The sequence below is a fragment of the Ictalurus furcatus genome, chromosome 2 (assembly GCF_023375685.1).
Source record: "Ictalurus furcatus strain D&B chromosome 2, Billie_1.0, whole genome shotgun sequence".
Classification (NCBI taxonomy): domain Eukaryota; kingdom Metazoa; phylum Chordata; class Actinopteri; order Siluriformes; family Ictaluridae; genus Ictalurus; species Ictalurus furcatus.
Genome location: NC_071256.1, coordinates 2443193 through 2515281, shown reverse-complemented (window position 1 = coordinate 2515281; position 72089 = coordinate 2443193). Strand labels below are relative to the sequence as shown.

Here is a 72089-nt window from a genome sequence, read left to right as displayed (position 1 = left end):
CATCCCCACCGTCAAACATGGAGGTGGAAACATTATGCTTTGGGGGTGTTTTTCTGCTAAGGGGACAGGACAACTTCACCGCATCAAAGGGACGATGGACAGGGCCATGTACCGTCAAGTAATGAGAAGTGTAGTGATGAGGTGGGGGGGGAGTGTAGTAATTAGAACGAGAGACAAGAGACAAGATCAAAAAACATCAACAAAGGCTTGGCACGGTGACTGCACTCAATACTTCGCAAAGTCATTGCGTTCAAACAGTCTCTTTATACTGTGGTTGTGAGTGCTGTGAATATGATGCAGGTGTGCGTGATTAGAATGAGGGTGAGTGTTCTGGGAATTGCAGTCCATGGCGGCCGTGTTTGTAGGCCGCAGTGCAGGATGGGAAATGTAGTCACTGGTTTGCTGTGATATGACAATAATGCTAAACTGGTAGCTATAGTCGCCTCTTGTTAAGTCCATGATTAAGCCTGGTTCATGAATAATAATAAAAACAGAATAAAAAACCTTCACTGGAACAACGTAATCATTTAATAATATCATGCAGTTGTTGTATTGCTGTAAAGGATGCAGTTAGTAGACAGATAATATTAAGAATTACAAACAAAGTAACACAATACATTATGTTTATTTATTTATTTAAAAAATCTGAGGTTGCATTATAAATTTGGTAGTTGTGATACACGAGAACACCAGTCTAATAATATTATTCTGAACTGGAAACCTAAAATTTTTTTATTTGAAATAATAATAATAATACTAAAAAACACACCAGCAATTATAGGATGTGTTTAATATAATAGTTTTATTCAGAAATAAGATAAGGAACAATGTGGATGCTTTTTTCCAATAATAGCCACATTATCATAACATTAAAATCTCTTAAAGGACAGAATAAAGAAGCTGTAACAGTATTAATGACAATTAGCAAATATAAAATAAGTTACTCATATTATATCTATATTTGAATTAAGTTTGATATTATATAAAAGTTATATATATAACTTATAATATAGTAATATATATATATATATAAAACTTGCTAATTTTAATTCAATAAAATCGCATTACTAATATTTTATTTTGAATCACATAATCTCACAGTTGATCCGTAACAGCGCAACCAGAACCCAGTGTATAGAGGCTGAGTGAATGTGGTGTGGACTCTGTGGAGGAGCTTCATCGTGTCAGAGACGCTGTAGAAGGACAGAGTTCCTGCACTGTGATCCACATACACTCCTATTCTGGAGGATGATGGAACTCTGAGATCAGTTTTAATGTTGTTGTGCCAGAAAAAGAGAGAAGAAGAAAAACACCGGAGACTCCAGGACTGATTGTTGCCTCCAAACCAACGCTCCTTACCCTGCCCTTTCCTGCTGATGTCTTTATATGAGACAGATATGAACACACTTCTCTCACTGCTCCACTCCACCTCCCAGTAACAGCGTCCACACACACTCTCCTTACTCAACACCTGCCACAAGGAATCAAATCTCTCTGGATGATCAGAATACGGCTGCCTTCTCTCACTGCACGTCACCGCTCTGTTCTTCTCAGACAGAATGAGGTTATAATTTACTGTGTTGGGATCCAGAGTCAGATCACAGAAATCTAAACACATGACAAATGAAAAATTATATTTTTATGTTGAGAGTGAGACACCTGTGTGTGTGTGTGTGTGTGTGTGTGTGTTACACATACAGTGCAGAAAATCTTCTCTGATCTTTGGTTCTGAGGGTAAAATCATCTGAACTGCTGCAGCTGTGGCGACAGAAACAAAATGGAGAAGGAAAAATCAGGTGCTGTAAAAGGCAGAAACAGTTTAAAGTGATACAATTTGTGTCTGACAAAGAACACACGAAGAGCAAAAATGTAGTCAGTAAACAGGCACAGGGTCAGGCGATCAGCAAACAAGCAAAACTAGGCATGAACGAGAAATGCAAAACAGTATAATGGGAACAGGATCAAAAATGTCTGGGTTCCCTGTTCCCTGAGAAAGGAACGAGATGTTGCGTGAGCTTCACGCTGTGGGAAGCACCCTCGCGTGTGACCAGTATCTGAAGTCTGTGTACAATTACACCTATTTATAGGTCTGCCGTGGTCAGGTGATGTGGCATTTCGCGTGTTGCATGACAATAATTTGGTGCCTGTAAAACACGTCATCAGCTTTTATTATCTGAAGTGAAGATGCAATTCACCAGCATACCCCAGTATGAAAAAGCTATGCAACATCTCATTCTCTTCTCAGGGATCAGGGTTACATGTGTAACCCAGACATTCCCTTTCAAAGGGAACTCAACGTTATGTGAGCTCCATGCTGGGGGAACGAGTATACCCATTCCGTCATACTGAGAGTAAGGCCTGTTCAAAAAGGTCAGAACCTGATGGTCACTGCAAGACCCTCGAGCCCGGGGCGGAATCCATGTCCAAACTGTAATGTCTTTGTACGTCTCCTACTCACTTTAGAGATGTCAGGGCCAGCAGAAAAGCTACCTTCAGAGTCAGAAGCTTCTCTGAGTCTGAGTCTAAGGGTTCAAATGGCACACCTGACAGACCTTCCAGGACCACAGAAGATCCCAAAAAGGTATGCGTGGTCTGCTGATGGGCCTCAACTGCCTGACACTACGCATAAACCTCGATGTTAGAGGATGTTGCCCAACAAAGGCACCATCAATAGGGGCGTGACTGGCTGAAATGGAAGTCACGTAGACTCTAATTGTAGAAGGACCCAACCCTGTTGAGAAACGTCCCTGTAAGAACTCCAGGACTGTAGGTATTGCACAGTTTACTGGGTTTAAATGATGTTCCTCACACCACGAGGCAAAAAGTCGCCGTTTGAGCACATACAATTTTCTCATGGATGGTGGTCTAGCGTTGAACATGGTTTCTACACCCTCATTTGAGAGACCGGAATCTATAAGCTGGTGCCCCTCAGGGGCCAGACCCACAGTTTCCATAGTTCTGGCTAAAGGTGATAAATCAACCCGCTGGCTTGAGACAGTAGATCCCTGTGAATGGGAAACTCCCTGGGAGAGTGGTCTAGCAGGGATATTATCTCTGAGAACCATATTCAATCTGGCCAATAAGGTGCTACTAGCAGTAGACTTTGATGGTCTTGGTGAACTCTCACTAGAACATGTGGGAGCAGAGCGATTGGAGGAAAGGCATACAGACATGACATCAGCCATGTGTCCAGCTCTAATGGTGCGGGAGGAGTGAGGGCGAACCACAGCGGGCAGTGTGTTGTCTCCTCGGAGGTGAACACATCCACTTCCTCTTGGCCAAATCTTCACCATATGGACTCCACCACTTGAGGATGGAGCCTCCAATCCCCGGCCTCAGCCCCTGCCTCGACAGGATATATTCTGGTTGCCCAGAATGTACATTGCACTCACTGACAAAAACTTCATTCCACCCAGAGAAGAATTATTTGTTCCCGGCTAAACAGGGGGCATGAACGTAACCCTCCCTGGTGGTTGATATATATTGTTCGTCACAACTAACACATGGTGACCTCTCAACTGAGGAAGAAAGAATTTCAGTGGTAGAATACGGCCTGCATTTCTAGGCAATTTATATGCCCCTCTAGATGAAGGCCACTCCAGAGACCGTGAGCTGGACATCAGTCTAAGACCGCGCCACAGCCCATGAGGGAGGCGTCTGTCATTACCGTCCTGCGGTAAAGAGATACCCCTAGAGTGTGACCCGAGGCTAGAAACCAGGGACACCTTCAAATTCTCAGAGCATGTAGGCATTGCTGCATGACACTGATTACTCTCAGGGGTTTCATTGTTGGACGAAACCCCCGACTTGTCAGCCACCATTGAAATGGTCTCATGTGCAATAGGCCCAATGGTATGACGTTGGCTGCAGCTCCCATAAACCCCAACAGTCTCTCGTAGAGACTGCAGGGGATGCCCAGACCCAGCTTTATCTTGCTCAATGTTGATCGGATTGACCCTACATGCGTTGGGGATAGATACGCCCTCATCGTAGTAGAAGCCCATATGACCCCTAGAAAAGTCGTCCTCTGCACTGGAGAAAGCATACTTTTCTTGGGGTTCAACCTGAGCCCCCAGCTTCTCATGTGTGCGAGAACAACATCTCAATCGCCAACTTCATGGATCGCGCTAGAATTAATCAGTCTTCGAGTTAGTTTAGAACACAGATGCCCTGGAGTCGCAAGGGAACCAGAGCAGCATCCATGCACTTTGTGAAGGTGTGAGGGGATAAAGCTAGGCCGAAGGGAAGAACCCGATATTGGTACATGTTACCTCCAAACGTGAACCTCGGGAACTTCCTGTGACTGGGCAATATTTCTATGTGGAAATATACGTCTTTTAGATCTATCATCACAAAACAGTCCTTGAATCTGTGGAACAATAAGTTTGAGCATAAACATCTTGAACCTCTATGTCCGAAGAGTACAGTTCAGATGACAGATCTAAAATTTGCCGCATACTCCCCCATCATTTTTGCGGATCAGGAAATAACGGCTGTAAAAACCTCTCTCCCTCAGAGAAAGGGGTACATATTCTATGGCCCCTTTGTCCAAAAGAGATCTTACTTCCTGCGCTAATATCGGGCTCTGCTCTGTGCTGACTAATGTGATGAGCACACCTCAAGCTCTGAACTGGACCCGGTGACCCTTTTCTATGTTGAACAGAACCCATGGAGACACATTTGACAGTATTTTCCACACTGGACAGGGTGCCAATCCATCGCAGGGGCATAATTGCACTCATATTTACACACTATGGGGAAATTTGGAAATGTCAACCAGCCTACAATGCATGTCTTGGACTGGGGGAGGAACCAGCGTACCTGAAGAAAACATCCGAAGCACATCAAGTAATCCCCTCACATAATCACTTGAAATCAAGTCTGTGTGTTTTGGGGAAATTTTATGTCTCTCATTACCATGCTGCAGAGAAAGTAAACATTTCCCAGCAGGACAATTTCTCTCACCATGTTCAGGGATTTTGATGAATTCCTCCTGGCAGAATTCCTCGAGTCTCTTTTTCAGATCATAGAGAGATTTCCTCACTCCATCAAATGAGAGATGTTGATTGACAGTGATGCTGGGTGAGACCTCACGTCCAGAAGAGACACGGAGAGACTGGAAACTCTACAGAGAGAAAGAAAAACATCATGAAGAAGGAGAAAGGTGCAGAAATATACAAGTGTGAGTATACAGACAGGCGTGCGTGTGTGTGTATATAGATCAGACAGTGAGTGTTACCTGGAGGAAATGTATGTGATCGTCTGTGTGTGAAAGCTGCTCCAGTTCAGTGACTCTCCTCTGAAGATCAGCGATCTCCTGCTCCAGTTGCTCCAGGAGTCGTTCAGCTCGACTCAGTTCAGCCTTCTCCTGAGCTCTGATCAGCTCCGTCACCTCCGAGCGCCTTTTCTCCATGGAGCTGATCATCTCAGTAAAGATCCTCTCACTGTCCTCCACTGCTGTCTGTGCACTGAGCTGTTAGGAGACACACACACACACACGATTTAAAGCTCATCTATCTAAATGACTCGTTGTCCATGTTGTGTGTGTTTCTAGGAGCAGCTCTGTCTCTGCTCACTGCTCACCTTTATAGTGTTCACAGCCTGTTTCAGCTCCTGCACCTTCTTCTGCTTCTCCTGGATTCTCTGCTGGGATTTCATCTGCTCCTCCTTTAACTCTCTCTGCAGATTAATGGTTAACGGAGCACCTTAATAAAGTGTAAAAGTCTGGCTTTGGGGTTCAGTAGTTGATGAATATAACTGTGAGCTGCTGTGTCATGGGGGGGTTGACCATCTCTAAATACAAATTTATTTAGTTCTTCAGGACATAAAACATGGAAATGTTGAGAGCTCCAAAGGTCATACAATACAATACTGTCCTGCATATTTATCTGTTTTCACTGTTTTAACTCATCTAATACAATCTGCTTAAAACTAGACTCTTTTTATATCAATAGTGGTGTGGTTGAGAAGGAAAACACTCAAATGTATTTTAGAATTCCTGGAGTGTTGTTGGGAACCAGTGGATTACATCACAAGTAACACCTACTACAAAAACACATTGCTTTATGTATTTTTTAAATATTAAGACAAAGTCAGCTCGCTCTATTAATAGGAGATCATGAGTTAGAATCCTGATGATCCACCAATCAGACATAATTTACCCTGCTCTCTGGGTGGAAGTGGACAGAGTTACTGCTTTGCTCTCTCCTCTGTCAATCAGAGTGACACTAACCAATCATGAGGGTCAGTGAGCTAATGTACTGTATGTGGAAGAATTAGTGGTCTCCTCCGAGTGTGTTCGCCTTCACCCTCTCCATTGGGTAGCTGACGTGTGATCTAAAGCTAGCTAGTGCAGTGGTTCTCAATGTAGGATTCAGGGAACTGTCTGTGAAGTATAACCAGGGGGTCTGTGATTTCTTTATTTTAATTACAGTGGTGAAAATCAGAACTCAGCATTATCAAAGTTATTATATTCATTACTGAGTTGTTATAGTTAGAGCCTGAACTGAAAAAAACAACAACTTATGAGTCAATTTAAAGATGTAAACCAAATGATTTAAAAAAAAAAAAAGTGAAATGAGGTGTGTCTCCTGCTTGAAGTGAAAACCTTCAGCCCCATTAGATTAGAAATATAAATTGCCTGAATATATTAGACTTCCATTTCTCACCTGTTTTTCAGTTCTCTCTGCTTTAGCTCCTACAGTATTGTGTCCTCTGTGTTTATGCATCGTACACAGATAACAGATGAAGCTTTGGTCAGTACGACAGTAGATCTCCAGCACTTTATCATGCTCAGAGCAGATCTTCTCTTCTAGTTTTTCAGAGGCTTCGACCAACTTGTGCTTTTTCAAACCAGGAATTTCAAGATGAGGTTTCAGATGAGTTTCACAAAAGGAGGCCAGACACATCAGACAGGACTTGACGGCTTTGTGTTTTCTCCCGGTGCAGAAATCACACTCCACATCTCCAGGTCCAGCGTAACAGTGAGCAGGAGAAGCAGCTTGGACTTCAGTCTTCTTCAGTTTCTCCACCACTTCAGCCAGCATGTTGTTTCTCTGTAGAACAGGCCTCGGAGTGAAAGTGTCTCTGCACTGAGGACAGCGATACACTCCGCTCTCATCTTCCTGATCCCAGCAGTCATTAATACACACCTTACAGAAACTGTGACCACAGGGGATCGTCACCGGATCCTTCAGTAGATCCAGACACACTGGACAGCTGAACTGATCCACCGAAAGCTGATCTAATGAAATACTCGCCTCTGCCATTTTCCTGAACTCACACACTGACAGAGGGAGAGAGAGAGAGAGAGAGAGAGAGAGAGAGAGAGAGAGAGAGAGGTGCTCTGAGTTTCGTTTTCACTGAAATGAACTTCCTGGTTCTGTGTGTGAGTGTATACGCGTATATATGAGAGAGAGCGAGAGAAAGCGAGAAGAAGGGAGGGAGGAGGACACAAAGACAGAGCGGTTATAAACACTCCTTTGTTAACCATTTCTTCTCCCTCTAACCCTCCTTCAGATTCAGACCATCGTTATAGGAAAAGACTAAACACTCTCAGCGAACTCTCAAGTCATGTGATGTGGTATGTGAGTCACAGCGTGTGACTGAGTCATGTGACATGGTTTGTAGTCCATGAGGCTGATGGGAAATATAGTTGGAATATGGCGTGTTGTGATGTCAGGGTGGATTCTGGGGAATGTAGTTCAAGATGATGTGACAGAACACCTCTTGTTCATTCTGGGATCTGAAATCCTCTACAGTCTCTCTTTAGAAAGTGGACCTGGACAATCAGGATGTCTGGTTTGAAATTCTCAACAAAGCAGTGGACCGAGGTTATCCTCAATACTGTGCCATATCCCTTTCAGTCTATAAGATACTGCAGTTTTCCTCCACAACATTGTGAATTTAAGATTTGACTATGTACGTAAACCTTAAAATTTTCTTTTACTGAGCAAATTGTTCAAGGTGCCAATGGTTAGTTGTGTGACAAAGTGAGTTCTGGGTGTATTCTGACCATGGGTAAATATCAAGCTCAGTCCTCTTGATTGTATTCACAGAACTTTTTTCGGAAATCTGCCTGGTTTGCTCTCTACACCTGCCCATTTGCCTCTGGCTGGTAACCCAATGTGAGACCTACTCTAATCTCCTATTTCTCCATGAAGATTGGCCTCCTCTCTTAAGAAAGCAAGATACAGTATAATCAATAAACATACTCAGTTTGAGTTTTTATGGAAATGAATCCAAGAATGAAACTGTAGAATATAACAAATTTCAGAAACCTCTGAAACTGCTTAACTGATTTGGGAACAAGCCATATTTTCACCATGTTGACCTTGGCTTGGTCCATGAACACCCATTCTTTACTTATATGTATCCCAGTAACGTGACCTTGGGCATACTTCTATCCTTTAACATGCAACTGACTCTTCAAGTGTTTTCCCAGCCGAGAATGAGATGAGAGTATTGTCGATATAAGTGCTGATGAATTTACACAGCATATCAAGCAGAACATTTCTTATGAGAAACTGAAACATGAGAGGGGCATTACTGAGATCATACAGCATTATGCAGTATTCATAGTGACCTGAGGAGGTGCTAAAAACCTGTTTAACTCTCATCTACCTGAAGAATGTAAAGTGAGGTACAAGCGAGTTTAGTGATAAATACATTCTTTAAGCTTTTTGAGGACTGGTGGAACCAGAGGCAGAGGATAATGGTAGTTGACAGTCACTTGGATTGATTCTCTGTAATTAATTAAATAAAGTTAGAGCACCTTTCCTTTCTTTTGCGTATAAATGAATTCAGCTGATGCTGGTGATGTGGAGGGATAAATATATCCCTATCTGAGAGCTTCGGAGATGTACTCATCCGTCGCTTTGTGCTCAGCAGCTGAGATGGAACATATGCACTGGGACATGTTGGAGATTAGTCTATGTGATGCATGTTACTTATAATGCGATATGATTTTCCAAGTAAATGAAAAGATAAATAAGAGTGCAGACATTATCACAGCCTGCCAGTTTAGCAATCAAAACCTTAAGTACAAGAAGCATTGAAGCAGAAAAGCTTTGCGCTAATCTAGGGATATTTGTCAGGGCAGTATACAAGGGTACGAGGCCGTTGGCTTATTGTGTTTATGCTAACTTTCGCATAATCATTAGCTACATTATCCAACCTGGCATGAAAAAAATACATTTATTGAGAAAAATGTTTGATGAAATATTAATACTTTAATGATATTACACACTTGATATCTTGCTATAATTGATACAGTTAGATAATATAAGGAGATACAGACAGAATAACACAACATTACTTACTATTCATTTTCTTTTCCTCTGAGATTACATTATAAGTTTGTCAAAGTGATACAAGTGATCATTAATCTCAATAATAATAATCAAAACTGCAAAGTTTGAAATGTGAAACAACTGAGGTGCCTGCAATGATAGCAGTTGTTTACTATAAAGCATGTGTTTAAAAACAATGTTTCAAAAAAAGATAGTCACATTTATAACATGAAAAGCTTGGAAAAGAAAGAGGATAGAAGATTTAGCTTTATAAATGGAAATTAGGAAATGTAAATTAAAAAAAAGACTCATATTACAGCTTCATTTGAATCAATTTTGATATCAAAAGGAAAGATTTCTCATCCATCCATTTTCTATACCGCTTATCCTACTGCATCGCGGGGAACCTGGAGTCTATCCCAGGGAGCATGGGGTACAAGGCAGGGTACACCCTGGATGAGGAGCCAATCCATCGCAGGGCACAATCCCAAACATTCGCACACTTGTTCATACAATATGGACACTTTAGACATGCCAATCAGCCTACCATGCATGTGTTTATACTGGGGAGGAAACCGGAGTACCCAGAAGAAACCCTCACAGTACGGGGAGAACATACAAACTCACACACAGAGGGCCACGGTGGGAATCGAACTCTCAACACATGAGGTGTGAGGCGAATGTGCTAACCGCTAATCCACCGTGCGCCCCTAGGCTGCTCATTTTAATGAAAAAAAAAAATCACAGGTGTGGACTCTGTGGAGGAGCTTCATCGTGTCAGAGATGCTGTAGAAAGACAGAGTTCCTGCACTGTGATCCACATACACTCCTATTCTGGAGGATGATGGAACTCTGAGCGCAGTCAAAATGTTGTTGTGCGAAAAAGTGAGTGTTACGAAACGGGACTGGAGGCAGGTGCAGGTCAAAGTCTTTATTACTTAGCAGACAAACAAAACACAGGGAGCGCGGTCTCTGCTGACTATACTTAAACTCTGGACATCTAGCTACGACCGCTAGCATGCTACACGTTAGCACATACCGCCATACTTCCTTGACATGACAAACGTAAACCAAATAATACTGCGCGAAGTGTGCAGTCACCGAGGGGTTTAATTAGTCAACATAATCAAACCAAAACATGGACACCTGGGGCAAATCAGAGACATGATCAGACTTAAGTCAGTCAATGTCCAAGCAGGAAACAAACGAAAACAAGAGTCACGTGACCAGTCAGAAGCCGTGCCGCAGTGCCCTCTGCTGGCCGTGGCGTAACAGAGAGAAGAGGAAGAACACCACAGAACACACAGTTTCCTGTTCCTAGTCACCCAGGTGTACTAAAAGTATGGGAATATACTTCAAATATATTTCTCAAATGAATTCATAGGGGTGCCAATGATTGTGGCACACCTATATTTAACAAAGATATTTTTTTTATAAACCTGTGTTGTGTTTGCAATTGTTTGATATACATGAGAGCAGAGTATTTTTGTGAATGTTTTGAACAAAAGGTTAAACAATAAAGACAATTTATGTTCAAAGCCTTCTTTGTTCATATTCGCCAAGGATGCCAATATAAGTCATTGTCAATCAAGATTTTATTTATATAATCTTGATTGACAATGACCCTAAACTCACAAGTCATTCTACCAAAAAATGGTTAAAGAATAAAGGTAATGTTTTGGAATGGCCAAGTCAAAGTCCTGACCTTAATCCAATAGAAATGTTGTGGAAGGACCTGAAGCAAGCAGTTCATGTGAGGAAACCTACCAACATCCCAGAGTTGAAGCTGTTCTGTACTGAAGAACGGGCTAAAATTCCTCCAAGCCGATGTGCAGGACTGATCAACAGTTACCGCAAACGTTTATCTGCAGTTATTGCTGCACAAGGGGGTCACACCAGATACTGAAAGAAACGGTTCACATACTTTTGCAGCTCACAGATATGTAATATTGGATAATTTTCCTCAATAAATAAATGACCAAGTGTAATATTTTTGTCTCATTTGTTTAATTGGGTTCTCTTTTGAGGACTTGTGTGAAAATCTGATGATGTTTTATGCAAATAGGCAGAAAATTCTAAAGGTTTCACAAACTTTCAAGCACCACTGTATTTAAACGGGTAAGTATCAAGCAAAATTGCTGTGTTAGAGCAGTATAGACACCACATCGCAGCTGATTCTAGATAAGAAACAGAATGAATTTATTGCTGAAAATGTTTTCAGTTCTCACCTTTTTTTCTGCTCTTTCTGATGCAACAGTAACTGTTGTATGACTTTTCTGTTTATCCATCGTACACAGATAACAGATGAAGCTTTGGTCAGTACGACAGTAGATCTCCAGCACTTTATCATGTTCAGAGCAGATCTTCTCTTGTAGACTTCCAGAAGCTTTGACCAACCTGTGATTTTTCAAACCAAGAACTTCATAGTGAGGTTTCAGATGAGTTTCACAAAAGGAGGCCAGACACATCAGACAGGACTTGACGGCTTTGTGTTTTCTCCCGGTGCAGAAATCACACTCCACATCTCCAGGTCCAGCAAAACAGTGAGCAGGAGAAGCAGCTTGGACTTCAGTCTTCTTCAGTTTCTCCACCACTTCAGCCAGCATGTTGTTTCTGCGTAGAACAGGCCTTGGAGTGAAAGTGTCTCTGCACTGAGGACAGCGATACACTCGATAATAATCTTCCTTATCCCAGCAGTCATTAATACACACCTTACAGTAACTGTAGATCAGCTGGGATCAGGAAGATAAGAGCGGAGTGTATCTCTGTACCTCTAGCATGCTAACATACTGAGGGGGGTGGTCAATGAAGAATTTCGTTTGGGAACCGTACATGGGTTTCAGGAATGAGTCTTGCCTTTAAATGGCAGTAGTAATAAGAGTTCTAAGAGAAGTAGTAGAACGGGTATGCACATCTTTACTATTCAAATAATATTTTACCTAGGAGACAAGTTCAAGTTTGCACACTGTGAATTCATTGCATTGACGATACACTGTTTATGGGTATTGTATATATGACGGCCCTGACCTTAATAAGAAATGGAAGAACCTGATGGGAGAGCTGTACAACAGCCAAGAGTCCACATTGCTAGGAATAGTATTCTTCTTTACTGACCTAAGGAGATTAGGCAAAGTTAATTGCAAATGTTGTACCTGTGAGGACTTACGAGATGTCTTGTCCAAACAGGAAAGAGACATGAACCTAGAAGACATGGTTGCACCAATCCCTAAAAGAAAAGCTCCTAGAAGATTAGAAAGATGTGATTTATGTGTGGAAAATTCAATCAAGCGAGATTATATGTTAACTACAGACTAAACATGTATGTTCAGGATGTGCAGGCAGATGCACAAAAGTATGGGGACAAAATGGGGAATTAACCCCTATACAAATGATATCCACTGGAATATCTATACCTAAGAAATTTATACACTAGAAAATATATTCAGAAGTTTTGGCTTAGTCAAATGTGAACTCTCTTTAGACAAGAAAGGTGCTACCTTCACTCCAGATTGGTGTCAAGTAGTAAACCCAAGGAAGTACTGGGTGGTAGAGACATACGGAGGTAGAATATTTTACAATATGTTGGAATTCAAAGAAATGACTAGCACCATAGTAGAAGGGTATAAAGTGGTATGGCAGCCAACAGGACAACTGGGCATATGCTTAATACATAAAAAATATCTGTTTTACAGCCTGCGGTAATACTGGAGGTCCTAAGGGCCGATGGGGGGTCAAAATGGAACTTATCCCCAGAGGCTGGTGTCCCGAGATAATCTTGAGGAACTGGGGACCACCCAGGGGTATTACCTGCTGCTGGCTCTACGTTAATTACTTACGCTCATTGCGCAAAGATTCTGAATGCCTCCGACCACATTTTTAAAACGGATTAGGCCCCTTAAATTCACATGTTTTGAACAGGGACCCAGAATGGTGGGAGTGTACCCTGATTCCTAAATTTTACCATTGCCAATGGCATTTTTCAAATTCAAGCTGAATTCGAGCTAGGTGTCCAAATGTGGTGTGATGATTACCTTCCATTTGGAACTACCCTCCCCAGCTTCTGTGGGGTTAGTAGATAATGATACTGTAGGGCTGAGACTCCACGAGAGGGTATTGTAGGAGATTTAGATCTCAGGAATATGTAGCCTCAGCCCTGCTGTTATTTCTTGCTTAATGTAAAATACAAGCTGATGTAATACATTATGTTAACATTATGTGTTATGGTTAAACTATGTATAACATTATGTGTTATGGTTAAACTGCGTAAAGAACCTCAACCTTGACAGCCCAGGGAAACACACTCGTGTCAGGAGAAAAAGAGGGCCAAGAAGAAGATAGGGGACAAGCCAGTCCCCAGGTACCCAGCAACATGGCGGAAGACGAAGTGAAAAATCTTCTGGTTCGGGGGCCGCTAAGAAAGCTATTCCTGACATTATGCTCCTCCAGCCAGACCTGAGAAATTTACAGCTTGACATGCTGGATGTAAAGAGAACTGAAAAGCTGATATTGAAAAATAATCGTTTAGTGAAAGAATGTGATGGTATACTGAGTGTGTTGAATCAAATGAGAGCTGAGGCTGAAATGTTAAAGTGTGCTAAATACAGGAGAACTGAAGGCATTAGGAAACTAAATCAGAGATATGGGCAAAGGTACACAGAAGAAATAGAAAAAATAGCACAAGATTGTACTAAAGAACCGAGACCCTCTGCTTTTACTAGACAAATAGATGAATTAGAAAAATTGATAGAACGTTTAGAGATAAATCTGAGGACAACCCAGTAAAAACATACACCCTGTTTTTACATCGTGTTTTTACAACTAGCGCTCAAAACCACACAGCTTCAAAGCTAGTGCTCTATACCACAATTTCCCAACCTCTGTGTCTCTCTGTTAAAAACCCAAATAAGGGCATGCTTTCTGTTTTCTACATGCAGCTTCAGAGCTAGCACTCATAACCTGGGACCTTTGAGAAAGCGTTGCGGTCTTGAGCAATAGCTTAGAACCTAGCACCTAAAACTACAATCAAAAAACTGTATATATACTGAGGAAAGTTGAGTGTATAGTTGCCATTTCCTCGGGTGAAGATTTTGTCGTGTTAATTTCTTGTGAAAGAAAAAAAAACTATCAGATCCTGCGTGGTCTACGGTTATTCTTTATTTCTCTTCTTAACAGAAAACCATTAACAGACTCTGCGTAGTCTGTGGTTGTTCTTTATTTTATTTTCTTTATATTCTGAGTTAAGATAATTGTAATCCTTTTGTTCTTTAATAAGCCGACATCCATATAAAGGACGATTTGTATAATTTACTTCAACAGTAAATTCCTTTGTTACCAACTTCTTCAGTATAAGAGAAAGGACTTCAAAGGTTCTCGAGCCCAGCGGTATGAAGACTCTGCCCCTTAAGAAGGTAAGAAGAAGTAGTTCTAAAAGCTCTATCACACCCATTCATACACCCATTCACACACCCATTCAGACACCCATTCACACAACCATTCACACACATTCACACACCCATTCATACACCCATTCACACCCATTCACACCCATTCATACACCCTTTCACACACACATTCATACACCCATTCATACACCCATTCATACACCTATTCACGCCCATTCACACACCTTCACACACCCATTCACACAACTATTCACACACATTCACACACCCATTCATACACCCATTCACACCCATTCATACACCCAGTCACACACCAATTCACACCCGTTCATACACCCGTTTTCACACTCATTCACACACCCATTTATACTCCTGTTCACACACCCGTTCATATTCCCGTTCACACACCCGTTCACACACCCATTCACACACTCATTCACACCCATTCATACACCCGTTCATACACATGTTCACACACCCGTTCACACACCCATTCATACACCCATTCATACACCAATTCACACACCCATTCATCCACCCATTCATACACCTATTCATACACCCATGCACACACCCATTCATACACTCATGTGTATATACATGTCTCATATAAAGACATCAGCAGGAAAGGAGAGGGTACTGAGTGTTGGTTTGGATTCAACAATCAGTCCTGGAGTCTGTGGTGTTCTTCTTCTTCTCTCTATTTCTGGCACAACAACATTATGACTGATCTTGGAGTTCCATCATCCTCCAGAATAGGAGTGTATGTGGATCACAGTGCAGGAACTCTGTCCTTCTACAGCGTCTCTGACACGATGAAGCTCCTCCACAGAGTCCACACCACATTCACTCAGCCTCTATTCTGGCTCTACTGGGATTTTATCTCTAAATCAGGAACAACTGTGAGGTTGTGTGATCCAACAAAATAGTGATTTGAGGTGTTTTATGGTCAGTAATTTGTCAGTAAAACTCCATGCACATTTCCTCATTAATCCCCAACTGTGAAATAAATGTTAATATTAAATCAATAAAAACACTAAACATTCAAACGCTGCATTTCGACTCGGCCTAGGATCATCAGTTACACATGTAAAGGAAATGAAAGTGTAAGATCTGAATGTATTCCCAATGACGTATAAAAATTCTACTGATTTCTGAAATTAAGTGACACACTTCCTGCTGCCAGGTGGTGGCGCTATGACCGTGACTCACTATAGACACATCCATGTGATCAGGCCCCAGTACCAAACATACAGCTCAAGATATATATGTCTATCCCATTTTTCGCCATACATTTATTGCATCGTCATGGTGAAACTGTCTGAGATGGCAAAAATCCCTTCGCAATTTTGCATCCTGATTGTCTTGCCATATTGTTGACCAGGTTTGGTGACAATCACATGAATCCCCTAGAAGGAACAATTAAAAGTTTACTGCATGCACAAAATCCAAAATGGCTGATTTTGTGTACTGAATTTCGTATATATACATACAAGTATGTACAATTTAGCACCAAGGTTTTGTGTTGTGTAAAACCATGTCCATGTGCTACTGATGACTGGTATGTGTGCTGCATTTCATAATTTCATCTCATAAAAACAATGTTTATTTTTATGGTAAATAACAATGCTTTGTTCATTCTACTGCAATAAACTGTATTTTCATATGGGGTTTTTTTTCCGCACAATATTTTTGTTTCACATCATAACACTTTGAAATACAGCCTTTTACATTCATATACATTCATTCAAATTCTATACACCCATAAAATCTCTGCAGTTACTCTGGAAAATAAAATGTGTCTGTGTGTGTGTCTGTGTGTGTGTCTGTGTGTGTGTGTGTGTGTGTGTGTGTGTGTGTGTGTGTGTATGTGTGTGTGTGTGTATGTGTATAAGACAAACCAAGAAAAAACCAAACACTCAAAACAAGAATGCTCCTCCTGTTTTAGCAAATGATAATCTATTCACAATTGACTTTTATCATCGTAATGAATACAAAATGAAACAAAAAAAATGTGGAAGGATATATCAAGTTTACAAAGTCGGAACCCGCACTGTCCACAAATATTAGTCATCCACTCCGTCATCTATTAGATCCAAATCCTTAATACAATCAATGAAAGGGTTCCATATATTTTAAAATATTTGCTGTTTAGCTTTTAATATGTAAGTTATCCTTTCTAATGGAAGGCTCAACAACATTTGTGTTATCCATTGAGTAGTACTTGGTCTGTGAATCTTTGTCCACAACAATGCAACACATTTTTTGGCATGAAGCAAGCCGAGGTCTATAAAGACTCGCTCATTTCTACTATAATTATGTTTCTCTGGGTATAAGCTCAACAGAAAAAGCTTAGTTTTGTTTTGAAATGATCTTCTCCATTATGACTCTAACCTCTTCCCAGAATAATTTAGTCCTTCTGCATTGCCAAATACAATGAAACAAAGTTCCTCTATCTTCCGTACATTTTGTACATATGTCTGGTACGTTTTTATTACATCTGTTTTATTCCGCCGGTGCTACATATGTCCGCATTAACCATTTATACTGTATAAGTTTAAGGCGTGTATTTATAGACATAGTATGAGCCTTAGTACAAGCTACTTTCCAATCCTCATCCGAAACTTCAAACTGCAAGTCTTCTTTCCATGCATTCAACCTACACTGTGAATCCTCGGATGAACAAGAAGTCAGCAACCCATAAAATTCAGTTATGATACCCTTTCTCAAATTATCCTTTGTCATCATTTTTTCCAAAGATGAATGTGGGGGTCTAGTAAGGCATTTACTTGATTTGCTTTGATAAAGCTCCTAAGCTAGAGGTATTTCAAAAAATGTTTCCTATTATGGCTGAACTTAAGCCTCAAATGCTTAAAAGACATCATAATATCAGAATCTGTCAGATAAAGATCTTGGATTATTTTAAGTCCCTTAGAATCCCACAATTTGAACGTGGCATCCGCTCTTCCTGGAACAAAAAAAATGATTGCCCCATATTGGACTATATTGCGATAATGAATGTAAGTCCTTTAAATGTTTGTGTACATCGTACCATATTTTTGTGTTTTACAATTGTGTTTTTAGTTTGTTTCCGTAGTCTTTTTGCTGTGTCTGAGTATATATATGAGGGAAGAGGTAGGGTTAGATTATGAGATTCCATTTTTGTCCAATGTGGAGACTCACTTGTTGAGAAGTAGAACATAACAGATTTCAGCGTGGGGTTTGGGACAGAGGGCAAACATATGACTGAGGTTACAGGGTGAAAGTTTGCATTTTTCATACGTGTCAGGAACATTGGGATAAATTTTAGACAGTTTACTCCAATAGGACAGCTGCACACAAGTGATGATTTACACAATAATCTGACTTTATGCTTTTTATCATCAGACCATTTTATTTCTGTCTCCACAGTTGAACACGTTCAGATTATACTCTCAGAGCCAAAGAGCAGAGACCAGTTTCTAATACGTCTACAACAAACACACACACACACACACACACACACACACACACAAACACACAAACACACACACACACATATTCTCTCTCACACTCACATACACACTTAAAAAGTACTCTCTTTACTTATTCATTGCTTGAACCAGACTCTTTCCGTTAGCAAATATTTTTACCGTAATTATCTCTCTCTATATATACCCGTCGTTATATATCTTAGATTTGAAGCTGTGATCTAAGAAACATCAATATCTCTGCCGTCGCAGAGGCGAAGTTCCTGAAACTTCTTATAAGAAATGGCTCCATGTAATACATCTCTCAATGTAATACACGCATTTCTTATATCATTGACTTTCTTCCATAGAGACAGCAATACACGATGACTTTATAAAATTCTAATTCTAATTCTAAATTCTTGATGATTCCTACCAGTCAGTGTTAAGGCTGTATCGGTCTTTCACTCTGCACCATAAAGGACAAACCGCCTGCGTGTTAACACGGACTTCAGGGTGAAACTTTTCCTCGAACGTCCTCCGGTTTGCTTGTTGTCCAGAAAAGCTGAAAAGTCTCACGCAGCCCAGCCAGGAGACGCCAAATTGTCGTGGAAATTAGACAACACTCGCGGACTCATCCGCTGAAGGTAAGAAGGTTTATTACAGAAAGATGGTTAACACAGGATAGAATAAAGCAGGATAGAATAATGAGAGCGCTCTGAAGCCCTTGTATTAAACCACTACTATATATATGAAACGCAGAGCATGACATAATCCTGTGTACCGATAAGAAGCAGTTTGAGGCAGTTCAAACAGGCTGTGTTTTAGGATCTTGGACAGATGAACATGTTTGTGTCTCTGTAAGCAGATAAAAATTCTGTACTGATCTCAGTGTCATGACATGGCTTTCTTAGGCGTTATCCTCTGATGAACATGAACAAGAACAAAATTATTACAAAGTAAAAATGAGTCATTTCCCTCACAAGCCCAATTTTTATAGAGTCCTATATTTTTCATAGATTTCATGTTCTCAGGGCCCAAGATTTCAGGTACCCATTTTCCCCACGCTCTATGATCTTAGACCCCCTATGTGTTTCAGGGTTCTATGTTCTCAGGACATTTGAAATCATCCATGCATTACAAATTACCCCAACTATGACACCTGGAACCCTTTATAATCCTTAACCATAGGACCCTTTATGTATAATTTTGCAGGAATATATCACTGAGGGAAACGTAGAGCCCTGGGAATATCTATATGCCACCCAGAGATGATACAAATTGGTTTCCAGGACAAAAAACTGACCTTGGCTAGCATGGAAGAGCGGCAGCTCTCAACATCAACTGAACACCAACTGGTGAAGACAAGAACATGATGTGTGGGGGAGAAAAGGGTTGCATCTCAAAAGGTTTTTTTTTTTCCTTGGGGGAAAAAACACACGACTCAGCATCACTGTGGTGTCGTGTGTTCATGCCTTGAGGCATGACATGAACACAGAAAGTCAGAAGATTAAATGGAGAGAGATCATATCTGAAAACCTGGCAGCAATACAGTACAAAGACTCCACTAATGTGTGTATTAATCTGTTTCTGGTTACTAGTTTCATGGCAAGTGGGTTGAGTTTCCACCAGAGTCATTATAGTGAGAGTGAGAGTAATGGAAAAGAAGATGGAGCCAGAAAGGCTGAGAAAATAAGAGAGAAACATATATGTGGTTTAGAAATTGAGAAAGAGACAAGAGAGAGGGAGAGAAGGAGAATCAGAGAGTAATGAAAAATGAGAGTGGAAATGGAAAAGGTAACAGATATAAAGAGATATAGAGATGCTGGGCTGGTGGTGTTTTCCGTTAATTTGTCAGACATACCTACATCACTCTATGATATAGGTATGTCTATATGCTATGCTATAAAAATGTTTCTAAAACCACAACACTGATTTAAAGACACATTATGAGAACTGTGATATGCATTATCAAGATGGCTAGTTTAATCATCTCAGGCTGCCCTAAAATTAGGACCCAGTTGGAACTGAGTTTATTTATTTATATATTTTAAAAAATCTCCACCAATTTTACTTCAAAAGCGACTCACAGGGAGTAGGTAGCTGTCAGGTAGATTCAAGAGGTGGATAGGGCTAGATGAGAAAGGGTTCCCTTTCAAAGGAAACTTCAACGTTGCGTTTAGCATAACACTATGGGGAGCGCCTCTCGTGCGTGACTGGTATCTGAAGCTTGTGTAAAATCATGTCAATTTATAGGCCTGCCATCATCAGGTGACGTGGCAATTAAGCCTGTCGCGTGATATAAACGTGGCACCTGTGAACCGCGCCATCGGCCTTTATTATCTTCAGCGAAAGACTGCATGTCAGTTGTTTGTGTAAAGAAACAAAAAAATATTTTCTCAAAATCTCAGAACTTTTCTATCCCTTTAAAAAAGATAAGAAAAAAAAGGAATGAGTGAGAGAGAAAAATGTGAGTGAGAGAATTCAGGAAGTGTGTTACAGCTTGCTCCTGTTTCATGACGGGAAGTAGTGCACACTTTCTGGGTGACGTGTTTAGGAGTATAGCATGCAATGGCAGCCTCAAGAGACTGCGCATGGTAATGCCTACATTAAGCAGCTCGGTTCGCGACTTGCGCTCTTCTCAGAAGCCGAAGCGAGCTGAGTTTCGGAGCCTCGCGGATTTGGTGGATCTCTTATGGATCCGGAAGAAGAGCTGGGGACGAGCGCTGCTCTATCTCTTGCTCTGTCTTCCGGGTTCGGCTCTCTGTTGGATTTTGGAGCTCGCTTGCTCTGTTGCCCCTTCCTGAATTGACTTTGCCCCTGGTTTAGCTAAGGCCTTCCTGTATCCTATGCCGGATTATATTCCTAAAGTGTCTACATCGGCTGCCCACCCTGTGGTGTTGCAGGCTTCCTGCCCTCCTCCATTCCCTACACCGGAACAAGAGTGAATGCATCTGCTGTTTCCAGTAAGGACTCTCTGTACTTACATCCACCGGGCCGGCCAGTGGCATAAGTTGGAACAGCCGCTGGTCTGCTTTGGCAGTGACAGTAGAGGTGATGCTGTATCAAAGCAGCGCATATCTAATTGGATAGTCGAAGCAATCTCGATTGCTTTGTCCAAAGGGGTATCCTTACAGGATGTGTGTGCTGCTGCAAGGTGGTCTATGCCTCACATATTCATCCATTATTACAGCCTGGATGTTCATTCCACCCCGGGCTCGAGTGTCTTGCAGTGACCTCAGGCTTGGGTCTTTTTGAACAGGCCGTACCCTCGGTATGACGGAGTGGGTATTCTCGTTCCCATACTGTTATGCTAAATGCAACGTCGAAGTTCCCTTTGAAAGGGAACGTCTGGGTTACACATGTAACCCTGTTCCCTGAGACGGGAACGAGACGTCGCGTAGCTTTGTCATACCAGGGCAGGCCTGTGAATTGCGTCTTTGCTTCAGATAATAGAGGCTTATGGCGCGGTTCACAGGTACCATATTTATATCACGCGGCACGCTTAATTGCCACGTCGCGTGATCATGGCAGGCCTATAAATAGGCATGATTTTACACAAGCTTCAGATACTGATCTCACGCGAAAGGTGCTCCCCATAGTGTTGTGCTAAACACAACGTCTCGTTCTCTTCTCAGGGAACAGGGTTACATGCATAACCCAGATGATTTCATTCCAAATGCAATTTGTCTTGCAGCCAGCAGAGGGGGTAACAGCTCCTATAAGAGATGTGTGCTGATAGAAATCAGTCTGTTTAACAAATATGGGACTCTGGGAAATATGACAGAGTTCTGGGCGAACTGTTCAGCTACAGTTTAACTACTACTAAACACTCCTAAATTGTATATTTCAGTTTAGCCTCTTGTTTTTTTTTCCTAAAGGAGGGAAAAAAGGTCTTGCATGTAGAATATAATGAGTTCTTTCTGCCACTAAGGAAGAGATGGAGGATGGAGGAAGATGTGGGAATGACTGGGAATGGGCCCAGAAATCCATCTGTTTCCATGACAATGGCTTCCCCAGCTTCCCCTCCAGCCCCCAGGCTACTATTTACTCTGCAGCATCAGTGCTTAAATTTCACTCCTTTATTATTTGGAAACTGTAATTTATTAATCACAGAAATATTTATCCTGCACTCACCAGGCATCGATTCGAAGGTGGTCCGAGATGTGACGTACAAGACGTGTATACTAACTAGATTTTTATATTGATTCCACCCGTATTTCAGAGCAGTACACTAGGATCATGTCAGAAGTAGCATATTAATTAAGATGAGGTGGTTATGTAGCAATATAGAAGATTGTTTTATTTAGTCTCAGTGTGCCATAGCTCTCGAATGTCAAAACAAACACTACAAGATTCATAGTATTTCCTAAAAAACACATTTTAAAAAAAGGAAAAACAAACAAACAAACAAGACAATTAATTTGAGGTGTTAACCTAAAAAAAGTGTCTATGGACGATTCCGCACTTATAATGAAGTATTGTATTAATTATTCTGCACGGCACTACTGTTTGGAAATTTAACAGAGAATCAGAAGCGTTAATATTCCAGAAAAATTGAGTTTATAATCTAAATGAATTAATATTTGATGAATGCATCTATTTAGCATGAATTGGGTTTTATATTATAGATAAAAAAAAAGTGCTACTTTTTGCTGTCTTCTTCTTGTGTTTTTAGAACAAATATATAAAAGTAAATAAAAGAACAACAGAAAATCACATCCCAAGACAGGGATTCAAAGCTCAGGAATAAAATCAATCAATCAATCAATCAATCAATATATCTCTCTCTCTCCCTCTCCCTCCATCCCTCTCAGGAAGCCACTCCTCATTTCAGAGAAAACGAAGCTCAAAGTTCAGTGCAATCTCTCTCTCTGCGTTGGAGTTCAGGAAAATGGCCGAGGCCAGTATTTCAGTAGATCAGCTTTCAGTGCATCAGTTCAGCTGTCCAGTGTGTCTGCATCTACTGAAGGATCCGGTGGCGATCCCCTGTGGTCACAGTTACTGTATGTTGTGTATTAATGACTACTGGGATCAGGAAGATGAGAGCAGAGTGTATCGCTGTCCTCAGTGCAGAGACACTTTCACTCCGAGGCCTGTTCTACGTAGAAACATCATGCTGGCTGAAGTGGTGGAGAAACTGAAGAAGACTGAAGTCCAAGCTGCTTCTCCTGCTCACTGTTACGCTGGACCTGGAGATGTGGAGTGTGATTTCTGCACCGGGAGAAAACACAAAGCCGTCAAGTCCTGTCTGATGTGTCTGGCTTCCTCTTGTGAAACTCATTTAAGACCTCATCTTGAAATTCCTGGTTTGAAAAAGCACAAGTTGGTCGAAGCTTCTGGAAATCTACAAGAGAAGATCTGCTCTGAGCATGATAAAGTGCTGGAGATCTACTGTCGTACTGACCAAAGCTTCATCTGTTATCTGTGTATGACGGATGAACACAAAAGCCACGACACCGTCTCAGTTAAAGCGTACAGAACTGAAAAACAGGTGAGAACTAGAGATATTTTTTAGGACCAATTAATTCTACTCATGTCTACAATCAGTTGTTTTAACCTGGTTAAAAATTTATTTAAAGTTAAAAATCTTTTTCCATTCGTGTATTCGTAAGAATTTTTTCAAATGTATTAAAAGATTATTGAGATATAATTTATCATCATTAAGTTGAATTTAAGTTGAATTATGTTTAATTTCTTCTTGCTCAGTGATGGGCATAATCTTGTCAGACAGGTAAGTGAATGTTTCTACTGACCGGGTGGGGCAACACACATATTTCACAAAGAGAGACAGCGAGAGCGAGAGAGAGAGACACAGACAGAGAGACAGACAGATAGACAGACTCAGGGTAAAGCAACTCACATTTCAAAACATTTCTCCTGCACGTAGTTCACAGTTGCATTTTTCTGCCAGGGATGGTAGAAATCTTACATCCTGCAGCTTTAAATAGGCCGCTCTAATAAAAGGACATAAGCAGGCTAGGGAATTTGGAATTCGATGGAGTAAGACGCTTAGTTGGAAGCTCCTGCTGATTTCGATTAAAATTGTAATTAATTTGCTCTTTTCGGTCATACAATATATTTTAACTTATTCTACTCTGTTTCCTTGTTTGCAATCTTAACTTTTTGGCACGCTATAATGTGTGGAAAGAACACGGAAACCTGTGGTAGCATTCAGACACAACGGAGGCCAAGTGTGCGTGCCGCGAGCGAGCCTCCTTCTCCCCCTGTATCCACATCGCCGAGCGGTGACCCTGACTTCGCCGCACTCAGGCTTGAGTTGCTGGCTTTACTGAGGAAGGACATCGCCGATATTTTTAAAAAGGAGCTCCAGAAGCTCTAGGAGACTCTCGGGGGTGCGCTGTCTACTATCCAGCTTGACCTGCAGGCCGTGAAAACACAGCAGGCTGGTGATAAAGTTGCTACCGAGGCTACCATATCAACACTGAAAGGTACTGTTGGGGAAATGGAGCACGCTCTCTCCGGTTGCACCGATGACATAGTTCATATGAAGACTACTATCGAGTCTCTCACTGCGACCGTGACTCAGTTATAGAATAAACGTGAGGATTTGGAGTCGGGGTCACGGCGCAATAGCGTTAGGATAGTGGGAGTTCCAGAGGGCACTGACACCTGTACAACTGCTGCTGTAGCGGCCTTGTTAAAGGGGGCGTTTGGTCTGGAGAAGGAGCCGGTTTTGGACCGGTCCCACCGGACCCTTCAGCCGAAGCCCAAGCCTGGTGAACGACCACAAGCTATTGTGTGCAGATTTCACTATGACAGTGACTGTGTTGACATTTTACACTGTGCGAGAGCGCTCCAGCGGATTAAAGTGAGGGATCTGTCCATCTCTGTTTTCCCTGACTACACAGCCAGGACAGCCCGGGCCCGGGCCGCGTTTAACGAGGTTCGGCGTCAACTTCGTGGTATTGAGGGAGCTCGCTATAGAATACTTCACCCAGCTCGGCTTCGCATTACACATAACGGTGTTCAGAAGGACTTTATTTCAGCGGAGGAAGCAGGAGACTATGTTAAACTCTTGATATCAGGGTGAACTGCATCACCTACACAGCGGAGTCTTTTTCGCTCTTCTTTTATTTCCATTTTTTTGCACTCGGCCTTCCAGGTCTACAGAATTCGGATTCTTATTGAAGATATTGTCATTGCATTACTCCACCTAGATTTTGTGGACTTACTCCTCTTAAAATTTACTTCTGTATTTAAAAAAATATATATATATAAGCAGTTCATTAACAGGATTATATGGGAGGAATAAAAGGGACGTCTTGGGCATGGAACCATCATCCAGGCTTTTACATTTTAAGCATGTGCACACAGGACACAACTAATAAACACACACACAGTACACACTAACTTTACAGAACAGCTCGAGACACAGCTGTGTAAAACATATTTTAAATTTAATACCGTTAAACCTCATGAGTGTTGCAGCAAAAAGCATTCACCTTACAGTCAGGAGAAGGTGAGTTTAAATCCCATCAGTGCTGTACACCAGCATAACTGGCCTGCTGTCTCCTCTGTCAATTAGAACAACAGTATCCGTGTGTGTGTGAGCTGATGTGTAGAGGAAGTGGAGTAAATAAAAAACCTAATCAACTAAATGTTCACAGAGAGAGTTAAAGGAGGAGCAGATGAAATCCCAGCAGAGAATCCAGGAGAAGCAGAAGAAGGTGCAGGAGCTGAAGAGAGACGGTAAAGAAGGACATCAAATTTCCCCAAAACACACAGAAATGATTTCCTATGATTACGTGAACTTCCTGTTATTGCTGCCCTCTACTGGAAAGATGATTTTATACAGTTACACTTTTTATTCATGTCTTAATTGTCACGAGTTCCCCTTTAAGCAGCGCGCTGTTTTGGATTTGTCTGCCTGTCTCTCTCTTAAATAAACCTGTTCATACTGAGATTGCATCCTACCTTATCTCCGTTACATCACGAATCGTGACCGAAATAGTGTAAAATCTTCTGTTTTATTTTCAGTTATTCTACTATGAATAAAGCACAGAGGACACACACACATTTATTCACACACTCCTACAAAGAGAGAGAGACAGAGAGAGTTTATAAGTCATATGAATAACATTTATTCAGTCAGAACATTTATTCTGTAGTCATTACTTACCAAAGCAGCTCTCTGCTCGTGCTCATGTTATTAATAAAGTTTATTTCTCCGTCATTCAGAAGGAAAAAATCTCATTTAAATCCCACAGCTAGAGAATGTGTTTTCTAAAATAAAACGCTGATTAAACATCAGACACAAATCTGATCACTTTAAACTGTTTCCGTCTTTTACACCACCTGATTTTTCCTTCTCCATTTTGTTTCTGTGTCTCCACAGCTGCAACAGTTCAGATCATTTTACCCCCAGAACCAAAGAGCAGACAAGATTTTCTGCAGTGTAAAACACACACACACTCACACGCACGCACATGCGTGCACACACACTCACACTCACACACACACACACACACGCACATGCGCACACACACATACATATACACACACACTCACACACACACTCACACACACATTTACACACACTCACACATGCATATACACACACACATCCTGTGATTAATATCTAACATGTTTACATTTGTCATGTGTTTAGATTTCTGTGATCTGACTCTGGATCCCAACACAGTAAATTATTACCTCATTCTGTCTGAGAGGAACAGAGTGGTGACACGCAGTGAGAGAAAGCAGCAGTACTCTGATCATCCAGAGAGATTTGACTACTACAATCAGGTGTTGAGTAAGGAGAGTGTGTGTGGACGCTGTTACTGGGAGGTGGAGTGGAGCGGTGTTGGTGTGGACATATCAGTCTCATATAAAGACATCAGCAGGAAAGGACGGGTTGATGAGTGCTGGTTTGGACTCAACAATCAGTCCTGGAATCTGCAGTGTTATTCTTCTTCTTCTCTCTTTTTCTATCACAACAACATTAAAACTGATCTCAGAGTTCCATCATCCTCCAGAATAGGAATGTATGTGGATCACAGTGCAGGAACTCTGTCCTTCTACAGCATCTCTGACACGATGAAGCTCCTCCACAGAGTCCACACCACATTCACTCAGCCTCTATATGCTGGGTTTATGCTCGACTGTTATGGATCAACTCTGAGATTATGTGATCCACAATAAACTGGTGGTGTGTTTTTACTTTTCATATGAAGCAAAAAAAAAAAGCTGTAACATGAAATTTTCATTAATACTGTTATCTTCTTTCCTCTGTCATTTAGGAATTTTGGATGTTATAATTGTGCCTATTGTAAAGCAAATCATATTAGAACTTTGTTTTGTTTCTGAATATATTTTTATTAAAAATAATACAGTTGAGTGTGTATGATTGTTTTCATTTCAAATGTCCATCTTCACTGCATCCAGTCCAGCATACATGCACCATGCGTAAAATATCATTAAAATATGAAATCCTTTAGGTTTGAGCTTCTCCTCTAAAATGGCGTTTGTGTGTGTGTGTGTGTGTGTGTGTGTGTGTGTGTGTGTGTGTGTGTATGTGTGTGTGTGTTGCACAGTGCTTTATCATTAATTATCACTTTCTGAATTTCAACAGCGAATAAAAGATACTAGAAGATACATGCACCAAAATTTAAGTTGTTTGCATTAACACAGACAAAATGATAAAAAGAAAAGTCCATCCATCCATCCATCTTCTACCGCTTATTCCTTTTCAGGGTCACGGGGAACCTGGAGCCTATCCCAGGGAGCATCGGGCACAAGGCGGGATACACCCTGGCACCCTGGACATGCCAATCCATCACAGGGCACAATCACATACACACTCACACACCTATTCACAGTACGGACACTTTAGACACGCCAATCAGCCTACCATGCATGTCTTTGGACTGGGGGAGAAAACCGGAGTAACCGGAGGAAACCCCCGCAGCACGGGGAGAACATGCAAACTCCGCATACACAGCCCCTGCGGGACTCAAACCCCCAACCCTGGAGGTGTAAGGGGAACATGAAGTGAAAATGTCCAAATTGGGCCCAATTAGCTATTTTCCCTCTCCGGTGTCATGTGACTTGTTAGTGTTACAAGGTCTCAGGTGTGAATGGGGAGCAGGTGTGTTAAATTTGGTGTCATCGTTCTCACACTCCCTCATACTGGTCACTAGAAGTTCAACATGGCACCTCATGGCAAAGAACTCTCTGACGATCTGAAAAAAAGAATTGTTGCTCTACATAAAGATGGCCTAGGCTATAAGAAGATTGCCAAGACCCTGACACAGCTGCAGCACAGTGGCCAAGACCATACAGCGGTTTAACAGGACAGGTTACACTCAGAACAGGCCTCGCCAGGGTCTACCAAAGAAGTAGAGTGCACGTGCTCGGCGTCATATCCAGAGGTTGTGTTTGGGAAATAGACGTGTGAGTGCTGCCAGCATTCCTGCAGAGGTTGAAGGGGTGGGGGATCAGCCTGTCAGTGCTCAGACAATACGCCGCATACTGATTCAAATTGGTCTGCATGGCTGTCATCCCAGAAGGAAGCCTCTTCTAAAGCTGATGCACAAGAAAGGCCGCAAACAGTTTGCTGAAGACAAGCAGAATAAGGACATGGATTACTGGAACCATGTCCTGTGGTCTGATGAGACCGAGATAAACTTATTTGGTTCAGATGGTGTCAAGCGTGTGTGGCGGCAACCAGGTAAGGAGTACAAAGACAAGTGTGTCTTGCCTGCAGTCAAGCATGGTGGTGGAAGTGTCATGGTCTGGGGCTGCATGAGTACTGCCGGCACTGGGGAGCTACAGTTCACTGAGGGAGCCATGAATGGCAACATGTACTGTGACATACTGAATCAGAGCATGATCCCCTCCCTTCGGAGACTGGGCCGCAGGGCAGTATTCCAGCATGATAACGACCCCAAACACACCTCCAAGATGACCACTGCCTTGCTAAAGAAGCTGAGGGTGAAGGTGATGGACTGGCCAAGCATGTCTCCAGACCTAAACCCTATTGAGCATCTGTGGGGCATCCTCAAACGGATGGTGGAGGAGCACAAGGTCTCTAATATCCACCAGCTCCGTGATGTCGTCATGAAGGAGAAGAAGAGGACTCCAGTGGCAACCTGTGAAGCTCTGGTGAACTCCATTCCCAAGAGGCTTAAGGCAGTGCTGGAAAATAATGGTGGCCACACAAAATATTGACACTTTGGGCCCAATTTGGACATTTTCACTTAGGGGTGTACTCACTTTTGTTGCTAGCAGTTTAGACATTAATAGCTGTGTGTTGAGTTATTTTGAGGGGACAGCAAATTTACACTGTTATACAAGCTGTACACTCACTACTTTACATTGTAGCAAAGTGTCATTTCTTCAGTGTTTTCACATTAAAAGATATAATCAAATATTAAAAAAAAAAATGTGAGGGGTGTACTCACAGTTGTGAGATACTGTATATATAGGCCTGCTGTGATCAGGTGAAGTGGCAGTTAAGTGTGTCAGGTGATATATATATACACCCGCGCCACTGTGAACCGCGCCATTAGCCTCTATTACCGGAAGGGAATACACAATTCACAGGCACGCCCCAGTATGACAAAGCTAGACAATGTCTCGTTCCCTTCTCAGGGAACAGGGTTACATGCGTAACCCAGACGTTCCCTTTCAAAGGGAACTCCACATTGCGTTAGCTGAATGCTATGGGAATGAGAATACCCACTCCGTCATACTGAGGGTACGGCCTGTTCAAAAGGAGCCCGAGGGTCGTTGAAAGACACTCGGAGCCCGGGCCGGAATGTATATCTAGGCTGTAAAATCTAATGAATGTGTGTGGTGTAGACCACCTTGCACAGCACACAAGGGGTAAAGATACCCCTTTGGACAAAGCCTTCGAGGAATGAGTGGAATGAGCCCTTATGGTGGAATGAGCCCTTATGCCCAGAAGTAAAGTGAGACCGCACACCTCATAAGCGATAGAGATTGCTTCCACTATCCAATTAGAGATGTGCTGCTTCAACACAGCGTCACCTCTACTGTCGCTGCCCAAGCCGACCAGCAGCTGTTTTGACTTATGCCACTGGCCAGAGGACGTAAGAACAGAGAGACCTTACTGGACACAGTCGGTGCAATTTGTCTTGTTCCGGTATGAGGAACGGATGAGGGCAGAAAGCCTGCAACACTATGGCTGGCAAGCAGATGTAGGTACTTTAGGAATATAATTTGGCCAAGGATACAGGAAGGCCTTGGCTAATCCGGGGGTAAAGTGAAGGCAGGAAGGGGCAACAGAGAGCTTGTAGATCTTCTCGCTTGAGAGATATCAGGGTCAGCAGAAGAGTTACCTTTAGTGTCAGAAGCCTCTCAGAGACTTACTCTAAGGGCTCAAATGCCGCACCTGTCAGACCTTCCAGTACCACAGAAAGGTCCCAGAAAGGTATGCATGGTCTGCAGATGTGCCTCGGCTGCCCGACACTACACATAACCCTCGAAGCTAGAGAATGTTGCCCCACAGAGGCTCTATCAATAGGGGCATGGCAGGCCGAAATGGTGGTCACGTAGACCCTGATTGTAGGAGAAGCCAATCCTGCTGAGAAATATCCTTGTAAGAACTCCAGGACTGTAGCTATTGCGCAGTTCACTGGGTCTAGCTGACATTCCTTACACCACGAGACAAAAAGTTGCCACTTGGGCGCATACAATTTCATTGTGGATGGCGTTCTAGCATTCCACATGGTCTCTACAACCTCAGCTGAGAGACCAGAATCTATGACCTGTTGCCCCTCAGGGGCCAGACCCACAGTTTCCATAGTCCCGGCCAAGGGGGATAAATCAGCCCTCCGGCTTGAGACAGAAAGTCCCTGAGCATGGGAATCTCCAAAGGAGTGCCGTCTAGCAGGGATGTAGTCTCTGAGAACCATATTTGAGCTGGCCAATAAGGTGCTACTAGCAGCAGACATAGACAGTTTTGGTGAACTCTCACTAGAACTTGTGGGAGCAGAGCGATTGGGGTAAAAGCATATAGATGTGACCTCAGCCACATGTGCACCATGGCATCAAGGTGTGAGCGTGAACCACAGTTGTCTCCTCAGAGGCGAAAACATTCACTTCCGCTTGGCCAAACCTCCACCATATGGACTCCACCACTTGTGGATGGAGCCACCAATCCCTGGGCCTCAGCCCCTGCCTCAACAGGATGTCTGCCCCCACATCCCAGTTGCCCAGACTGTACATTGTACTCACTGACAAAAATTTTCCCTCTGTCCAGAGAAGAATTAGTTGCGCCTGCCTGAACAGGGCAATCGCTCCACTAGGTCATCCACTTGGGGGAGGGGATAGCTGTCAAACTAGGAGACCTGGTTCGGTTTCCTGAAGTCATTGCAGAGGCGCATACTTCCGTTGGGCTTCGGCACAACTACGATGGGGTTGGAGCAGGGGCTGTTGGACTACTCTATGATGGTGTCCCACAGCATCCGGCCGACCTCCTCCATGATAGCCTTACGGTGGGCCGCTGGGACATGATTGGGCCACTGTCGCACCACCACTCCCAGGCTGGTCTTGATCTCATGGTGGATCAGCTGCGTCATCCCTGGGGAGGTAGAAAAAACATCAATGAATTGACCCACCAACTCTGTTTGCTCCTGACTTTGTGTGGGGGTGAGATCTTCACCCAGCTGGAGCAAGGTGCCCTTGTTGTGATCTGTGTCTATTACCGTGAATGCAGACAATACTGGCGCCGGCTCTATCCATTTATTCAACAGGTTCATGTGGTACGTTTTTGTCTCCGCTTCTTTACTGTGCTGCTGTAGGTGATAGTTCCTGGTTCCCTTCCTCTCATGGACTGTATATGGGCACTGCCACGGGCTAGATACTTACAGGAGCTATTCAACACTAGCAGGAGTACCGATCCCCAGGCTGGAACTCCCGGGGTTGCGCTGGGCAGTTGTAGACTCTTTTCTGTTCCTCCTGGGAGGCTCTCATATGTCCTGGACGATCGGAGCCACTCGGTTGATCCTCCCCTGCATCTCCTACACGTAGTCGATGACCAAGCAGAACGGGGAGGGCTGTTCTTTCCAACCTCCCCGTGCCACGTCCAGCAGTCCTCGAGGTCGCCGTCTGAAGAGGAGCTCGAAGGGAGTGAAGCGGAGCCGTCTCTATAGCACCACAGCAGCAGTCGTGGCAGGAGCGCTCTTTAATTTTTGTGCGCCAGCCTCCAGCCTGTCTCCACAACACTCTCTCTCACACACACACACACACACACACACACAAAATCTAAGACACAAAATATTCATGAAGCATATTTAGTTTAGTTAATAACGATGAGCAACATTTTCTATTGCTGGTATAAGATAAATGTCATTACTTGGACATACAGTATATTCTGTAATTACTATCTAAAGTGTTTCCATTTTTACAATTTTCTTTAGATTTCTGTTGCCTGACTTTGAATCCAAACACGGGACATCGTTACCTCATTCTGTCTGAGAAGAACAGAGCGGTGACAAAGGGTAGGACACACCAGCTGTATGCTGTCCATCCAGAGTGATTTGACTCCTACTGTCAGGTGTTGAGTAAGGAGAGCATGTCTGGACGCTGTTACTGGGAGGTGGAGTGGACAGTGATGTGTGTGTGTACATATCAGTTTCATATAAAAGCATCAGCAGGAAAGGACTAGGTAATGACCGTTGGTTTGGAGGCAACCATCAGTCCTGGGGTCTAAGGTGTTCTTCTTCTTCTCTGTCTTTCTGGCACAACAACATTGAGACTGATCTCAGAGTTCCATCATCCTCCAGAATAGGAGTGTATGTGGATCACAGTGCAGGAACTCTGTCCTTCTATAGCGTCTCTGACACGATGAAGCTCCTCCACAGAGTCCATACCACATTCACTCAGCCTCTATACGCTGGATTCTGACTGCGCTTTCATGGATCAAGTGTAAGGTTATGTGATCCAAAAAAAATCTGAAAATTAAATTATTCCATAATCACTAACGATTAACTTTCTAAAAATTTTAAACTGTATGAATTTTTAAAGACATCAAAGTCTAATAAACATTTACATTTTCTTTGATGACTGTAATTAAAATTGCATAATTCTTTGTAAATATTATATCCAGTATAAAAATTACTTACACGATTACTTGTAAACAGTCTGCAAATGGTGCATTGATGAAGCGTAACTTGCAACATGATGCTACCAATATTATGCTTCACTGTAGGGATGTTGTTCTCAGGGTGATGTGCAGTGTTGGGTTACAAGCAAATGTTGGCCAAAACGTTCAATTTTGGTCCATTAGACCTAGTAAACTTTTTCAACATGTTTGCTGGAGCTTTTTCTGGTTGATCTTGGATGGAGGGATTAGAAATCATTACAGTATTTAATTTTATAGAGACGAGGCAAACAGTTCTACACATAGCATGTTCACTGGGAACATTCTATACACAAGACTTTAATCTTTATGATTAAAGGAACAGTTTTAGGAGGGAAAGCTACAGTATTCAGGTGATGTATTCAGGAGGATGAGTATTAAGATTTTTTTTTTTTTTTGAAAGCACAAGTCTTTAAGCTATCCACATCTGCTCCTTGTTATACATTATACATTATGCACTTTATTATTATTATTATTATTATTATTATTATTATTATTATTATTAAAGCATACATGATGGATCCTAATAGGGCAAAGTTCTGCTAAGGTTCTGTGGGGCAAGACTAGAAGATTGTGATTTATGGAAGTATAAGCTGCACTTAAATCAAGCAACGAATGCCAAAAGACTGAACTTTGATCAGAGGCCAATGGTCGGTAATTTACTACTTTAATCAACGCTGTTTCAGTACTGACAAAGTCTAAACCCTGACTAAAAGATTTAACGTGTTCTTTTACTTTACCATGGTGGTAAATTTAAATGAGTAATGTGGACTGTAATAAGTATGTATGAAGTTCATGTAAAACTCTATAATCCTTTATTTTAATAAAATATAACCCCAAACGTCTGTAAAATAAGACTGTATCTGTCATTTGTCATAGACTAAGCTACACTGATGAATCTATATTTGTCACGTATCATGACGGATGCAAGTGCAGTATGAACAGTTGTTTATTTACAAGAGAGACAGGCAGACAAATCCAAAACGTGATCCAAAACGTAATCCACAAACATGCCAGAGGTCAGGCGATCGGCAAACAGGCATACCCGGGGTAAGGCAGGAATCAAGGCTGTGACACGGAAAACAGGGTCAATAAACAAAACGAGAAACATTAACTATGACGAGGAACTGGGAGCGGATAATCCAGTGTGAATTAACTCTAAACATGGAACGTGACTATGACTACTATATGAACTAAACTAACTCTAAACATGGACTGTGACTATGACTTGACTATTATCTTCCGTGACTTCCTATAATCTTAACACGACTATAATCTTCCGCGTTGTGTGCTGGGAGGCGTGCGGTATATATGCGGGCATGATTACCCTCGCAACTGCTAACAGCTGAGGGTAATCCGGACACACATGACATGACAACCAATGACAGGACGGGGAAGAGACATGACCTAAACAATAACAAAAGCACATGTTGAAATGTCACTGCTGTCAACATTGGAAAAGCAGGTGCTCGCGCATTCGTGCTTAGAGCATGCTGCTTCAAGGGGGAATCATGACAATATTTAGTCACATCACTACTGGTTCATTCAAATATGTTTCCATTGTTTCATTAAAATATGCTTGGGTATTCATATCGGTTTAATAATTAACCCACCGGTTTATTAATTTGATTAATCTTTTTTTAAAACTTAGACAAAATGACACATGGAAAATATAATCCTATAGTTTATCCACATGTATAGTTTAGTCATCATCATCATCATCATTGTTATTATCATCATTATTGACAGTGTTGATTTTGTTTACATGCACTTATTATGCAAATAGTTTGTTTTGGGCTGTGCCTTTTTTACCTACACTTCCAGTTAAAAATGTGAGCTGGAGTTTAATCACTATTAATGCCACAGAAGAAACTAAAGGATGCTGAATGGCAATTAAATACAGAAAGATTAATCTATATGGAACTCATCAACTGCTCCCTGTCAGATCCTAATGTGGCTCTAAATGAGAGTTTAGTGCTTTATTTAAGGCAAGCACACTTGTAGTCTGACCTTGTTGTAGGTAGGTCACAGGTTAAATCCTGATCCTGAGCATAACTGTCCTGCATTCTCGGTTGGAAGGATGGTATAGACCAGTTTATTTACATTCTCCACCTATGTAAAGCCACATCCATGCTCTTTGTCACAACACAATACACATCACAAGCTTATTTCAGAGCTAATTTGAACTAATTTGAGTGAATCTCTCACAGCGTTTGAGTGCAGGAAAATGGCTGAGGCCAGTATATCAGTAGATCAGGATCAGTTCATCTGTCCAGTGTGTCTGGATCTACTGAAGGATCCGGTGGTGATCCCCTGTGGTCACAGTTTCTGTGAGGTGTGTATTAATGACTACTGATCCGGAAGATAAGAGCGGAATTTAGTTAACTGATTTTATATTTTCTAAATTTCCATAATCTTCTTTCCTCTTTCTTTTAGTAGATTTTAATGTTATAAACGTGAATATATTTTTTAAATTATCAGAATATTATTTCGTTTGCAAATATATGTCTTCTTATGGTTTTGTTTATTTGGTTTTGTTAATTTATATTAAAAAAAAGAATTATAATTGGCATACAAAAGTATATTCAAACAAATAAACAATAACTACACACTTCCAAACAATAAATGGAACAATGATTCAGAAGTGCTATGTTTTTTTCTCCTCTTATATATGTAGTACCTTGTTTTTCCTCTTATATATGTAGTAAAATCCTTATACTTTTACAAAACTATGACTGCAGAATTTCTGATCAGATATCAATGCACCAATCTACCCTGACCAGTATAGATATATTTCATAGGTGTTACCTTTTCATTTATGGCATTTGGCAGACACTGTTATCCAGAGCAACTTACATTTTATCTCATTTACACAACTGAGCAGCTGAGGGTTAAGGGCCTTGCTCAAGGACCTAGCAGTGGCATCATGGCAATGCTGGGATTTGAACTCACAACCTTCTAATCAGTAGTCCAACATCTTAACCACTGAACTACCACTGCCAAGTAGCCAAATAGAATCAGAGTCAGAATCACACTCAAGATAATAAATCAAGATCAGAATCGGGATCAGAAACAGAATCAGTCAAAATCAGATTTACCCAATCAGAATCATGTTCATTCAGAATCAATCAGGATCAGTAAGAATCAGAATTTAGAATCAAACTGAAACATTTTCAATCAATGTATCTATCAAAAATCAGAATCAGACAAAATTTGTTTCAGTCAGAATCAGATACAATCTGAGTCAGTCCAAATCAGAAAGAGAATCAATTAGAGTCTGAATCAATCTGAGTCAGAATCAGAATCATGCTTTGATGGTACACTACGTGTTACAACCTGCTATGTGCAGGTATGTTTCTTATTTTGTGTTTATGTGTGTGTGTGTGTGTGTGTGTGTGTTCAGTCTGCGCAGGTTGGCTCATTCCAGACTCCAGTCTGGGCCTTCCTGCTCTGCTTCAGCTGGTCTTGTTCTTCTGTTTCTGGCTCAAGATGACGTCATCATTGGGTGAAAGTATTCAGTTGCAATGACAGCCAGTGCCGGGTAGCTTCGACTTGTTGATGCTCACCTGGCCGTGCCAGGTGGTGGCTCCTTGTTCCCTCAGAAACCAGGTTTTAAACTTGGCTCATGACTCTCCCTGCTCTGGATATGCAGGTGTTCTTGTACTATGTACTTGAGTGCATTAAAGAATTTACTTTTGCCTGGCATGAAAGTCGACTCTGTAGCGCTCTATTATCAAACTTGTCACGTGTCAGATTGTGGATAAACCAAATCAAGTGTACGATGCAGTGACAATGGTACAGTAAATAGACTGTGTCAAAGTGATATCATATTAAACTTTTTAAATAATATGCCCTATATGATATGGGTGGAGGGTGGTGGGGCCCACGTTAATATTTTTTAAGGGGGCCCAGAACTCCCTATCTACAGCCCTGCACCAGATACCGGTAACAAACTTAAAATGATTACACCAGTAATAAACTAATATTAGCAAATAACAAACTTAAATTGACAGCATTCTGGTGAACAAAAGTACAAATACATAAGAAAGAAAATACAAAAAGCAAAAAAAAAAAAACATTAACAAGAATCCAAAAATGATTATGTCAAAAGCATTGCCAGTTTTAGGGGTCAGTACACTAAGATAATGTAATTTTATACTTTAGTCCTGCACTGTAGCATTACAATTTCCCTTCACTGGAACTAAGAGACGAAACCTGTTTCCAAAGCACTGACCTCATTAATGCTCTTGTATTTGAATGAGCACAGATTCCCACAGCCATGCTCCAAAGTGGAGTGGAAAGCCTTCCCAGAAGAGTGGAGGTTATTATAGCAGCAAAGGAAGGAACAATTCTGTGTTAATGCCCACGGTTTTGAAATGGGCACATATGGGTGTGATGCCGGGTGCCAACATACTTTTGGCCATGTAGTGTACCTTGGCTGTTGAGCAATACAAATTATGCTGCATGAGTTGAGGTGAGCGTTCGGCTATAATGCAGTTATACACTTCTCCTTTAAATCCTGCACTCACACTGTCTCTTTAAAAACTTGACCTGCATTCTCTGTTATTATCACACACACACACACACACACATACACACACACACACACACACACAACCAGGATGTTCATTTCAGAGAAAACGAAAGTCCGAAACTCAACCTCTCTCTCTCTCTCTCTCTCTCTTTCAGCTTATGAGTTCAGGAAAATGACCGAGGCCAGTATTTCAGTAGATCAGGACCGGTTCATCTGTCCAGTTTGTCTGGATCTACTGAAGGATCCATTGACGATCCCCTGTGGTCACAGTTACTGTAAGGTGTGTATTAATGACTGCTGGGATCAGGAGGATCAGAAGGGTGTCTACAGCTGTCCTCAGTGCAGAGACACTTTCACTCCGAGGCCTGTTCTACGCAGAAACAACATGCTGGTTGAAGTGGTGGAGAAACTGAAGAAGACTGAAGTCCAAGCTGCTTCTCCTGCTCACTGTTATGCTGGACCTGGAGAGTCCTATCTGAAGTATCTGTCCTATATGATGGGGCCAATCTTTATATTGTGTCTGGCCTATTTCATGTGTCCTGACTACTTCTGCAAAACTGATCTTTTGCAAAACTATGAACTGCCTGTATTGGAAGAGGGCAAGACAGAAAAAGCTTCTGGAAAGATCTGCTCTGAGCATAATAAAGTGCTAGAGATCTATTGTCGTACTGACCAAAGCTTCATCTGTTATCTGTGTACGATGGATAAACACAAAGGTCATGAAACTGTTCCTGTTGTATCGGAAAGAGCAGAAAAACAGGTGAGAACTGAAAACATTTTCAGCAAAAATGCATCATATTACTTATCTAGAATCAGCTGCTTAGTCATTATATTTAATAATAATGTTGACTGGGTTTCATTTGGGTTTTTTTTTAATTCAATTCAATTCAATTCAATTTTATTTGTATAGCGCTTTTTACAATAGACATTGTCTCAAAGCAGCTTTACAGAAATATCAACATGGTATACAGATATTAAAGGTGCGAATTTATCCCAACTGAGCAAGCCACTGAGTGGCGACGGTGGCAAGGAAAAACTCCCTAAGATGTTTTAAGTGGAAGAAACCTTGAGAGGAACCCGACTCAGAAGGGAACCCATCCTCATCTGGGTAACAACAGATAGTGTGAAAAAGTTCATTATGGATTTATATGAAGTCTGTATGGCGTTAGGAGCAGCCGTAGTCCCAGCAGTCTGGAATTAGAGAAGATTTGAGCTCCATCCAGAGGCAGAAAGGATCTGGATCTCTAGTATCTCCATAAATTCATGTGGGGCTCGGCGAAAGGAGAGAGGGAGAAAAAAGATTATTATGACTGCGAAGTAGTAGAACAGAATCTAGTCAGGGTAGGCTTGAGTAAACAAATACGTTTTAAGCCTAGACTTAAACACTGAGACTGTGTCTGAGTCCCGAACACTAATAGGAAGACTGTTCCATAACTGTGGGGCTCTATAAGAGAAAGCTCTTCCCCCTGCTGTAGCCTTCACTATTCGAGGTACCGTCAAATAGCCTGCATCTTTTGATCTAAGTAGGCGTGGCGGATTATATAAAACCAAAAGGTCGCTTAGATATTGTGGCGCGAGACCATTTAGTGCTTTATAGGTTAATAAAAGTATTTTATAGTTAATGCGAGATTTTACTGGGAGCCAATGCAGTATTGATAATATCGGTGTGATATGGTCGTACCTTCTAGTTCTAGTTAGGACTCTAGCAGCTGCATTCTGGACTAACTGGAGCTTATTTATATTCCTACTGGAACATCCAGACAGTAAGGCATTACAGTAATCTAATCTAGAGGTGACGAATGCATGAACTAGTATTTCCGCATCATGTAGTGACAATATGTTTCTTATTTTAGAAATATTTCTGAGATGAAAGAAGGCTATCCTAGTAATATTATCTACATGAGCATCAAATGATAGGCTGGAGTCAATAATCACTCCAAGGTCTTTAACTGCTGCACATGATGAAACAGAAAGACCATCCAGAGTAACCGTGTGATCAGAAAGATTACTTCTAGCTACACGTGGGCCTAATAAAAGTATTTCTGTTTTATCAGAATTAAGTAGAAGGAAGTTAGTTAACATCCAATGTCTAATGTCCTTTACACAATCCTCAGCTTTACTAAGCTTCTGTCTGTCCTCTGGCTTCGCTGAAACATACAACTGTGTATCATCAGCATAACAGTGGAAGCTAATTCCATGTTTACGAATAATTTGACCTAGGGGTAGCATATATAAAGTAAAGAGCAGTGGGCCTAAAACAGAACCCTGTGGAACTCCAAAAGTAACCTCAGTACGCATTTTTTTTTAGTATTTAAAGTTTGTTTACATTTAAAGGATTTGCTTTTTTAAGTATCAAGTCAAGTTCATTTATCATTTGCACAGTATACCAAGACAAATGTGCATTGAAATGCTTGAGGTGAGGTTCAAGCAATGTTTTCACGTACACTGAGACACAGATTCAAAGTTTCTCATTATCCGTCATCACGTTCAATTAACGCAATAATCACAATAAATTATGCAATGTTTTACCCAATTCATCATGATAATGATCTTCACTATTTACCACTTGAAAAATAAAAAAGCAGGGTGGGATTTTCCAAAAAAGAAAAGAATTTCTCAGTTGAAGCTTGTACTTAACACTGACAAAACCAAACTAATAGTATTTTATGAAGCAAAAAATGTCCCCAGAAGCTTCCAACAATTACTACTTTTCAATTGATTCTGTTACTTCATATAAATATCTTGGGATTTTAGTTGATGATAGTCAACATTTCAAACCCATATTCAGCAACTTACAAAAAAGGAGGTTGGTGTTAGCCATCTTTTTGCCTATGCTGGACTATGGTAATATTTTATATATGAATGCTTCTGCCCAGTGTGTGAAATCAATTGGCACCCTTTAGCATGGAGTATTGAGATTCATACTAAACTGTAAAGCTGTTCCACATTATTGCACAAGTTTCAAACACACAAACACACACACAGAGAGAGAGAGAGAGAGAGAGAGAGAGAGAGAGAGAGAGAGAGAATGCAAACAAAAATCTTAAAAATTCATAACTTGAAGAAAGTATAGCAAACAGTAACACCTGAGAGGACTTGTTAAGGTTTTAGCAGGTTGCTTACTGCTTAACTCAAGTTACACCCATGACTGAGCACTGAAATACACTCTGGCAGGCATCCAGGATATGACTCAATCAGCTAAAGCAGGTGCACAGAAGACACCTAATAAACTAACAATCCAACAATCCAAAACAGCACAAGTTGCAGTTGATTAAAAACAGAACGAATTTAACCCTTTATCTGCAGTTAATATTCACCACTAAAATCACCCAGTGATACAGCAAGTCATAATAATAATCACTTTCTCACACCACATTATGAATGTCTATGAACTTTAAAACACCCGACAGCCACACAGTAAAATCCCTAGTGTTGAATTAACACCCAGAGTGTTTATTTGAGTCCAATGGACTTATATAAACACTGTAGGGTGTAAATTCAACACTGGTGATTTTGCTGTGCAGTCTTTACACTTTAATGAGTAGAACCAGTTTGTCTGGATCTCCTGAAGGATCCCGAGTAGAACCCGAGTGAACTTTAACCCTTTATCTGCAGTTAATATTCACCCACTGAGCTCATAATCTCATGATGCATACACAGTGTAATGTATTGTATTTGTCCTCAGAGAGAGTTAAAGGAGGAGCAGATGAAATCCCAGCAGAGAATCCAGGAGAAGCAGAAGAAGGTACAGGAGCTGAAACAGGCTGTGAACACTATAAAGGTGAGCAGAGAAAACACACACACTTGAAAGTAACCGTAATGTGATGTTTTAAATTTTTCTTTTTTCCTCAGTCTTTTTCTGGGAACTTGTTAACAGTGGAACGCACTTCTGAGTATATAAGTTCATCATGTGGATATTATACACTGAAAAGTATATAATATCTACATGATGTAAAGTAAATCTAATAATATATTATTACATTGTGATAAACTGTAGCCACTCAGTCTCATTAAAAGGTACACTGTACAAATATCATCGTGAACAGGTGAACACAATAATGACAGACTAGATCAGGGGTGTCCAATCTTATCCGTAAAGGGCCTGTGTGGGTGCAGGTTTTCATTCCAACCAAGCAGGAACCACACCTGATTCCACCTGTTTAATCAGTTGTTCTTGGTTTTCAGTAGACTCAGGTATGGCTTCTGCTTGGTTGTAATGAAAACCTGCACCCACACCGGCCCTTTCCTGATAAGATTGAACACCCCTGTAATAGAGCTATAAACCATGACAAGATGGAGGGGGGACATAAGATGCATTTCAAAACAAACACACATGAGATCAAAACAAAGCATCGAACATGGAACACTTTTTGTATTTGCTCACCACCGCACCCCTCTTTGGGAACCATTGACCATTTTGTGTGTGTGTGTGTGTGTGTGTGTGTGTGTGTGTGTGTGTGTGTCTCCTAACAGCTCAGTGCACAGACAGCAGTGGAGGACAGTGAGAGGATCTTTACTGAGATGATCAGCTCCATGGAGAAAAGGCGCTCGGAGGTGACGGAGCTGATCAGAGCTCAGGAGAAGGCTGAACTGAGTCGAGCTGAACGACTCCTGGAGCAACTGGAGCAGGAGATCACTGATCTTCAGAGGAGAGTCACTGAGCTGGAGCAGCTTCCACACACAGATAATCACCTCCACTTCCTCCAGGTAACACTCACTGTCTGATCTATACACACACACACACACACACACCTATACCTGTATATTTCTCCACCTTTCTCCTTCTCCAGGATGGTTTTCTTTCTCTCTGTAGAGTTTCCAGTCTCTTTATGACTCTTCTGGAAGTGAGGACTCCCGCAGCATCACTGTCAATCAACATCTCTCATTTGATGGAGTGAGGAAATCTCTCTCTGCTCTGAAAAAGACACTCGAGGAATTCTGCCAGGAAGAATTCATCAAAATCCCTGAACGTGGTAAGAGGAGCTGTTCCTGCTGGGAAATCTTTACTTTCTCTGCAGCACGGTAAAGAGAGACATCAAATTTCCCCAAAACACACAGAAATGATTTCATATGATCCTCATTCTTGCTAGAAAAGCCCTTGACATGGGCAAGAATGAAGATTATGCCATGGAGCCTGTCTCTCTGGTAAGGGATCAGAAGAAACAGCACCATCTTCATCACAGTGTCACGTTTCAGAACGTAATGGGGGTTAGGACAGATGCAAATGCAGATAAGAGCTTTATTAGAGTAGAGATAGGCAGACAAATCCAATGAAACAATGAAACAAAAATGAAACAAAAGTGTGGTACAAAACAGGCAATGGGTCAGACGATCTGCATACAGGCATAAAACAGGCAAGGCAAAAGCACGTAACGAGAAACGAGAAACAAAATCAAAGACTATGAAACAAAATGAAGATCAAGGTATAAAGGCTTGTTACTCGAAAATCTCATGCAATACTTCGCAACAAACAAAGAGACATGAGGGGTTTAAATACTAAACATAATCAGGGGTGAAACACAAAACAGCTGAGACCAATGACACATGCGGGAAACAACCAATGACAATACAGGGGCAGAGACAGAGCATAAACCATAACAGATGCACATGTAGAAAGTAAACAAAGTCAATGTCACTGAAATCCCGGAAGCACGTGCTTGCTCTTTGGAGCGCGCTGTGTGATCCAGCGCTTAGCATGAGGGGAAATCGTGACAGAACCCCTCCCAAAAGGCGCAACTCCTGGAGCGCCAGAATACCCTCCCTCCCCCAGCAGTCCTGCCCTCTGGCCAAAATGTCTTCACAGCCCCTCAGGTCCTGAGGCAGGCTCCTTAGGGAGCCGAGGGGCAGGCATGAGGCTGAGGCAGGCTCGCCAGGGTCGCTAGACAGCACCCAGATGTGGGAAGCTGGGTCGTCAGCTTCAGCAGGGCAAGAAGGCAGAGCGACGTCCTCAGCAGAACAGGAAGGCAGAACTTGGTCAGACGTGTCAGCAGATTCAGGTGCAAACATAACGTTGCTGGTTGTAACGTCGACCTCGGACAGGAACGTGGCTTGGGAGGCCGTCTCTTCGACCTCAGACAGGAACTTGGCTTAGGAAGTCAACTCGTTGACCTCAGACCGGAACTTGGCATGGGAGGTCACCTCATTGACCTCAGACAGCAACATGGCTTGGGAGGTCATCTCACTGACCTCTAGCAGTAGCTCTGGAGATGAGACCACCTCGTCAGCCTCAGACTGGAACTTGGCATGAGAGGCCGTCTCTTCAACCTCAGACAGGAGCATGGCTTGAGAGACCATCTATTCGACCTCAGACAGGAACTTGGCATGGGAGGACGTCTCTTCGACCTCGGACAGGAACATGGCTTGAGAGGCCGTCTCTTCGACCTCGGACAGGAACATGGCTTGGGAGGCTGTCTCTTTGACCTCAGACAGGAACATGGCTTGAGAGGCCGTCTCTTCGACCTCAGATATGTACTGGGCATGCTTTCTGAGGTTCAGGTGTGGAGCAGTCTCTTTCTCACTGCAGAGAGACAACATGATATCCCCAGCCTGGCATGAAATCGTAACACACAGGAGGAGACGAAATACTGCTGCAGTTATCAAAAAGCCTTGGTAGGGAATACACAACAGAGCTCTTCCACAGGCAGATGAGGAAAGTAGTGAAGAAACATCTCTCAGATGGCTTAGCCCGGATTGACCATAACCAGCTCCCCATAAAGCACAGATCAGTTCACACAGCACCAAAATGTAATGTGGCCACTGAAGATGTGTGAAATCCCATCTTCAGCAGCCAGTAGGATGGATGGACTAGCAAACTCATACATCTGAAAGTGGCTGGGGCTGCCAAGATGCCTCTTTGATGCTAGTCTCTTCAGAAAAAATGCCATGCAACTCTCACTGTAATCCCTCAGTTTCGGGTACAAACAAGAGAAAGCGTCCATCTCTGTCCTAACAGGGCAACAAAATGAGGGCCCAAAAGGAGGTGGACCAGGCAATCAGCAGGTTGCAGGGGTGTCGGGGCAATATAGTATGGAACAACAGACAGGACAGTATCATGGGCCAATCTGTGTAAGACACCATAGGCCAGGCTCAGCTTCCTAACCAGGGCAATGTACAACACCTTGCCTTGTCTGTCACGATTTCCCCTTTAAGCAGCGTGCTGTGGGCACGCATGCACAAGTGAGATGCGCGTGCACCTGCTGTTCTTTTGTTGACAATCGTGACATTTCGACACGTGCATTTGTTATGTTTCTGTTATGTCTCCTCCCTGTTCTGTCATTGGCTATTGTTTCACGTGTGTCTGAATTGCCCTCAGGCGTCAGCTATTACGACGCTGATTATGTTTGTATATATACCGCGCGCCTCCCAGCACACGGCGCGGAATATTAGATTACAACAGAACCTTAGTATTGATTCTTTACCACAGTTAGTCATAATCATAGTCATAGTCATAGTCATAGTCCATGTTTCATGTTTAGATTCGTTGGTTTAGTTCACACTGGTTTCTCCGCTCCCAGTTCATAGTCATACATTATCTCACAAAAGTGAGTACACCCATCACATTTTTGTAAATATTTGATTATAACTTTTAATGTGACAACACTGAAGAAATGACACTTTGCTACAATGTAAAGTAGTGAGTGTACAGCTTGTGTAACAGTGTAAATTTGCTGTCCCCTCAAAATAACTAAACACACAGCCATTAATGTCTAAACCGCTGGCAACAAAAGTGAGTACACCCCTAAGGGAAAATGTCTAAATTGGGCCCAATTAGCCATTTTCCCTCCCCTGTTTCATGTGACTTGTTAGTGTTACAAGGTCTCAGGTGTGAATGGGGAGCAGGTGTGTTAAATTTGGTGTCATCGCTCTCACACTCCCTCATACTGGTCACTGGAAGTTCAATAAGGCACCTCATGGCAAAGAACTCTCTGAGGATCTGAAAAAAAGAATTGTTGCTCTACATAAAGATGGCCTAGGCTATAAGAAGATTGCCAAGACCCTGACACTGAGCTGCAGCACGGTGGCCAAGACCATACAGTAGTTTAACAGGACAGGATCCACTCAGAACAGGCCTCGCCATGGTCGACCAAAGAAGTTGAGTGCACGTGCTCAGCGTCATATACAGAGGTTGTGTTTGGGAAATAGACGTATGAGTGCTGCCAGCATTGCTGCAGAGGTTGAAGGGGTGGGGGGTCAGCCTGTCAGTGCTCAGACCATACGCCGCACACTGCATCAAATTGGTCTGCATGGCCGTCGTCCTAGAAGGAAGCCTCTTCTAAAGCTGATGCACAAGAAAGACTGCAAACAGTTTGCTGAAGACAAGCAGACTAAGGATATGGATTATTGGAACCATGTCCTGTGGTCTGATGAGACCAAGATAACTTGTTTGGTTCAGATGGTGTCAAGCGTGTGTGGCGGCAACCAGGTGAGGAGTACAAAGACGAGTGTGTCTTGCCTACAGTCAAGCATGGTGGTGGGAGTGTCATGGTCTGGGGCTGCATGAGTGCTGCCGGCACTGGGGAGCTACAACTGGAGAGCTGGAGAGCTGGCATTGAGGGAACCATGAATGCCAACATGTACTGAGACATACTGTAGCAGAGCATGATCCCCTCCCTTCGGAGACTGGGCCGCAGGGCAGTATTCCAGCATGATAACATCTTTTGCCTTGCTAAAGAAGCTGAGGGTGAAGGTGATGGACTGGCCAAGGTCTCTCCAGACCTAAATCCTATTAGCCATCTGTGGGGCATCCTCAAATGGATGGTGGAGGAGCACAAGGTCTCTAACATCCACCAGCTCCGTGATGTCGTCATGAAGGAGAAGAAGAGGACTCCAGTGGCAACCTGTGAAGCTCTGGTGAACTCCATTCCCAAGAGGGTTAAGGCAGTGCTGGAAAATAATGGTGGCCACACAAAATATCAACATATTGGGCCCAATTTGGACATTTTCCCTTAGGGGTTTACTCACTTTTATTGTCAGCGGTTTAGACATTAATGGCTGTGTGTTGAGTTATTTTGAGGGGACAGCAAATTTACACTGTTACACAAGCTGTACACTCACTACTTTACATTGTAGCAAAGTGTCATTTCTTCAGTGTTGTCACATGAAAAGATATAATCAAATATTTAAAAAAATGTGAGGGGTGTACTCATTTTTGTGAGATACTGTAGCTTATGTTTCATGTTTTGTATCTCGACCCTGTTTTCCGTGACCACGACATAGTTTCCTGCCTTGCCCCGTTTATGCCTGTTTGCCGATCGCCTGACCTCTTGCATGTTTTAGATTACGTTTTTGGGTCACGTTTTGGATTTACCTGCCTGTGTCTCTCTTATTTAATAAAACTGTCAAACTGCATTTGCATCCGTCCTATCTTCATTACGTCTCGAGCCATGACATTGTCCTTGAAACCTCCACCACTGCTTTGAGGAACCTGTCCCCTCTGCAATGCCACCAATGCAAGTGTTTATTTCTTGCCATGGAGGTGAGATGCTAGAACTTTGTCAGCGTTTTAACATCCTGTCTACTCCATGACATGGGAGTCACTGGGGTAAACAACTGGAGAGCCATGAAAGAGCTGGATGAGGGGGTAGGGTCTGGCTGTGTCTATGAAGGAAGGACAAGATCTGGGAGACAAACCAACCCTAAAGTGTAACAACAAGAGGTGGCCAGGGAAACATCTGCAAATGGGGCAAAACATCAATAAATGACCCAGCTGATGACCCTGCGAATTTCCCAAAGATACTGTTGGAGGTGTGGCAGACAGCAAGGTGTAGCAGGTTCAACACCTACCTGTGCATTACAGCGTAGTCATTAGTTACCAAAGTAGATCTCTGCTTATGCTCATGTTATTAATAGAGTTTATTTTTCTATCATTCCGAGGGGATGAAAGTCTCAAAAATAAAGTAGTGATTAAACATCAGACACAAATTTGATCACTTTAAACTGTTTCCGCCTTTTACACCACCTGATTTTTCCTTCTCCATTTTGTTTCTGTGTCTACACAGCTGCAGCAGTTCAGATCATTTTACCCTCAGAACCAAAGAGCAGAGAAGATTTTCTGCAGTGTACGTGTAAAACACACACACACTCACACACATTCTCTCTCACACACACAAACACACACACACACACACACTCTCTCTCACACACACACACTCTCAGAAACACACACACACACACACACACACACACATCCTGTGATTAATATCTAACATGTTCACATTTATCATGTGTTTAGATTTCTGTGATCTGACTCTGGATCCCAACACAGTAAATTATTACCTCATTCTGTCTGAGAAGAACAGAGCGGTGACGTACAGTATGGGAAATCAGCAGTACTCTGATCATCCAGAGAGATTTGACTACTACAGTCAGGTGTTGAGTAAGGAAAGTGTGTATAGACGCTGTTACTGGGAGGTGGAGTGGAGCGGTGTTGTGTACATATCAGTCTCATATAAAGACATCAGCAGGAAAGGGTGGGGTCAGGAGCATTGGTTTGGAGGCAACAAACAGTCCTGGAGTCTGTGCTGTTCTTCTTTTTCTCTCTCATTCTATCACAACTACATTTTGACTGATCTCAGAGTTCCATCATCCTCCAGAATAGGAGTGTATGTGGATCACAGTGCAGGAACTCTGTCCTTCTACAGCGTCTCTGACACGATGAAGCTCCTCCACAGAGTCCACACCACATTCACTCAGCCTCTATACGCTGGGTTCTGGCTCGGCTTTTATGGATCAACTGTGAGATTAAATACAAACTTACTAATGTGATGTTTATTAAAACGAGTAAATATAACAGATTTCCTTTTTGTATCAATTTACTCAAATAAAGATGTAATACGAGTAGGCTAACTGATTTGATATTTTCTAAATTTTCATAATCTGTCTTTTAGGTGTGTGTCTGTGTGTGTGTGGTGGGGTGGTTGGTTTTGTTTATTTGACTGTTAATTTATATAAAAATAATTATTATAATAAGTATAAAAAAGTATATTAATGCAAATTAACAATATCAGTCTCCACAAACTCTACACACTTCCAGACAATAAACAGATCAACGATTCAGAAGTGCTGTGTCCTTTTACCTTGTTTTTCTCCTCTTGTATGTGTAATGCTTATTCTTCCGCAAATGGATGAATACAGGGCCTTCTGATTAGATATCAGTGCACCAATGTTTCCTGACCAGTAGAGGGCAGTATAGATACATTTGTTACTTTACACATGTACTGTATATTTATGGCATTTGGCAGACACCTTTATCCAGAGCAACTTACATTTTATCTCATTTATCAGACTGAGCAGCTGAGGGGTTAAGGGTCTTGCTCACCACCACTTAATGTATTTGCGTTTCTGTTCTGTACATCTTAACATTGCTGTAAACTTTTCACAAATTCCTGAAACACGATGTCTACGTTGCACAATGATTTTGTTTCGCGATCATTTCAATGAGTAAAAGTCTTTAAAAAGCCCATTTCCAACACAACAACAAAAGCTTGACAATTAGTGCAGAAACAAAGGAACTTACATAACAGTGATAAACAGGGTGAGAGGAGGCACAGGTAAGTGTGATTAGGACATGTGACCGAGTCATGTAACATGCAGTGCCTCATGGGTACTGACAGTATAGTGGTTTAGCTTTCTTTGCTGGCTGTTCATGTTGCATACACATGAAAATGCTGTATTCTTTGATACTTAAAAAAAAAAGAAAGAAAAAAGATACATTACAATGTATGGTTTCTCATAATGGAGGTAAAAGTGTGCCTGCGATTCTGAAATCAACCACTAGAGGCGCAATCTTCACAGGTCAGAAAGTGCAGGAATGCAGTTGGATGATTCGTATCACAGAGGTCAGTTTTTTTTTTTTTTTTTTCACAGTCTCAGCTGACTGTGTGATACAGCGAGATGCTGAGCTTTCACAGAGCTCACTGACATCACCCTCAGAACAGCAAGTCGACTTTAATTGACTATGACACAGAAATGATCAGGCTTTAATAGCTTCATCAGTATTCACGGCTCATGTTTGGACCCTCTGTGTTTTATTAGAGATGTGATTGCACATCAGACCTGAAATCTGCTTATTTGGCTCCATGGACCTCTGTGCTAGTTGTAAAAAATTTTTTAAAAAGTAAACATGTGTTGTGTGTTAACTTAAACCAAGACAAGAGGACAGATTTAGGGCAACCCTTATTGAACAATTTTGAGTGGAGACAAAGTGCGATGCTAAAGAACCTCATGAAAGATACAAAAAAATTATGCAAAAGTGTACCCTGCTGGATTACGGTTTCTATGACCCACCCCTGGAGCCGGGCCTGGTGCTGGTGTTGGAATCAGCAGGCGAGCATCTGGTGACCAGGCCAGGTCAGGATCAGTCCAAAATGGTGATGTGGAGGTTTCTTGTGGGATACAAAATGTAGAGTGGAGGTCAGGAAGCACGTATGTGATGGACAATCTCAGTTGGAGCGGACCCTTAGAAAGAAAAATAGTGGAAAATTGTGGGCGTAAACTGACCTTAAAAGGAGTGAACTGAACTTAAAACTTGAGTATGATGAGGCAGTGAGACAGGTCGAAAAATTGTTCAAAATATGTTACGTCAATAAGACTCTGTTTAAACGCTGTCGTTATCTGATTATCATTTTAGGTATAATTTAAACAACTTTTATAAACTATTTAGACTTAATAGACCAATTTAATACCCAACCTGCAGACGTACCAATTTGCACACATGTTGGTACTTACAACTGGGCAACGTTTAATCGACGATACTCTTAGTTATGTCACTTGCTGACTAACATACAACTTGACTTAAATCTGTATGACTTTTTCAGTTCAGCTCTAGCTCTAGCATCCAATTTATTGACATTGAATGACTAAGCATTTATTCAGAACTGAACTAATATTAATACGCAAGTACTGTAGTCTTTCTTTATCTAACGCTATGTTAGCTCGTTATCAGACAACTGTAACTAGCCATCTAACACAATTCTGAGGAAAATAAAATCTTGGTTGGAGCGAGCAAGCAATTTTGAATTAAACAACTATGTCATTGTGAGTATAGTAACATACTCAGACACCATCAGGTCACTAGATTCACAATTACAGCTACATGTTCTCAAATTGACCAAAAATGTACGAACATCAGTTCCTGTGGTTCTAGATCTATATAAACTGAAAATATAGCAACATCGCAACCCTGGTTTTTGACTAAAAGTCCCCTCCACGAACACAATTCGAACGCTGAATAAAAGTGTCAGCGAAATGCCTAAATGGATCGTGTGCAGGATATGTTACACACTTCAGCGATACCCCTTTGTTAGGTTTTCATTATTCTGCGTCTATCTTGCAAACATGGCAATTTTCACCATGTAAGCGAATCTCAAACGATCCCGATTTAATTACTCCTGCATCATCTCCAATCGGGGAAGAGACAACAGACTGTGAAATTATGATTTTTTTTTTGTAAAAACACACCCGTGTCCAGTGCTCATCTGCTCCTGATTTGACAGAGTGGTAAATTGGGTTTATCGATTATGGACAAGCACTTAGAAGCCGCAGTCGTGCATCTCCACGAGAGATCGAAGTGATTAAATGATCGTATCATCCCTGGCTACGTTCACAATCCTTTCGCTGCGAAGCGATCCAGTGTAATAACCACAATCTCATTATTTAACGAAGCAGCAGCTTACAGTTGGTTGTTGTAAAGTTCTGGAATCTGTTTGAAGCTGTCGAACAGCTGTGACCGTATCACAATGAACGAATTGACTAATTGACACAATGACTAATAAAAAAAACAGTGTTCTGTCCAGTGAATACAATAATCATTACCTGCTATGTTGCTTAGCAACCCAAGCTTACTGTTAACATAAATGTTTATCACCTTGTGGATTAAAAGCAAAAAATTTCCTTACACATGATCAAATCACTGTAACACAAGTCATCTCTTGGCTAATTGCTTTATTAGTAGTAGTAGTAGTGGTAGTAGTAATAGTAGTGGTAGTGATAGTGGTGGTAGTAGTAGTGATAGTGGTATTAGTGGTGGTGGTGGTGGTCGTGGTAGTAGTAGCAGTAATAGTAGTGGTGGTGGTGGTAGTAGTAGTGATAGTGGTATTAGTGGTGGTGGTGGTGGTGGTGGTAGTAGTAGTGGTAGCATTGGTGGTGGTAGTGGTGTTAGTAGTACTGCTAGTAGTGGTAGTAGTAATATCATATTTTTGGTGGGTTTATTGTCATTATTGGCTCATAATCTCCAAATTGTATGCCTACATGATGAACATGACATGGTGTGCAAGCATAAATAATCAGTTTCCATTTAGTAGATTAGAGACTGATTAGTTTTGGAACCCAGAGATAATGCACTTTATGATTAACTCACACACACGCACACAAACACACACACACACACAACCGCTTCCAACACACGGTCAGGAGCGTAAGAGCTCAAACAGTGTGTGTTAGAAGAGCACAGCAGCCCGTGTAGCTCTGAATCCATTCTTATTTCTGTACTACACTTCATGTCCTGTTATAGGAAAAGAATCAGTTTCGGGATGCTCACAGTAACTCCAACCCTAAGAGTTTTATTCGTAATGTATGTTTTTTTGCAAAGCGTTTTCATAGAAACGTCCTTTATGGCATATAAAGGTCCATTTATTTTTTTTCATAGCATATATACCCTTATAGCATCATACCTTTCTGGTACTAGACAATGCGCAGAAAAATGGCATAATTATTGAGGTCTTTACAGGATAGAGTGCCAATAATTTTGAGAGCTGCTCGTGTAGGGTGCTGCTTATGTTCAGCTTTGCCATTTTAACATTGAAACTGCATGTCATTTGTCTTCCCTTTTTCTAAGATGTACCCAATCTTTAATATCAGGTTAGTACTGCCTTTTAATGACGTGTCTATCCTGTTAAAGATTCTGTGTCAGGGCCGTATTCAGAGTCGAGTTAGGCGGACATTCCTCGACACTACACGTAACTATAATCGGACAAAAAGTGCAACGTGTTGTTCATTAATAAAGTAAGAATTGTACGCAAATCACTGTGGTATAATAACACCCTGGTGTTGATTATTGTTCTATAACCGCACGCCCCATCTTGTGTTCTATCTTACATAGCATTGCCCCTTTAATATCCATGAAAATGTTTCTATTGAGTTTTTTTTTTTTTTCGTAATCGGAGACATTGATTATCTTGAAGATAGAAATTGATGGATAAACATATGAATGGGTGAGCTGTAAAAGTAGCAGAGGAGTGCTTGGTCAGCTTATCCTTCAAACCGTAGGCATGTTTTCTTTACACATGGAATGAACCAAAAACGCTGGCATAGCGAATTAAACAGGACGATAGGACGGCCTACATGCTGCACACGTTACAGTTTCAGTATTTTAATACAGTACGTCTTCATCATGGCGCATTTAAAGAATAAAATCCAAACTAATAAGATGCGCTGGATCAAGTGCTATTTTATATCTACTGAATAACGAGAGCGAAGCCATTTTGTTCAATTAAACCAGAGATTAATTAATGTGATCATTACGACTCGGACGATTTATGCAGCAATATATTAGCAATATACTAGATTCCTATTAGGTTTATTTCAATGCTCACCATCTTCTCATCGTATTAGCCTTTTTAATTGATCTTTTTCATACCGTCTCCTGTTTTTTTGTTGTTGTTGTTGCATCATATTACATTTGACAGCAATGACAACCTCTACTTGCTTCTTAATTCCGGACTTTCTGATTCTGGTTTAAAGGCAAGGGCTTGTGTTTAAAGGCACTATTGCAGTACGTCGTCTCGGACACTATTACTCAAGAAGAATCTTGCGACCTTGGAAGAAAATTGACTTAACTAGCCGCGTAAGCCGAGTCTGAATACTTGTAACTTTATCGATGCAACATTCAGACGGAAGTCGCCTACTCCGAATACGGCCCTTAGTGAGCCCACGGTCACGAACTCGAATCTCAGGGCCGTCACAGAACCATCTTATGAGTACTTCTTTTTAAAATAAATTAATAAAACGTGATCTGAGACTACAAAACATTAGGGTTTTTATTTAAGCTCTTCCTCAGAAACTATTATTGCAAGGGAGCTCAAATCATCCTACAATTCCTTACTTCCTTTCTTTGTATGCTTGGTGGTGAGATTTTAGCTCAGCAGTACAACCTTGGAATCTGGTTTAAATTTGCAACACAGAAAAAAAAAAGATCTTCAATATCGATTTCGACAACACAATCATGAACCATCAACAAATACAATGATTAGCAGCAACACCTGCCCCGTCTCCTGTCGATACTTATTACATTCTCATAAATAACACGTCTTTTATTGTGGACAGTATTTTCATGTTTGATGAGTTTCCTGCTAGTTCAAAAGTCAAAGCTTTCCTCGTCAGAGATGAGTTCCCTTTTCTTTGGCAAGCCCGACATCCCGTATCTATCATCGTCTCGTTCTCTTCATATTAAAGCACCAGTGTAAAAAAAGAAAAAGAAAAGTCATCTTAAATTAGCGCAGCAGTGACAGCAACGTGGTGTCTCAAGTCTCAGGTGTGGTTTCTTCGATAAATCATTCCGTTTATGTTTACAATCATTTATACAATCTTCTTCTGTTCCTCTACTATCAACCTTTTAGTTTACATTCTTCGTGGCCTTTGTAAAGCGCTCCGGCGAGGGCGGGGTCAGCTCAGAGCTGTGGTCCAATCAGGGCGAGGGCTGGGTGTTGGCCTCCAGCAGCTCCAGGAAGAGTTTGTGCATGGGCACGCGGCCGTCCTGCTTGATGCTGCAGAAGTACTGCACGGCCTTGGCCGAGGTCTGGCGCAGCAGGGGGAGGGTCATGATCAGTTTGCCCGCCCTGCGCGGGTCGTCACCGTGGCGACGCTGTTCGTAGTCCTGCAGCGCTTCGTGCACGCAGTCCTGCAGCCTTTGGACTGCCGCGATGTCCTCGATGTGCATGGAGTCTGAGACAGAACAAAGGTGGGTTCAGTATTTTAGAAGCTGCGCAAATGTAACCGTGAACAGTCGTACCAAATGTTTTGGTAGCTAAATTAACACAAGCTAGCTAGCATTCATAAACTTCCAATGTTAGCGTGCTGTCATATTTTCCCCATTGTGAACATTAACTGAAGCTCTTGACCTGCATCTGCATGATTGTATGCATTGTGCTGCTGCAACGTGATTGAACTGCCGCACTGCACACTTCAGGAGCACGATGTGTATATTTGTACCTGAGTTGGCGAGCGCAATGGCCTTGAGCGTGACGAACTCCTCCCTCTCGAGGCCCATGGCTCTGTACTTCCTGACGAGCTGCAGTATGGCCGTGTGGAGCTCGAGCAAACCGGTTCGCCTCGCCTGCTCGGCATCCATCACGTAGTCCTCGGCGAACACCAGGCTGTCCCGAGCGTCCAGCGACCGGAAGACCACACGCAGGATCAGGATCTCCATCCATGCACTCTGCAGGAGACGCATCTGGTCTGGCAAAGAGAGACTGGAGAAACCTGGATGAAGAAACAAAGAAGAGAAGGAGAGAGAATTGAGTGTTGGATGTGCAAACTTTGCTATGGTGAAGCTTTCTCTAAGGAGATTTAGGAACGTCATGTTGAGGTCGTGGTAAGTATCAATAAACATCCAGGTTGTAGTATGTGGATTATGTTTGGCTTACAGACTACGCAACTAAACTAGTAGGCTAAACTCGTATGCTAATACGCAAGTATTTAAGTAAGCTAGTATGCAAACGAATTCGTTAAGTGGAGATGAAGTGTGTCGGATTGTGACTGCGCTGCTGTTAGTAGTCTTACTTTAAGGAAAGCAAGGAATCTGCTGATCTGTACAGTGCACACACACACACATACACACACACACACACATACACACACATACACACACACACAAATGCATGCTCACTCACACACCTGGTTTGGAGGGACTTTGTTTTGTAAGCATTAATTTATAGGTGAGTGTCAACATAAAAACAGGTGCCAGCCCATTTAGAGAGAGAGAGAGTGTGTGTGTGTGTGTGTGTGTGTGTGTGTGTGTGTGTGTGTGTGTGTGTGTATGGTTATTTCTGTTGTGAGTGTGTGTCATGTTATTTATCGCTGATAAGGCAGATAGCTTTAGAGAACAAACGTCCACGTCCACTCTGTTAGCAAAAAATAGAGCAAAAAGATGATTAGTATGGGTTAGTGTGTGTGTGTGTGTGTGTGTGTGTGTGTGTGTGTGTGTGTGTACCTGGAAGGTGTTTGGCCCAGCCAATGTTAAGCACCAGTTCTCGATCTGCGAGATCACACAGTGTAGTCAAAGCTTTGATGTCGTCGTCAGGGAGGGCGGGGTCAGGCATGGCGTACACCTTCTCTGGCTCCGCCCCCAACAGGTGAGACACCACCTTGTTCTCGATGTTGTAGGACTCTAAGATGCACACACAGTTTAGTGTATAGTTGTGTAACGTAGTGAAAGTGTAATTGTGTAGTTGAGTGTTGTGTATTTTTTAAGGTGTGTGTGTGTGTGTGTGTGTGTATGTGTGTGTAGTACCTGTGCGTGTTCTCTTGTGTGTTTGTGGTAACTGCATGTTGAGGTAAGAGTTGTCTGAGTTTATGGTGCGTTTGTATTTCTGACGGCCTCCTCGAACTCTGTCTAGGCGCACACCTGAACACACACACACACACACACACACACACACATTAATTAAGAATGCTAACACACTGTGGGAAAAGCATATCATGGGCATTAAACAATATAACGCAGTGTAACACAATCTGGAATTGAAAATGTGTGTGTGTGTGAGAGAGAGAGAGAATCTGAGCGTGTATCGCTGTCTGTGCATGTGTGTGTGTTCTAGGTGTATGCTAAAGTAATAGCCTTTGACAGCTGTTCACTGTGTGTGTGGTTCCTCAGATGCATGAGTGTGTGCGTGCGTGTGCGTGCGTGTATGTGCTTGCTTGTGCGAGTGTGTGTGTGTGTGTGTGTGTGTGTCCTTGAGTTAAAAGGTGCATTATGTTTAAAAGCAGGTGTGAGATTAATTGGATTTCATTATGACTATCGATCTGCGGTGTCGCCTTCGATTAAGCTGTGATGAGTGTCCCGGGTTTTACACTTACGATCCCTCCATCCACTCCCTCTCTTTCTGTCTGTCTTTTTCTGTCTCTCTCTCCATCTCTCTTTCTGCCTGTCTGTCTATGCCTGTATATCTGTCTCTGTGTGTCTCTGTCCCTCTCTCTCTACTTGTCTGTGTGTATCTCTTTCTCTCTGTCTCTTGCTGTTTATTTCTCTCTCTCTCTCGCTCTCTGTGTGTATATCTGTCTCTCTCATTCCCTCTGTCTGTTTCTGTGTATCTTTTTTCTCCCTCTCTCACTGTCTATCTGCCTATCTCTCTGTGCATCTGTCTATCTATTTGTTTCTTACTCTCTCATTCTCTCTATGTGAATATCAATTATTTACTGATCTCTCTCTGTCTATCTGTCTCCCTCTATCTTTGTATATGTCGCTCTTTCTCTGTCTGTCTGTCTCTTTCACTCTCTGTCTATTTGCCTGTCTGTCTTTCTTTTGCATCTGAAAGCATTTTCATTTGTTTTCTCCTCAGCACACCAGCCAACATCAGCCTTAGGTAGGAGGTGTGGCCTAATTGTAGGAGGTGTGGCCTACATACAAGAAGTGTGGCCTACATGTAGCAGGTGTGGCCTAAAGGTAGGAGGCGTGATATAAATGCAAGAGATATGGTCTAAATGTAGGGGGTGTGGCCTAGAATTATGCTGTGAAATGTTACTTTTTTTGCTTTTTATACACACACACTCACACACACATGCACACACACACTCACCCTCTCGCAGCATGCCCACTGAGATGCACTTGGTGAAGCGGCAGGCCTGACAGGATTTCCTCCTCCTCTTAGTAATCTCACACTCACTGCTCGCTGGACACGTGTATTCAATACTGCCTAGAGAGAGAGAGAGAGAATACAGCATTGCTGAAGTGTAAATGGATGTGGTGCAGCAGAGTGCTAAGCAACCGGAAGGATGACCACGTGAAAGTTCTGGTTGTATTTGCAGTATACAGTATTATTGCTGTATACGCCAGTGTGTTACGCTACAGGGGAACATATTGTTTGTCTCAGTTTGAAGTAAAAAAAAAAAAGTCATTATGTCAACTAACATGTTCTTGAATTACGTCAAAATCCTGCAGTACACCCCGAGAGGTTTTATTTTCATGTCCGAACCTTGAATAGTGCGTTTGAAGAAGGCTTTGCAGGCCTCGCAGGACGCCACGCCGTAATGAAACCCGGACGCGACGTCTCCACACACCAAACACAGGCGCTTGGGCCCCGAGCTCCCTTCAAACTCACTCTTCACCTGCAGCTCGGGAACCGAACCAGGCCTAAGCCCCGCCCCTGGGGTAAGATATGAACCTGGTGAGGCCACGCCCCCACGGTCACCCCTCGTTACGGAGCCGTAGCTGTCCGACGACGATCCTTCAGGACTGTGCTGCATCAGGGAGGCGGGGCTCGCGGGCTCGGCCTTGATGAAGGCTTGATGATGACCGCTGATGGGCATCATATCCAGGAAGCTGTAGAGGAAAAGTACGAGTGTAATGAATAACGCAGCACAAAAGACTTTTTTTTTTTTCTTTTTTTTTCTTTCAGGAAAGATAATTTTGCAGAATGACGGAAATCCCTGAAAAAAATTTCCGTCGTGTCAGCTTGAAAATTCCGCTTTAAAAGCAGGAAATGAGAGAAACACCTCGCACGTGACAGCTAGGCGGCTTCGTTCTCACAGAAATCACCTCCCACTTTCCCACGTCTGGATTCCACTCATGTTTACAGTACACACACACACACACACACTATTACTAGACCATACCTGTTAATACCTGTCCATTAGCATTCAACCATCTCTATCTCTCTCTCTCTCTCTCTCTCTCTGTGTCTCTCTGTCTCTCTCTCACACACACACACACACACACACACAACATCTGGAAGGCTGCCAGTAACGTGAGGCTAAAGCTGATTTGGCTTTTCTGTGGGAACTAGCCGATTTAGACCTGACTGACCTGGACGGCAATCCCATAAGTCTCTTTCCACCACTTCTGCCTGAGAAACACACACACACACACACACACACACACACACACACACACACACACATGCACACACTTTACTCCTACCCATGCACCATGCAAGCAAAAAACAATTCCACACTCACACTCGTTTACACAATGTTGTCTGTAAATCCCACACACTGACATGCTTTTTCTTTTGTTTAGTACATATCACGTATATCACGTATCGTAGAAATGCCTTCAAGAATTATTCTACAGCGTGATCTTGTCGTACTGACGTCCAGCGCTAACTCTAGCTACCTTCAGCTAACCGAATCTTCAGCTAATATAATATCACCGAAGTCTCGATTTGTTCACTGCGACGCAGGAAACGAGACGTTCTCGCCCTCTCTCTTCAGTCTCCTCACGTCATCCTAACCTTTACCAGGATAAAGTCATGCTAACGGATTTGCGTGCCAGGTCCGGAACATTATCAGTCGCTCAAAAACGTCTTTAATGCGCGCCGCGTTTCCGCCGACCCTTTCCTCGTATCTATCTATTGTTCTCGTTCCTCGAGTCCCGTGCAAACCGCGTGTGAGGTTGTCGCGTCTGCGGCGGAACGCGCGTGTTTGCTTTTCCACTTTTATCTGATAAGACTGGACCTGTGGCGTACAATGATTCCAGGGTTCTTTCCAAAAGATTTGAATACACACCTGTACACTCTTAAAGTCTTTAAACGGTTCTTTGTTTCCTGAAGAACACTCTGTCGTAGGGTTCTACGTAGAGCTTGGTTTTATTGATTTTCTCACATAGGCTAGAATTCTAATTTCATCGGTCAATTCAAACTGGACATTTGCAGCCTTTGGTCTTAGAATAAAGGAGGGGGTTGGGTTTGGTTTTTTTTTTAGGATTGTTAAAGATTGACGTATTTTCACCGCCAAGCTGAAAAAAGTTTGACTTTTCGTAAAACAAAAGAGAGACCAATCAGGTCACAAGAAGCGAGAGGGAAAAAATACATGGAGGATATAGTGTTATGTGCGTTCGAGTCCTTCTGGGAAGTTCGTATTTTGGGAAGTCGGGAAGTCGTAACTACGATGTCAGGTGCGTTCAAGATGGCGAACCATTTCTCTCCTATAGGTGCTTAAATGTTAAAGAGGTTAAACAGGTGCTCCATATACCAAACTCATAACACCTCAAATCAGCTTCGGAGGCGAGTAAACATTCAATTTCGACAAATTTACCGTCGACTACAGATGTCCGTTGATTCCGACACATTTTCTTACTGATGCGCCACCGACTCAAGGAAAATCCAGAGTTTCCACTACTCGTAATAACGACTTTGTAGTGGCGTTCACGTGCGTTCGACTCGTAAAATCCGATCTTTCCGACAGCACTTGAACGCACCATTAGCGAGGGAATATGAGGAGGTTTGCAAGGTATTTTGTTGACTGTATCCCAACGTAACTAAAAAACGATAGCTCAGAGCTCTAGTGATGTTCTTCCACCACGGTTACAGCGAAGGCGAAGAAAGTCCTGATCACCAGATTTACACCAAACTGTACTTCATCTGCATGACTTGATCATTTGATAATGAATCAAATCTAGAGAGCGAGCTAGACTGGTTAGCTAACTGCTACGAGCTAGGACTGGCAAGAGCGTTGTTATGATTATTATACAGTGTGCACGTTACGTTGCTGCTCATGTTCTATATACAGTAGAAATACTCAGTTGAGGGATTCTACGCAGATGCTTTAAAGTTTTCTCCACACTATAGGGCTCTAGATGTACCTACATTCAGGAAGTACTTGTCTAAAATAAGGGTCTGAAGGGTCTTTCTTTCCTTCACAGAAAGCTGCATACAGCTTTCCTCAAAAAGCTAATCACGGTCCGGGGATGTGTCGTAACCTCTTACCGCTGTGCTAAAGCGGGCCGTGTTCATTTTCAGGTGAACGATGAATATTAAAGGTTCCGCACCAGTGACGAGGAAAGGTATCGTTGAGCACTTTATTGTGAGAGTGTTCACACGGGCCAACGCCGTCTCATTCGAACACGCTGAGCTTTAACACTGAGCTGCTCAGCTCGTTGGCAGACGGATAGACGGATAGTAAAGAGGCGTACGGCTAATCCGTCCTAAGAGAGCGATTTGGCAGCGCTGGGATTTGAACTCGCAGTCTTCTTCTGCCTATTTAACAAAACAAAGAAAAGAAAAAACATTCAAAAGGGTCAGGGTGGATCCGGAGTCTATCCCGGGGCTTGAGGTGGGAATACACACTGGATGAGTCCATCGCAAGGCACCATGCACACACACTCGGATTCACGCTTCATTTAGCATAGCCAAGCCACCTGACATGTTTTCAAGAGGTGGGAGGATACTAGAGAAGACTGAGGACTCATCATTTCCCCCACATGTAGTTGATTTTATAGAAGACATGTATAAGCGACACTTAAAAGCGACCAGATTAGCCTCAACACACACTCGTCTTGAGACACCGTATGTTTTGTACGTGGAATGTAAATTGCAGACATTTTCCCATTCAAATTCTAGGCCACACCCATTTACCTGAGGAAGTGATGATGCCAAACTATGTGTTAAACCGTAGGGGTCTGGGGTTATTTTGGCTGTTTTTGTATGCTATTGACATATATAGAAAACTTTTGGAAAATGTTTACCATGCAAGTGGTATTAATTCAGCACAACTTAGCCAATAAGGACCTGACCATACTTTTTCACTTAAGCACAATAAACCAAAAAACAAACAATGGCAAAGATATTTCCAATAAGTGCAAAAACCATCCTGTGTCAGTTTTTATCCGTTTTAATGTACTATATTTCTGTTTTCACGTGGTCGATTGACACCAAACAAAAGCCCACACTTTCGACCCAAGAACAGTATCTGCTTTGGGGTTGTTTTTTTTTGCGACGTTGACTTTTTAATTACATGACTTGACGCAACATGTGTGTTAAGGAAGAAAGTTAATAGACACAAAATATACGTGTCATAAAGTGCCAGAACCGACACCAGCCAGGTCGAGGCACTGAACCACTCCACAAAGACGTTTAAGGAGAGTTTAAGGAGAGCAATGCTAGACTGGTAGGCCTAGTTATAAACTTCTCTTACTTGTTAGCTGCATTCGCTTCATAGGTCTAGACAAGACAAGTGTCCAACGTGTCCCGGACTAGATTTGGGATAAAAAGGACTTCATGTGCTTACATGAGCGTTTTCCACCAAACCACTCCTTTAAAGAGACGACACACTTGTGCATATATAATGAGGGTGAGAGGAAACACTCCAAAGCAGTTGAAGACGACTGCAGTCAAGAGTGAGGAAGAGAAATGATAGTCTTACTATACAGCATGAAAAGATATATGATTATAGCAAGGGTGGAGATTTTCCATCGTGTGTGTGTGTGTGTGTGATATATATGATCTCTTGTCATATTAAAAGCATTTTGATATATGAACAATTATTTCATCCATACATTCAGCAGCCATCAATTCTGGCATGAACAGAGTGGTCTGTGTGTGTGTGTGTGTGTGTGTGTGTGTGTGTGTGTGTGTGTGTTCTATTAACACACACTGTTAATGTGACCCCAAAAAAGTTATTAACCTTTAACAGGAGGTAGATTTATACTGAAGGATGAGCACAGTGAGAGAGAGAGAGAGAGAGAGAGAGAGAGAGAGAGAGAGAGAGATTACTGACTGAATAGAATTAAATGAATGGATATGACAATAGTGTAAAAGAAAGTGCAAAACAAAAAAAAAAGCAATATACAAAAATACAAACCTGACACTTTATTGATGAAGAAGAAGAAGAAAAGTGAAAAAGGAAACACTTACTCGCGCTGATAAAGCTCCACTAGATCCATGAAGAAACACAAGCTGTGGTCATACTCTGTTTAAAATATATATTTTAAAACGTTTTATGCTCTTAAATTAGTTTGTGTGTGTGTGTGTGTGTGTGCTTTTCCCATAAAGTTTATGAGAGATATGTTGAGCTGTGGTGCGTCTCGCGCTCAGCCAGAAGAGAAGAGTGCATTCTCACAGCTCGAGCGCCAAGGCAACGCGACCTGTGTGCTCATACATATTCATGAGCTCATTTGCATATTCTGCGCTCCAGCTAATAGGATGAAGCAGATATGTGTAAGGGGCGGGCGGAATGCATAACGGCCGAGAGAGAGAGAGAGAGGAAAGGAGGGATAAAAAGAAAGCCAGGAAGCTGGAAAGAACTGAGAGAAAGAGATGAACAAGTCTTGCTTGTCCTAATAGTAATAATAATAATAATAATAATAATAATAATAATAATAATACACTTTATTTAGATAGCACCTTTCATAGAACTCAATATGCTTTAGTAAAAATAGTAAAATAGGCAAATAGATAATATAATACAATGTAGTAAATAATAGTAGTGAGTAGAAGTGAAGAAGAATAGGAAGAAGGCAAAAATAAGAACAGTATAAATTATTACATCCATTCATCCATCCATCCATTTTCTATACCGCTTATCCTACAGGGTCGTGGGGAACCTGGAGCCTATCCCAGGGAGCATGGGGCACAAGGCGGGGTACACCCTGGACAGGGTACCAATCCATCGCAGGGCACAATCACATACACACTCACACACACATTGATACACTACACACACTTTAGCATGCCAATCAGCCAACCATGCATGTGTGTGGACTGGAGGAGGAAACCGGAGAACTTGGAGGAAACCCCTGCAGCACAGGGAGAACATGCAAACTCACAGGGCACACACATGGCTGCGGCAGAGATTTAGCCCCCAACCCTGGAGAAGTGAGGCGAATGTGCTAACCACTAGTATTACAAATATATATAATTAAAAAGTGTGAAAAAATAAGTATAAAAATACAATCACCAAAAGTGAAGTGAAAATAAAAGCAAAGTAAAAGCAAGGCAAATTCATCCATCCATCCATCCATCCGTTTCCTAGAGCGCTTATCCTACACATCCTGCAGCTGCGCAACTCTCAGAGCTCACTTGCATCCGTGTCGGTAAAAGTGTCGCGTCGCCACTTTGACCGCAAATGATGATGACACAATAAATAACATTTTAATGTCACTAGTTAAAGACGGTATCACGTCACAGTTTGAATGAATTACACGGGCTGGATGCTTGTGGTTAAGTGTTCTTCTTTGTGTCGTGTATAAACAACTACAACAACAAAAAAATAAAATGACAGGGTTTGAGGTTGTTATATGCCACTATTATTGTCGTTACTGATGTATTTGTCCTTATTGTTATTGTTCGTGTTATTAGTAATTGTTCACGGCAGCGTGTCATGTATACAACATACAGTCATGCCGGTGAGGAAGGTTTGAATTAAGGAAGAGTGAGGTTTAAAGGAAGGGCAATTATTTAGGGTAAAGTCCAATATTGTGGTGTAAACCTGGGATAAAAAACTGAAGAAACACAAAACACACACACACAGAGTAACTTGGCATTTTCAGCTGCACTTAAAGAAAGATCTGAGCTTCAGATCAGTGTTTCCTGAAAGCATCGTGCTTTTGTTCGTGATCAGATAACAGCACTGATAAGCAGCTGTTTTTCTATCGAGACTACAGGCTAATTAGATGGAGATTTAGACGGCGGTGTTTACTTTCTCAGATTAGACCGTGTTTACGTACACACGAAACGCACTGCCAGCACGGGCTTAAAAGAGCAGCTCGGGCCATTTTACACAATTTTTCTCCTTTCCTACGAACGCGGTCCGTCAGCTAAGACGTGTTTGAGGCCTGACGTTTTTAACAGCCACCTTGTTGAACTCTGGATTCCGATTGGTCAGCAGCTCGGACAATAGCGTAGGTTTATTTCAACCTATAGTTTCCATAGCAACAACCTGTGGTGTTGAAGTTTTCTTTAAGGAGAAAGCTAGTTTAGTTCATGTTTACAGAAGGAGTCTCCAGTGTTCGTGTCAGAGGTAAAGCTAAAAGTCGTTTGAAGTTTTCCAACATGTTCAGGGTAGAGGAGTTTTTACGTTTTGTGGTTTCATGGTAAAAACAGATAAAAGACAACCTGTCTTAAGAGAGGGGCAAAAAAGAGTCAAGAGACGACACGAATGCTCGTAGCTGCTGTAATGTAAACGTTGCGCAACATTAAATGTAACTATAAACGGATAAAAAAGTACAACGTGTTGTTCTTTTAAAATTGCTGTGGTATAAGGGGAATAAAACACTTGCTGGGGTGGGTACAGTAACTCCACGTTTGCCTTCATCACTCCACCCCATCGCTGATTAGTTTCCTATAACAGCAATGACACGGAGAGTGTTCGAACTTCAATAAACCGTGTCGTTCAGGTCAGTAACACCATTTGTATATCAGATTGGAACAGATTTTTTTCAGTTTTTTATTCCATTTTATATTCTGTATACAGTTGAGGTCATACGTTTACACACGTGTTGAAGTGTTAACAGTTTAAAAAAAAAAAAATGAAGCGTGATAGTCCTGCCCTGAACAAGCCCTTTCACACGCTTTTCCAGAATCTTCTGCATACTTGACCGCTTTCCAACAGTCACTATATGATGTTTAGATCCATCTTTTCACACTGAGGACAACCGAGGGACTCGTACACAACTATTACAAAAGGTGCAAACGTTCACTGACGCTCAAGAAGGCAACACGGGTTTGTGGGGGGGGTGGTGGTAAACTTTTGAACAGGATGATCGGTGTAAATCATTATTATTATTATTTTGTTTAAATATCTATATATATTTTTTTCATTTAGTACCACCCTTCAGACAAAATAATAACAATTTATGCTGATCGTCCTGTTCACCCTGCTATTATTATTATTAGTAGTAGTAGTAGTAGTAGTAGTATTTACGTACTCATGGTTCTCCAGGACCAGGTTAGTTAAAAATAATAATTATAATACATTTTGAAACCTAATTATACAACGACAGCTTATCTTTTACAAAACACCACGCAATTTTAAAGACAATACCCCTAAATGTGTCTTTGTTGATTAACTCCATTTGAGGCAAGAAGGAAACGTGTGTACATTTTCTTTTCGGTCCTCGTAGAGATCACGCTAACGAGTAAGTACGCACTGATGCAGCCCTTACTGAGTGCGCATTCATGCAAACTAGTGTGAAAGATGAGATCGTGATGACCAAGAAGTTTTATCAGCAACGACACAACGGAAAAGAAATGACGGAGTGATTCATCCAACAACAAAAAAAAAAAACCGTGTAAAAGGTGATGCATTAACACGTGGTCGGAAACGTCAACAGTGTGAACGCAGGTGTCTTTGATCCAATACAAAGAGCTCTATCAGAAATACTTCCTATCCTAGGCCATAAGGTGACATTACAACACACACACACACACACACACACTTACTTCTGTCTGAGGTACAACATTAAAGCCTACTCCACTTTACTCCAGTACACACTGTAACTGATATCTGATGACTGATAACACACACACACACACACACACACACACACAGGCTTCTGTTACAAACACCATTATAATTTTTTTCTCAATGATTAAGGAACTAAGTGTGTGTGTGTACACAGCCTTTATTCTGCGGATGTAAACATGGACTTGCTAAGCCCGCACACACACACACACACACACACACACACACACACACACACACACACACACACACACATGCACATGACAGCTATCTTTGCTTTCAGTATGAATGGCTTCTTTTCTTTATTTTAGATGTCTGTTTGAAATCCATTTGTCTTTACTGTGCAAATATTCTTCTTTTTGTTTGTTTGTTTGTTTGTTTGTTTTACAATTGTTCTCATATGTACAAATCCAAAAACCAGCGGTGTTTGCGAACGTTCCTCGTGGTGCGTTCATCATAAAATGTCCATTCTTCACAGCTTTGAACATTTCGAATAACTTTACAAGTCACGACACGATGCCGAAGTTTCCACCTACGTTAAAAAAAAAAATTGTTAGCTATTGATTCTAAGTGTGAACAGCGTAAATTTCAATGTACGGAGTCCATTTTCCTCAAATCTGAGGAAAGTCCCGATACTCGGAGGCCTTGTCTCATTTCCGTATGTCCATATAAATGACCGTTAGCTAAATTGTTCACAGGAGTTAGCTAGCTGTATCGTTGCCTAGCAACAGGCCTGTCACAACTCTTAAACAAAGCGTGTCGAAAAGTCACAAGCACAAATTCATTCAAAAAAAATTTGCAGAACGTGCGTAACGGTTTCATGTCGATGTTCATACGAATTTTATACGCATTTATCTCATTTATACGCATATATCGAATTTTATACGCATTTCGAGAAAGCGAACGAATGTGTTTTGTGGATATTCCACGTCATTAAATGTAACTATAAATGGACAGAAAGTACAATATGTTGTTCTTTAATTCATGAAACGTTATTCATGAGTCGTTTCGCAGCAAATTGCTCTGGTGTAAGAGGAATATATAACATAACCTCATGGTGGAAACAATAACTTGATTACTTTCCTATAACAGCATGAGTTTTATTCCATTTTTATTGGTTGTAAATGTGATGCTGAAATCTTAGAGCTCAATATCAGACTGTTTTTTTTTTGTTTGTTTTTTTTCAGACATCATATTTTTTTTTACAGGTTTTATTTTTCACGCTTCGAGGCAGATTCGCCCGCAGTGGACATTTGTCGGAGCTGATTCATGCCTTTGTTGACTGTAAAGCCTTGTATTGGAGGAAAATGTGCTACATAAATAAAGACTAACCAGAGAACCCGATATGAGGGCGCATGTGAAGGTCACTCACATTGTTATAAGTAAAGACAAGAGCAAACAGTTATGATGTGAAAGAGCAACTTACGATTGAAACAGTATACAAACCAAGCCTGAAGCTGAGACGCTCAGGGTTAAGAGCTTTCCTCAAGGTCCTGGGATTCGAACTCATAACCTTCTGGGCATTAGTGCGGAACATTAAACATCAGATCCATACGAAGGAGAGATATATATATATACACACACACACACACTATATATATATATATATATATATTTTTTTTTTTTTTTTTTTTTTTTTTAATTATAGGTATATAAATCTGGATTAAGAAGTCTGGATCGGGAGACCTTAAAAGAAAATATTTCTAAATAATTTTTATATTTACACCAAAATTACCATTAAAATTGACACATATTATTGCTTATTAGTGTGTAAAAAAAAACTTTATGGCTCAAGATCTTATCCCAAAATTGTCACATACTGTAGAACCTTCATTTCAAGATCTTCCAAAATCTCTCCATCCGCCATATAGAAGAAAAAATACATACTGTTTGTCTGTTAAAGCATTAAAGCCACTTTAATAGGAACAATGAACCAATAATCCGAATAGCCAATCAAGTGGCAGCTGCACAATGCATTAAATCATGCAGATACAAGTCAAGTCAAGAGAGCGTTAATGTTCACATCAAACATCGGAATGTTAGTGAATCTTAGTGAAGTTTTGCTGATCTGCTGATCTCCTGGGATGTTCACACATGGCAGTCTCTAGAGTTTATACAGAATGGCGTGTAAAACAAAAAACATCCAGTGAGCAGCAGTATTCTGGGGGGAATACTGATATGAGAGAGAGAGAGAAAGAGTTAGAACGGCCAGACTGAATGACCGCGAGGTGAAAGTGAGGATATGGTAACTCAGATCACCAGTCTATACAACCGTGACAAGCAGAAAAGCATCTCGGAATACACCCTAGCAGTCACTTACACTTACATTTACACCAGCTGACTCGTTCGCCTTTAACATCTTCATTACAGAAAAATGAGATGGAAATATTCTCCCTTTAGATTTTATATAGTTCTGAACTTTTGGGAGAATTCACATCTTTTACTTACTGTATGTTTGCATCTTTAGCATGTTTAGGATTAATATTTGAGGACTTCTGCTGTAGAGCACATCAAAACATGCAGCTTTATGGGTCGGGACTTTGACAGGACATTGGATTTGAACAAGAGTCCTGTCACTACTAGATGACATCCCACACACACACACACACACACACACACACACACACACACACATACACACTAAGGGAGATTAAATGAGCTTGATTCACTTAAACCATAAGCACGCATGCTCAGGCATTCGGTGATCTTAATCTGCTTAAACCCCGATGACTCTCTTCATCCATCAATTACACAGAAAATATAAATGAAGGCCTTCGGACACTGACAGGAAACTTAATACTCTCACCCGCTTTATTTTTTATAATCTGCTCATTACCAATTTATAAGCTAATTAGCATATATTTCAGACAATAAGCCACTCTCTCTCTCTCTCTCTCACACACACACACACACACACACACACACACACACACACACACACACATACCTCACTAACTTCCCCTGAATGTGAACCAAAATCGTTTAAACAGCTCCAGATTTATTACAGCACCTCCTACTGGTGCAATATAGTACAATTTGTGTCCCATTAGCGTTGCCATAGTTTATTTATTTATTTATTTATTTAAAATGTGTATATGTATATGTGTGTGTGTGTGTGTGTGTGTGTGTGTGTGTGTGAAATAAAACACAACAGGGCGCTGTGTTGAAGTGAAACTACTGTTACCACCCTGAAGTTGATTATTTTCCGATAAAAGCACAACCCCGAATGTGTTATTCCTCTTATACCGCAGCAATTACCAAGCCTAATAACTTTTAAATATTTAATAAACAACATGCCATACGTTTTGTACTTTATACATACTTTTTTTTTTACACTCATTTCCTCAGCCGCCTCTTTATTTCCCTGTCTTTTACACTTAATATAACAAAAAATCCACAATGTCCAAACTCCTTTTTCCTGAAGACTTTCCCACGGCTAAAAACATAAAGTTACAGCTTTGCTCGTTACAGAGTGCTGACCCTGGGGACGCCTTAAAAAAATAATTACAACGATTACACACGTTTTTAATTTGCAGCTAAACGGTAATGAAAGTGTGTCTTATCATCAACTCCTTTGTTGTTGTTGTTGTTGTAAATATTAGGCTGTTTTTGAGACGTAGGACAGAGAGTATACAGTATTTACACATTTAAGTTCAGAGTGGCGTTTTATTATCGTTCGCGTCTGTAGCTTGAAGCAGGTCTTTACAGAAAATAAACATGAGAGAGACTTCTATAATGTCTTAGCTACATTAGCCTCGTAGCTCCAGTGCCAAACTAAAGAAGCAAACGAACTTCAGACAACAAACGCCAACTTCGTTTGGGATTGAGCATCTTTTTTCCATTTATCATAATTCATCATCTTGCTTAGTCTACAGTTTTATCCATTAATTTGACAATCCTGTTATTTCTACTACTTTCTGATCAGAAGCTGCTTAATTAAGACACGTCGGCAAAAGCCAGAGTAAACAAGGACGTAGAGTTGACAAAATACAAGGCGAGATAAGAAATCAAGGCCATGGCCGTGCCTCTTTTTTTTTTCCAGCCCTTTCTCCTCACCCAAACCGAATACGGTTCCCGCATCCATCTGTACAAACCCGAGCTAAATCTCAGACCAATCTGAGACTAGCCTGCAGTTTGTCCTCTGACCAATCAGTAAAGAGATTCCGCAGCGTCTAAGTGTACTGGAGCGTAGTTTTGTCATATTTACACCTGACGTTGAAAAGGAACAGAAATCAAATGTTTAAAATTTCTCACTAACAAACGTAAAGGATCGGCCAAGACGCGTTTTTTTTGTTTGTTTGTTTTTTGTTTTTTCGCATTGTAGCTAGCAAATGATTCAAGTCTCTCACCCAAAATATTTACAGTTAACACATACCCAGACCTCCACTTGCTCTAAACAACCGCTTTAAGCTTCATAAAACTATTTCGCTATTCAATACCACCTGATTCCATATGGCAAAGTGATACCAAACCACACTGTCAGAAAGGAAAAAAAAGCTATTCCAGCTATCCAAAATGGCCGCCTCCATAACATTACAATGTGATGTTACTAGTCAGATTTTCTTCATTTTTAAAGATAACGGTATGTCCTATTGTGTCTTCAATCGCATCTGTACGTCTATCTGGTTTGAGGTGCGTATTTAAATTTTTTAAAATGTCTAATGTGAATTTTGTTACGTTAGCTACATTAGCTTGATAGCTCTAGTTTGGGATATTTGGGATAAAAGAGAAATGTACACGTATTGTAGTCATGGGTTTCCTGTCTAGTTATGTTTTTATGTTTTATTGTTTTGTTTTTCACATACACAGTCAAGCAATTTTAACATACGACAGGTGCTACATAAAACATAGAATTATTCAAATTAGTAGTAGTAGAAGTAGTAGTAGATCATTGTAGTGACATTTTTGTAAATATATTGCTATTGTATAAATAGTCACATCCTTCTGAAAAAATAACGTACAATTTTCTTGTAAAATAGTCACATCTTGCTTTCAGTTATCCTCATTAAAACATGAAAAATAATAAATCATTTAAAAATGACTAATATATAGCAGTAACACAGCGCTTTCTTCTAGTACTAAAATAAGTAAGAAACATTACTTTTACAAATTTAAATAAAATACAGACACAAATATTTGATTTTCTATGTCATTTTTTTTCTTCCATTGAATAAGCTTTGCGTGTGTGTGGGGGGGGGGGGGGGGTTGTGCTGTTTTTTTTTTAAGTCTCCATGTCAACTCTTATGTTTTGTAGACGGTTGCTGATCCGACATAATTCAAATCCCTCAAACTGCTACAACCGGTTTCCATGTCATACGATACAGCACATCAAGACTGAAAGAAAGTAAAGAAAGGAGAGTAAAGAAAGAATACAGAGTACCAGTATAGTCGTCGTCTGAAACGAGGGATCGGTATCAGATTAGACTTGGCGTTTTCAGATCTGATGATCAGCTGAAGGAGAGTAATGGAAAACAGGGACATGCTCACGGTTATAGCTTTTAAACAGCTTGTACCATCAAAACCGGCGTCTATCAGTATTGTATTAAAATACAACTTTTAAAAACGCCAATAATATAACATCAATATAACATTTACTTTACCAGTAAAGATTGTATATATTTATGAATATGGCTTTAAGAAATCTTCTCAGAAATCCTGTCATGTTAGCTAGCTAGCTAGCTAGCCAAAATGACTAGCAAGTTTTATGTACATTTAGATTTGAACATGACTTTCAGAAAAATTCCTCTCAGAAATCCTGTTAGGTTAGTTTCTGTTACTTAGCTAGCGAACACTGGCAGTAACGATTAGGAATGTAAAATATATAAATCGCTAAGAAATCTCAGATGGGTTGATGTAAGTTAGTTAGTTATCGAAAGTTAGCAGCAGAAAATTCTG

The 72089-nt window shown here is 41.5% G+C and overlaps 4 protein-coding genes and 1 pseudogene across 8 annotated transcripts in view; 3 read left to right on the top strand and 2 right to left on the bottom strand.

Annotated features, from left to right (window-relative positions):
• The window catches only part of LOC128616623 (uncharacterized), a 14003-nt gene extending 6648 nt beyond the window's left edge, over positions 1-7355 (bottom strand). The window contains exons 1-6 of the mRNA XM_053639245.1: positions 6669-7355; positions 5584-5679; positions 5240-5473; positions 4966-5125; positions 1699-1758; positions 1079-1608 (exon numbers count right to left, since the gene is read on the bottom strand). Of these exons, the coding sequence (XP_053495220.1) occupies positions 1079-1608; positions 1699-1758; positions 4966-5125; positions 5240-5473; positions 5584-5679; positions 6669-7268 (1680 nt within the window). The 5' untranslated portion in view covers positions 7269-7355. The remainder of the gene's footprint in view (positions 1-1078; positions 1609-1698; positions 1759-4965; positions 5126-5239; positions 5474-5583; positions 5680-6668) is intronic.
• An 11093-nt stretch (positions 7356-18448) lies between these two features.
• Positions 18449-48645, top strand: LOC128618866 (tripartite motif-containing protein 16-like). Of its 2 annotated transcripts, XM_053642537.1 has the most exons (9): positions 18449-18471; positions 18581-18788; positions 19357-19550; positions 22959-23635; positions 41491-41586; positions 42279-42512; positions 42619-42778; positions 47804-47863; positions 48037-48645. In XM_053642537.1, the coding sequence occupies exons 3-9, from the start codon at positions 19514-19516 to the stop codon at positions 48567-48569; spliced, it is 1797 nt and encodes a 598-aa protein (XP_053498512.1). In that variant the 5' UTR covers positions 18449-18471; positions 18581-18788; positions 19357-19513; the 3' UTR covers positions 48570-48645. The 2 variants fall into 2 exon arrangements, with proteins under 2 accessions (XP_053498512.1, XP_053498511.1); XM_053642536.1 differs by lacking the exons at positions 18449-18471; positions 18581-18788; positions 19357-19550; positions 22959-23635 and adding an exon at positions 37855-38565.
• LOC128619083 (tripartite motif-containing protein 16-like) lies at positions 23854-27506 on the top strand. Of its 3 annotated transcripts, none has more exons than XM_053642986.1 (5): positions 23854-23990; positions 24293-24593; positions 25773-25854; positions 26501-26560; positions 26774-27506. In XM_053642986.1, exons 3-5 carry the CDS (start codon positions 25794-25796, stop codon positions 27304-27306), a joined length of 654 nt encoding a protein of 217 aa, XP_053498961.1. In that variant the 5' UTR covers positions 23854-23990; positions 24293-24593; positions 25773-25793; the 3' UTR covers positions 27307-27506. The 3 variants fall into 3 exon arrangements, with proteins under 3 accessions (XP_053498961.1, XP_053498954.1, XP_053498944.1); XM_053642979.1 differs by having other exon boundaries at positions 24293-25624; XM_053642969.1 differs by having other exon boundaries at positions 24293-25854.
• LOC128619094 (tripartite motif-containing protein 16-like) lies at positions 29683-34876 on the top strand (annotated as a pseudogene).
• A 4738-nt stretch (positions 48646-53383) lies between the features above and the next one.
• On the bottom strand, positions 53384-67729 carry esrrgb (estrogen-related receptor gamma b). Of its 2 annotated transcripts, none has more exons than XM_053642848.1 (7): positions 67621-67729; positions 57992-58338; positions 57596-57712; positions 56311-56424; positions 56011-56187; positions 55011-55280; positions 53384-54743 (listed from the first exon to the last, which is right to left on the bottom strand). In XM_053642848.1, exons 2-7 carry the CDS (start codon positions 58326-58328, stop codon positions 54487-54489), a joined length of 1272 nt encoding a protein of 423 aa, XP_053498823.1. In that variant the 5' UTR covers positions 58329-58338; positions 67621-67729; the 3' UTR covers positions 53384-54486. The 2 variants fall into 2 exon arrangements, with proteins under 2 accessions (XP_053498823.1, XP_053498814.1); XM_053642839.1 differs by lacking the exon at positions 67621-67729 and adding an exon at positions 62648-62973.
• Positions 67730-72089: the final 4360 nt, after the last annotated feature.

Bases quoted from the DNA above. Each gene is read 5' to 3' on its own strand.
- LOC128618866 (XM_053642537.1), top strand. From the start codon at position 19,514: ATGATGTGTGGGGGAGAAAAGGGTTGCATCTCAAAAG. The intron at 42,513-42,618 runs GTAACACTCACT...TTCTCTCTGTAG, and splicing joins ATCACCTCCACTTCCTCCAG to AGTTTCCAGTCTCTTTATGA. The intron at 47,864-48,036 runs GTACGTGTAAAA...TCATGTGTTTAG, and splicing joins CAGAGAAGATTTTCTGCAGT to ATTTCTGTGATCTGACTCTG.
- LOC128619083 (XM_053642986.1), top strand. From the start codon at position 25,794: ATGAAATCCCAGCAGAGAATCCAGGAGAAGCAGAAGAAGGTGCAGGAG. The intron at 25,855-26,500 runs GTAAAGAAGGAC...GTGTCTCCACAG, and splicing joins GCAGGAGCTGAAGAGAGACG to CTGCAACAGTTCAGATCATT. The intron at 26,561-26,773 runs GTAAAACACACA...TCATGTGTTTAG, and splicing joins CAGACAAGATTTTCTGCAGT to ATTTCTGTGATCTGACTCTG.
- esrrgb (XM_053642839.1), bottom strand. From the start codon at position 62,676: ATGGATCTAGTGGAGCTTTATCAGCGCGA. The intron at 58,339-62,647 runs GTAAGTGTTTCC...TTTCCTCTACAG, and splicing joins GTGGAGCTTTATCAGCGCGA to CTTCCTGGATATGATGCCCA. The intron at 56,425-57,595 runs GTGAGTGTGTGT...GTGTGTGTTCAG, and splicing joins AGTGGGCATGCTGCGAGAGG to GTGTGCGCCTAGACAGAGTT.